The sequence below is a fragment of the Aythya ferina genome (assembly GCF_964211825.1).
Source record: "Aythya ferina genome assembly, chromosome: 1".
Taxonomy (NCBI): domain Eukaryota; kingdom Metazoa; phylum Chordata; class Aves; order Anseriformes; family Anatidae; genus Aythya; species Aythya ferina.
In genome coordinates this window covers 67,302,970-67,363,917 of record NC_140296.1, presented here as the reverse complement: position 1 = coordinate 67,363,917, position 60,948 = coordinate 67,302,970, and the positions used below count along the sequence as shown (strand labels likewise).

Genomic DNA, 60,948 nt, shown 5'->3' with positions numbered 1-60,948 from the left:
TCAGTTCTTGCAGAGTATTGGGAATGGTGGCGATGCCTGGAGCTTGAACCCAAGGTCTAAGTGGCCCTTGGAAGTTCAAACAGCATGCTGCCCAGCTCTGCTGAGGGAATGATGCTCTCTCTTCATGCGTGAACCAAAATAATCTCAGCTACAGTTAATTGTCTTCCAGCTGGTCGCAGTTCCCTGAGCTGCCTGGGAGCTCTGTCCGGGGATTAACCTGTAAAAGCTCAGGTCGCTCACTGAGAAACCCTCGCTCCTCATGCGTGCCGTGGTGTGGGGTAGTGCCCAGGGCTCTGCTTCCCTCCCAGGGATGCACAGGAAAGCCACCTCAATCTGGCTCTTTCTTAACCTAACAAGGAGAACAGCCCTACAGTTTTTCAACCTCTGTCATGACTTGGACAGTTGGCTGTTGGATGTTTTTTACTGTGACACCCCTAGGAATTGCAGAGTAAGATTACCAGGACATCTAGAGAAATGGCTGAACTCTTTTGGTATTATCACATGCATAGTGTGTTTGCAACCAGGTTTGCACTTTCCACACTAGAAAAAGTATTTTCATGATCTAAAGTATCTATCTGTAGGCTACTTGAAAAAGTAAATTCATGAAGAAAGCCTTTCAACTTTGGTGAGAAAACAGAGTTAATGTCTAGCTCCACCCCTAGATGAGTTGGTGAGGGTTTACAAAAGTCAGTTGCACAAATGAGTTAAAAATAAAGTGGTGGCTGGAGATGGGGTGCAAAAAAATCAGGACTACAGGCTATTGAAATACTTTTTGTGTCTCATAACAGGAACGGGCTAGATGAGAACATTAAATTATAGTTAAATTCTTTAAGTAAGAATGTTTATAGTTGTATTGCGATAATTCTTGTGAGCCTGATTTGTTTTTGTCCCTTAACATGTTTAACCAACTTTGTGGCAGTAAAAGACAAGTTATACTGAAGCTGTGTTCTTTGAGCTGCTTGCATTTTTCCCACAAAAAGAGTCTTTGGAGCCTTTCGACTCAATTTCCAAGCGAAATACCAGATTAGATAATTAGGGAAAATACATGTAGAAAATTTAAGTTGGCAAATGAGGACAGCCCTAGTACAATATTTTTACCAACTTAAATATCTGAAGTTGCAGCTATTTGGTTTAGCTTAGAATACTTCTAAAATGAGAGACCAAGAAGCAATAATACTTCCACAATACATAGAGGGTTCTGAATAGGCAATTTGTTTTTTCTGTAAATCAGAACATTATAGTTAGCACGCACTATAGCTTCCCACTGGGTGCAAAGGAAAGAAAAAAAAAAAGCCCAAACAAGCAGATACAAAGCATTTTTAAGCAGTGTTCAAGGTGATATATTGCCTGCTTGAAATGACGTGTTTGTACATTGCAGGGTTGGGCCAGTACCACCTCTCACTTATAATTTGAAAGTCTCTCTTAGTTATTTTCACTCTGTTCCATGTAAGACAGAGCTATTTTGAAGCCTTGTGGAAAACAAACAAACAAACAAAAAATCACTGTAAGGTAACCATCCAGCATGAAATTGTAACAGTGTTTGGAAAAGAAACTCAGAAGATCTCTCTCTCAAAGCCCATTCAATCAAGCTTTACTTGGAGCTGCTTTTAAGTACTCTTCTACTGGAACGGCAGAAACTCCTTCATGCCAGCTCTGAAGCCAGATGTGCTCAATGTTCATTTTCATGAAGAACCACTCATAGCTATGAGGCCACTTTCTTATCACCAGGTGCCTGGAAGGACAAAAAAGAATAAATAAAAGATGTGCCAAATTACATGCCTAATCTGCTTTTTTTTTTTTTCCTTTAGTCTAGTGTGCTCATCCAGAATGAAACCTGAGATCTGAGAGTCACCACCAGTCATGTTTTCTGCCTTGCCTTGAAATAAGGTTGGTGATGTTCCACACCTCTGTCTGGCAAGAACTACAGCTTAAGGCAGTCAGTGAACAATATCTTCCCCTGTCACAGAACCTCCTCTTTAAAGACAGATGTTGTTTGGTCTCCAGTAGGTAAAAACAGTTAGAGGAGATTCTCTGAACATGTGTCAAGGTCGTGTTTGTACCTGTTCAAAGGAGACTGTGTTCTGTAAATATCATCTCTTTGGTAACAGTCGTGGTGTGTCAGGAGAATTAATAAAACCAGCTATCAGACAGAGCATGGTCCCTTCAAGCTATCACCTGCTAGAGCCTTCTCATCCTGTATTTCTGTCTCTTTTCTTTGGCCTCTCCTTACCACTAGCTCAACAAGACCATCCCCACCAGCAGTGTTGGCTGGAGTTGCCTGGTCCCTAAGCCCCTGCAGGTGCGTCTGCAGAGGATGCTGTGGGAGCTCATGTATGGATTGGATACAACAGCTCGAGCCACAGCGTTCACAAGAGCTGGGACCATTACTGGGTAAGGCATCAGAGAAGACTCAAGCCTTGACACAGCAGCTCTGTCACTGCCTGTAGGCTCTGGAGAGGGTAGGCTCTGGGGATGCTGGTCCCTGTCTTTTTGCATTTCTCATGGAAATTTTCTTGCAGAGTTGAGATGGTGGCTTTCGCTGTGAATGTGTAAAGGTTGGCTTTCTTTGTCCTGTTTGGAAGCAAGGCCTTGGTCTTTGTGTGCTCAAGGAGATCGGGTTTTGGATGATTTTGCCTCCTTGCTTACAAAGGCGATGAACTTTGGGGCACCTTGTGTTTCCACCATGCTTTTAACCCCCTGCTCAGTGTGTGCCAGTAGAGGCAGAGCGTAGCCAAATGGTGCATCTCCTGTGCAGCTGAACTGGGGGGTGGCCCTTTGCTACCTCTCTGTAACCACAGCTTCTCCACAGCAAGATAGTCTAGAGGCTGCTATTGGAAGTCTAAGGTGGAGCAGCTCCTGTGCTTGCTGGACTCTGCCCCAGCTCAGCGTCCTGCTGACCACCCCGACCTGGCCACTTGTTGCAGGGGGAAGTCCTCTCCCCCTGCAGAGGACTCTGCAGAGGAGGCAGTTGATTTGATGACCTTTGGGGATTTCCCACTCTGAGATGTCTTTCTGAGCACCTGCTACCGTGTCAGGAAATGGCTCTGGCCACCGCTGACACCGGTGATCCCACCATGTCAGTCTCACTTCTGCTCCTCAGTGGCTGAGCAGCTGCTGCTGAGGCACTGGTGGACCCTGGCTCATGTAATAATCCAATTTCTGCAAAGTTTGTAGAAAAGGTTTGTGTGCCAATACAACACCCATCTGTCCCTGGTCCCATTTTTTGCTATTGATGGAGAGGCTCCAGTAACTCTCTGTCACGCTGTCAGCATCTCTTGAGCCACCTGTGGGCATCTCAGGGGGTGTTGCTGACAGAATTTAGGATTTTTTTTTTGGCATATTTTTGAGCAAAGGCAAGCACTGACATTACCCCCCATTGGGTATACGATTTCTCTGTTGAGCTGTTCCCAGATGCTCCTCTCCCTTTGGCTCCAGAAGACTGTGGTCCACCAGAGATGGAGGCCACCAGAGATGGCGGCCTTGAAGGCTTATATTGAGGGTGGTTTAGCTCAGGGTTTTATTCAACACTCCACTTGCCTCTAACAGCAGTGTCTGCTCTTCCACACAGTTGGCCACTGTCATCCCTGTGACCACCCAGCCTCTTTGGCAGCTGCCCAGGGGTTTTGCCCTGAGGGCTCCCTCCAACAGTTGCAGCGTATACATTTATTTCTTCCAGAGCATCTGAAAAAAGCAAAGGCTGCTTACAGACACGACACAGATCGACGCTGGGCATTGCAGCTGGGGACTGCATTTGGTTGTCCTGTGAACATCTTTGTTTGGTGCAGCCCTCTTTCTGTGCTGGACCACCATTACCTGGGCCTGTACACAATGGATTTGGCCCGCCATTTTGTCTGCAGCTTCCTCATTCCCTCAGGATTGCCCCTGTTGTTCACGTTAAAACCTGTTCACCCAGATCCCTCCCAGCAGGACAGAGAGAACATTATGTCTGGTCCATGCTGGTTCCCAGCACGTCCCAGTTTCCCCTCAGTATTTGATTCACTGGGCAGGGTACGGCCCGGAGGATCATCCCTGTCAGCCAGTGTTGGAGGTGCACGTCCCGGCTAAAGTTCAGGCTTTTGATGCCTGTTAGTTACACTGATAAAAACGGGTCCCACTGGAGGGTGTGGGGGCACGCCCTGGGTGTGGGGTGGATGGTGTTAGGGTTGTGCTTGTATCTGTTCACAGGAGGCTGTGTTCTGTAAACGTTATGGCTTCGGTAGCAGTTGTGGTGGTATGTCAGGAGAGGTCATAAAACCAGCTAGCAGGTGGGGCACAATCTCTTCAAGCTACCGTCTGCTACAGCCTTCATGTCCTGTATTTCTGCCTCTTCTCTTGGGCCTGCCCTGGCAGCACGCTCATTTATTCTCCGGTGTAGCTCTGTTGAAGGTGTCAAGAACTGCAGCGCTGGGAAGCATGCTACAAATTGTCTCATTTCTACATTGCGAAGTTTCCAGGAGATGAGAGCTGATGAATTTTGTTTCCAAACCATGAGGTCTGGCCTCACAGAAGCCCACAGGCTTCATCCTGCAAATGGGTGTGACATAGTGCCCAAAGGTAGCTGCTCTGTCTCTTGCTAAGGGACTGCGGGTAATGAGTACTACTTGTCCTGAGGTGGGATGGATTTCTACATGTAGTGTCCCACTTAACCAATGCACCCTGTATTTATGGAATCTCTCCTTACAGCCACGATTACAAAACACATGGTCTACTGGAGTCTTAATATTTACCAACTGTGTTTCCACAGTTCATTACCTCAACAGTTAAAAGGAGCTTGCGAAGCTCTGCCTGTAGTTCCAGGCCAACATCCTCTGTGGCCCCAAAGTAAAGATCAGGCTTGTTGCTTCTCAGGTTTTCTGTACCAAGTGGCTGCATCTATATATTTGTCTCAAAACTGCAGGCTGTACGATACTATATGCATATCACATACAGACCTAGAAAACATTGCTTGCTTGGCAAATTCCGTTTCCTCTGGAGGCACCGTGACCATCTGTCCTGTGAGAGTCAGTCTGGCACACCTTGGATCCTCCGGATTGACTACATTTTTTCTGTGCACAGAGAAAAATGCTCATGTAATAGCTTGTCTTCTTAGCTTTTGAGATATACAAATACAAAAAGAGGCAGTATTTTCTCACACTGTGCAGGTCTTTCCTACACTCAGCTGTAACGGTCAGGGGGATTGCTGAAGAAATACCTGAGAAACCTCTACTGTAGAGATTTGCTTAATCTTAATTCATACTCTTAAAAACTGCATTAATATATATAATTTAAAAATCTGAAAATGACAGTTTTTTCCAGACCTATGGACAGCCCTGAATTCAGGATTCCGAAGAGAATTAGTGAGATGATTAATAAGTATGTGTATATGTATTTGCATGTAATTTTTCTTTCTGCCTACCCTGGAAACTCAGTTCTTGTTCATTTTTACCCATTTTTCAACTGCTTTACATTGCTTTTCTTCACACACACACACACAAAGAGTCAAGTAAAGTCTATTAAAAAAAAAATCAACTGCCTTCATCCTTCAAACTGAGACAGAATAGGTACTTGTTGCTTTTTGGCTCTTTCTATACAGTAATAATAAATAACTCCCATTAGTAGCTGTGGGACAACTGCTGACTCTGAGGTTTACAATACAATGATATAAATCATGAGTAAACTGACAAATTGCAAAAAAGTTTCAGGCAATGACTGCAATGGCCTGATCCCGAGACGTGCTGAGCAGCCCCAAGGTCCTTTGCCAGCACATTGAGACTGCTCAGCATTGCCCAGGACTGTGTCCCCACGTAAGAACATAAGCCCTGAAAACTACATTAGGAAACAAAGATTGCATTTCTTGTTCTCCGTGTTTTAATCTGAAGCAGCGAATCACAGTAAATTACATCTCATCTGTGTGCAATTTTACGTAAAGATCTCTGCTTGAGCCCTTTAGCCTCAACTGTGTGCAATCTGCAGTGGCTTTTTTTTTGGTTGTTTTAACTCTCAATATGTGCCTATTGCATGCAGGAAACATATGGGCATCCTCCTGCAGCTAATTTAACACCTGCAGATTCCCCACAGATGGTTATGAAAGACCGTGTAGCTTACTGGATAAAGTGTCTGCTTTTATAGATAGGACCAGGAACAGAAATACGCAAGGAAATACAACAGGCTGATTGATACTCGGCTATGCCCAGTAAGCACTTGGCACAGTCCGTAGCCTGAGCTCCAAAGAGCCATTTGCAGTCACATCATCTCTGGGATGTTTTTTCAGCATCCTGTTCGGTCTGGAGCTGCCATTCTCTGAAGGTGGTGCTCAGCGTAATGATGCCTGGACAAACCCCACTCATACTTTTTTTTCCTCTACTGTGCTTTCTGCACAGGAGGAAGGGCGGCCGCCAAGGATCAAGCTCAGTCTTTTTGTTCGCATCAATAAATAATGGTCTGATTTTCTCCAGCACATTTTATTATTATTATTATTATTATTATGAAGTAGCAAATGGTGCTTTGAGTACCTGAAAATCCGCATTGCCTGCCCGGACACTGGGTTTAATTCTCCCAGCATATATTTGCAGTAGAAACTTGTCTACAGGGCCGCCTTGGCGTGTTGTAGATCAACACTAGCTCGCACCGCATGCTGACGATGCAGTTTCACATCCTGCTTACAGTGGTCCCAGCCTGTCCCATCCTGAGCAGTGCGGCTCCGTGACCCAGTGACACCCGTGCTCCCTCTCACTTCTCATCTGGGTGCTGCGGGGCCATTCAGTCTGCGTGACCCCTCGGGCAACCGACCCGTCAAAACAAGAATAAATATCAGGATCATTATGACTAAAATGAGGGAGGAGATGGTCATGTGTGATGGGGACAGGGTGCCATTTAAGACCTGATGAAGCTACAGATAAGACTGCACCTTATGGCATTTCAGGTTAAAGGTGACCTGACGTAAAAGCTGGCTCTGGCACTGCACCGGCTGCAGGGTACCACTCTCTGGGGTGCCTCGAGGCAAAAAAAAAGTAACCCAGTTTATAAAAAAGAGGGAAAATTTTCCCCCAGGTTTAATTCCTAGAGCTCATGCCAAGGGGCAGGATCCTGTCCTGCACAGAGACACAGGGGAGGGGCAGACCTGCCCCTTTTTTATGGTTCCAGATGAAGGTGGCGTCCTCCCCTTTGGAAGCGGGATACGCTGCCCACTGAAAGGCACTCTCCGTGGGAATCAGCTCGCCCACAGCAGAAGGGTGAGCTGATCCCACACACAGATCAGGACCTGCAAGTCCAGCAGCTAGGGCAGTGCAGAGTCTTAAAGTCCATTTGAGTCATCCTGACCTACTGCTGCTTCGTGCTTAATCTCGGTACTTCATCAGTCTTACAAATACGGAAGGGGACTTCTCCCTCGCCAAGCTGCAGTTCAGGCGCTTGTTTTCAGCTGATAACCCTTTATCTCTATTTACGAAACCATTTCCTCCAGAGCCTAACAGCACCATAAACAACTGAAAGCTGGGAGAAGCACGAGTACCTGCAGCCACCTTTGCCTGGTACAGCTCCTAGGCAGGATGGTGCTAATTACTTTCAGGGAGGAACTAGAAAGGGGTTGTTATTAAAGGATGTCTTCGTTTCACACAGCGGATCAAGGAGATAAATTCGGGTGTGGTCATTTGGTGAGGCATTTTGGGTTGACACCTCCTCAGATGAGAATTACTCGATCATTTTGTGCAAGTCCTCATTTATTCTACAAGCGTCCTTGCTGATTTTTGAGTAGGCAATTGGCTTGGCACTGCTGCTCTTGGGTTGTGGATGCTGCCTTCCGCTGTCGAGAGGTTTTTCACCTGATAGGAGTGTCAGATGTGGCTCTTCCCTGATTTACAGGAAAAAAAAAAAAAACAACAACCTGCTCTCCACATGTTCAGCTGATGACAATACAGCCATATCTGAAATCTTATTATTTAATTTATTTTCCCGACTCCTTGTGTTTGCAGTTTTCTGTCTGTTACCCTCGTGAGTCAGGGCGTTACGCTAATTGACACACACGATGCCGTCACTCCCAGTAAAAGTTATTTGTACCAAACTCTGCACAATAGAAGATTATTTTTCTGGGAAATAAGGCAATCAAATTACTTGTTAAAACCTTGTGAGATGAAGTTTTGGATGAGCTCAGCAAAGGACGACGATACATTTGAATCTAGTACGCTGCGTTATTACTTTGTGGGCTTTGCATTTAGCACTGGCTCTTACCATGGGCTTTTTGTTTCAGAATAGTGACCTTGCACTCTCATCTTACATTACCATTACTATTTTCATTATCAAAGGAGACCGTCATATTCTGAAAGAAATCTGTTTCTTCATCATTTCTGGCGTAGGATTTCCTTAATAATGTGTGATAACTTTATAGTCTCTAAACTGTCAAAGATCCCTAAAGTTACTTCTAAAAGTTCAATCGCTTCTAACTGTATTGTGAACAGGTCTTGAATTTTCATTGGTGCTACTGATGTAACTAACCTAAACACAGGCTTTGTTTCCTAGGAGTAAAGGGATATAGCTCATGTTTTTACTAAAGACATTACAGGGATCTCAAGGATAAATAGGTGTATTTACTAAAATATTCCTCCTTCGTATCTGTAGAGGTCTAGTCATGCATTTGCTAGTTATTTCTTGCCTTCTGTCTAAATAAATACATATTCAGCTCTCAGTCCTTGGGTTTGTCTTGGTTGGCACAAGGACAAGAAGGTGTGCAGAAAAAATGGCTTTACATAAAATTTGGGGGCATGGAGGAGGAAACCCTCGAGGGCTTCTAAGGCCCTGGGAAGAGAATCAGGTCCTCAGTAGCCCTGGAGAGGATTTCATGAAGGCTACGGTAAGATGTGAACTGAGGGGAGGAGAAAGTAGGGAACCATTGTAGGAGACAAATCAATAGGGAACACATTTATTTATTTATGCTGATATGAAATACATACACTTTGTTGCAGAAGTTAACTGAAGCCAGATGACAGTGGAGGAGGATTCAGCTTATGCATTTTATAAGAACACGATGCATTAAGAGAGCTTCTCTTAATTATTCATCTGATTGGTGAAGAGAGAATTGATCACCTCCGTTCCTCTGCTTGGTGAGCAAACTTCATATGCAAAGTCTGACCCATTCTGGGCAGTTGTCTCTTCTGGGCATCTGCAGCTGGCCTACAAAGTACCATCTTACCAAGGTGCCAGCTTTACTGAGCTTATGGACAAGCCTGTGTCCAAGCGAAATTTGTTTCCTGACAGTGATGGGGAGCATGCTGCTGATGAACACGCCCCGCTTACTCTACTGCTCACCACTTCTGCACTTTCTGAGTCATGGTTCAAGAGCGGTTCAGGGTAAAGACTGCCACCTACTCATTAAATTGTTTATTACACCAGCCATCTCGTAGATTTTAATTAGAAGGTTCCTGCACCAAAACCATCTAAGTGCAGATCCGATGAACGTACAATTCAGGCTGATGCAGTTAAATTGGCTCACAAGGTGATGATGTTGGGACTTTGTTAGGACTCCCTTCCACAGCTGAGATCTCTAGATCCCTGCTTTGACATTCAATGCCCTGTCCCTTGGTTTCGCTGGGTATTCATCTTCATCCTTGGCTTCTGCAGTCCATTAGTGAGCTGAAACAGATCTGGCACAGATCAGCAGTAAAAGCAAAAGAAGAGTTCAGGAATCACTCAATAAGGAGAATCAAGTGTCCCTGAGAAGGAATCGCTAGGAAGAAGGTGGGAGGGCTCAGTGGTGCTCCAGGGACTGGTGGAGGAAGCAGAGACGTATGGATGGGAATCTCTCATCCTCCCCAGCTTGCTTTTCCCACTGAGGAGCTGCCATCCTCCTCCTCCTCTCCCCTGAGGAGACAGGACCTTCCATCCTTCCATGAAAAAATGTTACTTTACTTTTCTACTTTTAAGCAGAAAGAAGAGAGAAGTTGTAAAAGAGCCTTCTCTATTGCAGAAAGGGAGAGTCAGGAGCCAAGAAGAGAGCCCTATTTCTACTCTGGCTACTTTAAAGCACCTCATCTGTGGCGTAAGGGCAATGGGTGTCCACACACCCTCACCTCTCCTGCAGCAGTAGCCCCGTGGCCATACGAAGCCATGCCATTTGGAGGTGGGGACTGGCTGAGCCCTGCTGCCTCCCACTGACTCAAGGCAGGGACTCTGTCACCCTGTAAAGGACCTCTGTTCCTCGTGCCCCAAAATAGGAAATAACCAGAAAGTAACTAGGATGGCACCATAGGTTTTTTTTGTCCTTTTTTATCCATTTATATGAAGGAATGGAAGAAACGTTATGTCCTTTGAGAATTATTGTACAGCGCATATAATTTTGATTATTAAATGTCATTAGTTTTCAAAAGCCAGTTTTCCTCCTCGTTCATTTTATTGTCTCCTCACTAACTGTCTCTGAGGCAGACAGAGCGTATCGCTGCTGCTAATCTGCGTGGCACAAACGTCAAACAAAATCTCCGCTGAAAGCAATTTCATAATCTGAAAAGCTGTTGCTGGCCTTCAGCTGGATATGGCTGAGCAGTTTTGCCCTGCCCTGCTCTGACTTTGACAAGAATATCTTTATCAGCTGTGTCTGAGAGCCAGCAAAGAGAGTTAAAAGGCATCTTGGCTTTTGGAAGAGCTGCCTTGGGAACTGAAGAGTGCTGGTACAATGGCTCTTCTGCACTGAAGGGAGTCGGTCTTCACAGCCTACCTGTCTGAAAGTTTTAGGTCATTTTGCTGTTCCTAGAAGATAATAATTTCTAGATTGTTTTAATTATAATTTATTACATCAAGTCAGTCTCTTTGTCTATCTTTGTTCACAGTAACAACTCATTTCTTTAGCTGAACTGCATGTTTGAGACAGGAAGGTTTTATATAGTTTAACCACAGACAATTCACAGGAAAAAAGAAAAAAGAAAGAATCACAGCATCAGCTATTTCTGTAAGCAAACTCAGAGAAACACATATTAGTGCTCTAGACAGGGATTTTGGGAAGTTGGTTATTTAAGCATACAGGGATAAAAAAAAACAGTAATTTAGAGCTGTATTGTGTGCATTGGGTCATGATGATAGTAGGTTTCGTGTTTGACTTTCTAATTTGGTATCTTCCTGAATTTTTAAATACAGATTTTTCAGGAACTGCTCCTGACATAATTATTTGCATATGACTAAAGAGGACCAATACAAATACCAGGAATAGAAACATGTCTGTGTCACAGAAACAGGAGGTGGATCTCAACTCCTCAAAAAACGCGGGACGGATGTCTGGATTCAGCCATCGTCTTCTGCACGCGTAGTTTCTCCTTGCGTGAAGGCACACCACCACATTTCCTTGTTTTATTCATCCTTGATTTATCCATCCTTGGTTTATCCATCCTGAAATTAATTGCCTGTTTTCCAGCCTGAACTGTAACGAGGCAGGCCCAGGAGCTTACTTGGAAAGAGAGATCCTCTGAGCAGCTTGTGTGTTGGGAAATCCATTCAGAACAATCGCCCCTCTATTCTTTACTGCAGGGTTCGGTCTTGTTCCCTCTGAAATCCGTAAGAATAGGACTCAATCTTTTCAGTTTTTATGTGGAATAAGCATGCCAGCTCGGTCTATTTATAGCCCTGAACCATTTCATTTTTCTTGCCTCTGTTACCCATTTATCAGCCGTCAGATCAGTGGCTAACTAACCCTCTCTGTAGGCCAAGCATCAGAGGGGGTCTGCAGGGAGGCACAGCTCGTCTCCCCCTGGGAAATGGAAATCTCTGGGTGAGAGAGGAGGAACCCAGGCTGGAGCTGCCACAGCATCACGTCCTGCAACTGCTGCCTATCCCAATGCATCGCCGCTCTCTTTCTTTCGTTATTAAAAGTTAGTTTTGTACTGGCTGGGGCTTTGCAAATTTTCTCTCCAGCTGATTAAACACTGAGGCTGGAAAACCAAAAAGGCCGCCCTAGACTCCTCACAGCCCCACGAGTGGGGAATATTTATTGTCCAGGTTTGAAACTTGAGCATGTGCTGAAACAAAACAAATGAAATTCGCTACTAAATAAACTTAATATCAAGCTGATGTACGGGCACACAGGCCACTTGATTAGATACAAGGCTATTGAAATGTCAGCTGTGTTTTCTTTCTAAAGGCCAGAGATTTCTTCTGTATGCAATAGGTCAGAAGCATGTTTCAGAAGAGTGCCAAGTGCTCCCAAGAGCACTGACTACAGGCATCAAACAGCTTTCAGTTATTTTAATTCTTACAACCCAGGGTAGGTTAATAATGAAATTCTTATAAAATTCTACCTGAAAGCAGGCTGCAGGGCCAAATTCATTGCTGGCATACAAGGACGCGAATTTTCTCACGTAGAGCGTTATTCATTTAGCTATTTTGCCTGCTTATTTTGGAACCAAAACAATTAATGTTGCCCTTGCCCCAGAGAAAATTCGGGTATTAGAAAATATAAATGACACTTCCCTTTGTGACAAAATCTCCACGGGTGCTGTCCTAATAACTAGCACAGTCCGAGGTCTGCCAGAATAACAGGTCTGGCCTCTCGTTTCGCCTGAGTAAAGAGAAAGAAACCTGCTGGACAAAAGCTAAGCCACCACACGAAACCCCGCACTGTGGATGTTCCCTGTGAGGCTGCTCTCCTAGCTTAAAACGTAAACTCATTTCTGACCCTGGTTACATAGGGAAGAAGAAAGTTAAGCTCGCAGTGCCTGCATGCTTGCTGACTGTGAGACGGCCCCAAAGCCTTCTCGCTTTGCCAGCTATCAAAAATGCAAACAGCAGCTCGCCAAATGCCCCAGCTTTTCACTCTCTTTATCTGGTATTTTCTCCTTTAATGCCAACCAACATCTGTGGCAGGCAAGAACTCCAGAAATAATTAAAACCAAACTGCACGTAATGATGAAATAAATAATGCAAAGAGCAGTGATTTGACTCCACATCTCTGTGCTCAGTTCAGCGGTGAGCTCAATATTTAGAGTACAGTTACATGCAGGAATGGGGGCGGCCTATTTTCCCTCACCTTCTCCTCTCCCCTCTCCTTCGTGCTCCTCTGGCTTTTGGTGAGCTGCTGCAAGTTGCTAACCCAGCAGAAACCTAATCCGGCAAAATAAAAAAAAAAAAAAGGAAGAGGTTTCTGGTAGGTTAGAGATAAAGCAGCCCCCTCGATGGCCACAGGAGGGGTGGGACTGGCTGGCCGGGAGCAGCACCAGGCATGGGACAGGCAGAAGGACCAGCAGAAAATGGGATTGCCATCACTGGGTTAATTCTCTTCAGCTTTGTATTTGAACTCGAGGTCAGACAAATCCCAGAGCTGATGGAAGAGAAGGACGGAGGCAGCATGTGACCAGTCCAAGGGAGGGAGGGACCACAGGGATGTGGCCACTGGTAATTAGTGTGGCCTCAGCTGTCTTGGCAATACAGGGGTTAGCTGCCTGGCAGTTGTTTGGGAAATTAATAGATGCTTAATAGGAAGACAGTGAATAAATACTCTTGAAAGGTTGTGATGTGTCTGACTTTCATATGTCTATAAGTCATGACTCATTTTGTTGGTGAACTGGCTCTTCCCAAACAGGTAAATCAGGCAGCAGTGTTGCTAAAATGTGAAAGGCAAAGACTTTCTAAAGCAGGTGTTTAAAGTCAGGGATGAAAGGCCACGCTTTGGAGCCTACATGGGTGTCTAACTTCCAGAAGTGCTCGTCACCAGCAGCCATCATCAATGGAAGCCGCTCTGAGCCTCTGAAAACAGGACATCTACGTAGGTGCTAGGGCACAGGGCTTAGCTTACAATTTTAAGCACCTGATGTAGATATTCCGCTCATTATTTGATAAAAGTGAAGAAGCTCAGAAGGCAGGAATAAGCTCCATTAGCCCTTTAGTAAAGACCTGATAAATTTAATTACGATTTGAAATGATTAACTCAAAATATTTAATGAAATAACTTTAATAAACAAACAGAACCCTTCTCATCTTAGCTTCACCACTCTGTTGACCTTCTCAACCACTCAGAGCTGAATTACCTCAGTAAGTGCTGTGATGAAGAGTACGTACTGGAGGTGACGCTGGGAGAGCCTTCCATTTACCATTCACTGTTTTCTTCCAGTTTTCAGCTTGCAGGCTTAGAAGTTGAGATGACCCAGCTGGGGGTTGTCTTGGGCGTAAGTCTGGGATCCGGCTCTTAAGACAAAACTCTCTTCTTTCCTTGGAGTATCAGCCAAGATCTGCTTTGTTAACAGAGTCCTGTCTGACAGAGTTTTGGTGTCACCTACCTCGTCGCGTAAAGAGGCCTTTGGAAATAGCGCTTCACACGAGGCCGACCCAGCCACGCTTGCCGCAGGTCTGACTGCAAACAAACACATGGCGCAGACGTGTCTCTTCCAAGGAGACAAGCATGGTGGGGAAAACTGTATGGTCTTTGAGTTTCCATACATACACTTTACACATGTGACACAAGATCCTCTTCTCGACCCTGGAGAGCTACAGCCCCACCAAGCCAACCAGCAGGGCCTCCAGAGCTGCTCAGCAGATCAAGGGTGTCTGCTTCACCTTGACTCCTACAGCCCTTGAAACTCTACTGACCTTACTGACCAGGTCGCCGTGGCCTGTAATTGGATCTCCAACACCTAGGTTTTATGTCAACACCTCCAAAAAGAGATCAAAGTTTGGGCATGCTAACGTGCAAGTTGAAGGCCTCTCCAGCTGTTGATGCTGATACTTAGGTGATACTACTTGGGTATCTATTACTACTTCTGCTTTTCTTTAAGATGTTTTACTGGGTAACTTACTGCAAAACAAACCCAAGAGGAGCCTGTAGCTGATGGTGAGAGACAAAAATAAGAACAGGACAGTGAAGGTGGAGACCTGGCATAAAGCTGTCACTGTTTCATTCTGAGGTCTGTGTTTGTTCTCACCAAAGCTAGTACTGGACACACAACATTTCGTTACCTGCAAAAATTTCCATCCGTCTCTGGCAGGGTCAGAGAAGCTACAGGATCCTTCAGGAGATCCACCACAACATTATCCTTCAGCGTCACGTAGAAGAAAGGGATTCCAGTGCTGTTATTGACAGGACCATCGCTGATAAGCAAACAGTTCCCAAAGGGCATACCTTGGATCTGCAAAATCCAAAGACACATCTGCAAATCTGCAAAGTCCTAAGACACAATAGGGAAGACTTTTGTTTCCACTGAGCTTAAAGGAACTACCAAGTTCAAAATGCCACCAGCAACAATAAATATTTACTCCAAAAAAGGGCTGCTTCCTTCTCTCAAAGCAAAACGGAAACAGAGCTGAAGTTAGCCTCAATTCAGCCTGCTTTTTCCTCTAATTTTGCCTCCCCTGTTCGACACGACTCAGAATGTGATTCCATCAGTTTGCCAAGAGAGGGGGGAAGGCATTTCAGCCAGAATTGTGTTTCATGTCAAACTGCACGCCAGCTCGGCCACCTGGGAGGGAACCTCAGCCCTGGAAGGGGTGGCAGCCACCAACCTGTCCTGCCACACAGCGAGGAGCCAAGTCCTCAGCAAGTTCCCTCCCAGTCTCCGAGTTGTGTAAATAGCCAACGATGGATATAGCACATGCAAAAATGTCCTTACCCGGCAGGGACAAACATTAATATCCTCTGTAATGATTTATGTTCTTTACTATGCCTTTCATCCCGTTACAAATCACAAGGAGAGATACTTACTGAATTATGATTTTTGAAGTCTTCATGTATGTCTTCATGGTCAATTAGACGTTAAATAGTAAAATCATCAGCCGATATATTAATTCGATGTAACCGGTAAATCCTTCACAGCAAAATTAAATTATGAGTAGTTAATAAGAAAGCCCTGGCTGCTGTTATTACTTGGGCTGCTGATGTTTACACGCCTCTACAACTGGGAAGTTCCTGGTGTTGAGGAATGGTCCTTGTGTATACTGGTGGGCGCGCTGTAGGTTGTAATGGAGCTGCCTCACGCAGCAACTCCACATACCTGTTTGTCATTAAGAGTCACCGGGTGAAAAAGCAGCAGCTGTCAGTCGTATCGCAGGACATGCTCGCATTGCTTAAAAATCCTCGTTTGTTTGTTTTTTTTTTTTAATGAATGGTTAATTTGGAAGGGGCTCCCCGCCGGCGCTTCACAGACCTGTCCCAGCCCCAGCCCCAGCCCCGGCTGCTGGGGGGCGCCCGGCGGAGGAGGAGGAGGAGGGCGGACATCTCCGTGCGGGTCCCGGGCTCCCCCAGCTCCCCAGCCCCGGGGGTCTCTCCCCTCGCCCCGTACCTTTCTGGGGGCGGCCACGAAGCCCCAGGAGTTGTGGAGGGCGAGGAAGCGGCGGCAGCGCGGCCGAGAACATGGCGGAGGGGGCGGCCCCCAGCCCCAGGCACATCGCCGCTAAGCTGAGGCGGGGAGGCTCTGATCCCACAGCTCCTCCTCTTAAAACATGTCCTCATAACCCTTCATTGCGTTCGTAGAGTCACCAAGGTTGGAAAAGCCCTCCAAGATCATCTGGTCCAACCACCCCCCGCCACCAATGTCACCCACTAACCCATGTCCCCAAGCACCACGTCCAACCTCTCCTTGAACACCCCCAGGGACGGTGACTCCACCACCTCCCTGGGCAACCCGTCCCAGTGCAGATTATTGAAGGAGTCCAGGTTCAGCAGGAGACGGGGAGGAACAGATCTCACAGAAGACTCTGCCTTTCGCAATGCTCCCAGGTACATCTACCAGACCTCACCGTCTGTACCTGTGGAGGACAGGTCACCAGGTTGGTCTGTGTTAGTAACTGCTGCTCAGTCACCTCATGATCCTCAGAATCGCACCTCACAATCACAGAATTTCTAGGTTGGAAGAGACCTCAAGATCATTGAGTCCAACCTCTGACCTAACGCTAACAGTCCCCACTAAACCATTTCCCTAAGCTCTACATCTAAACGTCTTTTACAGACCTCCAGGGATGGTGACTCCACCACTTCCCTGGGCAGCCCATTCCAATGTCTAACAACCCTTTCGGTGAAGAAGTTCTTCCTAACATCCAACCTAAAAAAAAGAAGATGCTGCATAACTAATCTTGAATAAAAATGGACTGAAATTTTGAGCATTATAACTTTTTTTTTTTTTCCCATGTTTATTATTTTTATGATTATTTTTATCTTCACCATAATAACCTGAAGGAATAGTGAAAACAGGTGTAACGGGCCTTAAGGCTGAAATTAATTTTTCAGATTGTGAAGATACTTTCCCAGTGAGGATAATTTCACCACCAAACACTTAATCTTACAAGTAAAATTGAATACACTGCTACTGTGCCTTTAGCACGTGGTCCTGACTGCATGTGCTGTGATACCAATCTTTTGTATATTGATTCCCACTTTGGTGCTTGAGCTGAGGAGTGTAGATGCAAGGAGGAAATAAATAAAGATTTCTGAAAACAAAATGAGTGAAAACTTGATAAGGTCCTCAGGAGAGCTTTTCTCTAGTTCAGGAAACATCACTTCTTAAAATAACGAAGGAGTTGTCCCTTCTTGAAATAAGAAGACATGCTCTTCAATTTATTTATTTATTTTTTTAAATCCCAATTCCCTGCTGTTTTTCACATGACCATTAGTCCATTTCCTCATGCAACTTGCTGCAGGTGCAATACGAATTTCATACTCTATATTTACTATTTCATGTGAATTTATTCCAGGCTTTCTTTGTAGAGATTCTTTGCTTGTACTCCACTTGTAGAGCAAGTTCAAACAACTTTGCTTCTGACATAAACAAATCAATAACATTATACACATTATTTTATTTTAGTTAATACAATTATGCCTGAGATATTGGCTCTTGTATCCTGCAGAACTGGGAAGCAAAGTAGGATTTTTTCAAGATGTGGAAATCAGTGCTGAATTCTATAAGTGATAAATATCAATTTTAAGCTATGTACTGTAGACACAAAACAGCATTGATCCAGGGTCATTAATCTATTCCACAGCTTCCAGATAAATTTACCACAATGACTTGACATGGGTCTCCAGCTTCACTGATAACAATAAGTACACTGATAAGTACAAGAAATAAAAACAAAACACATATTTCACCTTTTTATTCTGAAGTTTTATTCAAATAAACCCAAATAACGAAATCACTTGACAACTTAAAATAACCATCTTACTAGCACAGTTTTGCATTTAGTATTTACAGAAAAAGATCTTAACTTTAAGAGAATGAAAATAGTATTTCTTAAAATTATATCAGAAATAAGAAAGGTCTATCCTTATAAAGTATTTTCAAAAGTCAGGCTGATTTTCTCTGAAAATTACCTGACCATGGGAGGTAAAACTAAAAGAAAAATTCTGTCCATCTCTGACTAGTAACTGCTTCCCTTCCAACAGCAAGATCCAACTTAATGAAAATTTTAGCTATTTTGTCTTCCAAATCACCTGGATGACCTGAAAGTTAGAAAAGAAACATGAATGTTTTGATTGTAGGGACCATAAATCATTGTTTCTCCCTTCATTAATGAAAAAGTCTTCTCTCCCTTCATTAAATAAAAGTCTTTTCTCTACTTTCCTGTTGAACCTTCTGCTTTTTTTTTTTTTTTTTTTTTTTTTTTTTTTTTGCAGATACCCAACCTAATTTTACATGTGTTAACCCAACAGGAGGAGATATACAGTAGTTTTCCCCGGAGGGCGGCAAAGGTCTGATAGGAAGACATAACTACTTTTTGATACATCATTCTCACTATATGTGTCTGCTATAACCCTGTCTATTCTCTTCCAAAACAAATAATCCCAGTCCCATCTCTCCCCTGTCCTAGGGATATCTTTTCTGTGCTGAAATTTTGGCTTTCTTAAAATCTGGAAGTTTTGCCACTGAATTTGAGCAGGGACTTTACTCTTATTTTTGATCATTTCACTTAAGGATTTTACTTGATCTCTGTATCCTGGATTACTCAGACCACTCAGATGAACACCCACCATTCATTGAAGTGAAGTAGTTAATTATTTCCTTTTTTTTTTTTTTTCCTTCCTTTTTAGCAAATCAAAGTGTTTGATTCGCTCTCTGCCGGCAGAGCTACAAGCAGTGTTCCCTTAGCCTCTCTTTGCCTTATATTGTATGGTACAGAGGCGTGGAATTGGATTAAAAGCTACAGCACAGTGCTCTGCAGATAAACCCACTGCAGGTGTGCAGTTTAATAGGATTTTAATTTGGTAACAAGTGAACAAAGAGAAGAAGCGCAGAATGGGATTTTCTAGATGAAAAAATGCTGCTCGTGCTGAGAGAAAGCAACTGCAAGCTCTGTGATAAGGAATAAAGATCAGGCCAATGCTCTCCGAGCTGCCCTTTTACAGATTACAGTTCACTCAGAGCATCTTTGTTTGTGCCATCAGTTTCAACAATTCTTAGTTCAAGCTACTTGCATTTGGCCATATAGCATTTAACCTGCCACACTGCCCATTAAGCCAGTTTGTTTAAATCTTGCATCGTCTCATTCCCCTCCCTCTGCACTTTTTTTTTTTTTTTATATATAAAAAGAATGTTTTCCTTGGGAGACGTCACCAGCTTGGAATATGTTCAGTTTTCAAGATTATTAACAATGATTTTCATGCTTCAAATTAAAAAAATAAAAATATATATATAAAAAAAGAAAGAAAAAAAAATGCTGCGCTGTTCAAAATACATGTAAAAACAGGGTGTCTCTGCTGAGGAGCGTAATTTATATTCAGCATGAACTGGGGATGGGGGACCAAAAACAGATGGGGAAGGAAAAGGAAAAATGAAGGTGACGACTGAAAGATCATGAAGAGATCTGCTGAGACACAGGCGCATATTGCTGCTGCTGATGCAAGGGCAAGGTTGGGAGATTCTTTTCTGATTTCTGTTACCAGTCCTCCCTCTCGTTTTTCCAGGGTTTCACAGCAGAAGTGAGTTTTTAGCACTAATTTCAATGAGGTGCGGGTGGAGGTGCGATGAACAGATTTTTTTCCCAAGCATAGCAGGCTGCATGGAAGGCACAGAAATGCCTTGTGGGACAAGATGAAAAAGATACGGAGGTTGGTGTTGTTGGCAGGGGATGGAGTGGAGGAAGGGAGCTGAAGAGAGACACCAGGCCAGAGAGATCTGCAGAGGCTGCATGAGGTAAAGGACTGAAAAGGGGAAAAAAATACAAGCTACACCCTCGATACACGGTGCAGGAAGTCAGGCAGCAGGCGCCCAGCCCAGGAAACAGCAGCTTGGCTGTGGGACGCCGCTGAGGGTTTGCATACCCCACAGGATGGGTTCTGGGATTAGCCAGGAGCAGGGACAGATGGCTGCCTGGGAGCAGGGGAAGGTGATACAAAGTCACAGAAGCCAACCCCTTTTGCAACAGGAATCCGTTCAGGGGATCCACAGAGATGGTAAGGTGAACAAAGTGCTAGGAGATGGAGACGCTTTTGGCAGCTGCATTTTTCATCAGTATTGACATGGGCCGCTGGAACCCGGGGCTTTCAGTTCCCTTAGCTGTCAGGGTCTTTCCTCTCTAAGCTTTTCCTACATTTTCCCAATCCTTTACTTTCTCCTTCCCTCTTCCATACCGTCTCAAGTTGTGCTACTCCCCTTTTTGGGTTTTATACCCATTCTTTCTTACTCTGGCACCCCTCGTCCCTCACTCTAAACTGCCTTGCTCTGTTCTTGGTGTCATGTTCAAAATATGTAAAAAACCAACACATTTATTTATAGGCATATCACTTACACAAACAACCCGGCTCAGATCCTTGTCTGCTGTCACCTGCGTAAGAGCATTGCAATGGCCACAGAGGCCATAAAAAAGCCCATATGCACAGCAGAGTGAAAGAGCACAGGAAGCAGGACAGACATTGAGTAAGCTTTCTACTGGTTTATCTCCTGATTTCTGGCCATCAGTGGTTTGGCAGTCCCTTGGTCATACCCTGCATCCAGCTCAGCTTGTTTTAGAAGTTAAGGTGGTATGGCAGGGCAGGTCATCACACTGCATTTCAAAGTAAGTTGTTATTTTGTCCAACAGCCCATGACCTGTGCATAAATCATTCTTGTTTTGCCCCCTTTGTGCCTTCTTTAACCCCTCCAATTTCATTGCTGACCTAGTTTTAGCATATCTTATATTTAAAAACAAGGGTTCTCCAACACTCTTTACAACTAATGAGGATTTTTTTTTTTTTTTTTTTTTTAAACAGTTAATTTCCAGTCCTGGTCCTAGTTTATAAGCCGTAAAATAACGATAGCAAGATCACCCCAAAATGTTATTTTCTTCATGAATCTTGGTGCCATTAACATTTGTCCAGCTCCGTGTTCTGGAAAACACAGTGTTCTCTGAGACTGAAGACAAGTGCTGTTATTACATGGAAGAGGAATCTGAAAACAGCTGAACATAAGAGGGATGAATATATCACTTCTATTAACCACAGAGGCTTGATCCACATTCCCATATGGCCTTATATTTAGCCTCGTGTCCTAAGAAGACTTGGACATTTTGTTTTTTTACCTGTATGTCATGCCTTATGCTGCTAATTTTGAACCAGGAGACTGACTGCAAGAAAGTCAGGCACGGCAGAAAGGCCTCAAGGATTTCCCACTTCTACATCTTTTGACAAAATTAATAGCAGGGTGGAGGAAAGAGAGCCTCTCATGCTAGTGAGAAAAGACTACACCATTTTCTCCCTCTTCTGATCAGTCCTTTTGGTCTGCTAGCCCACAAGCTGTGCTGAACCTGCCATAACACCCTTCCCAATTCCCCCAGTTTATGGCCTCTTTTTTTTTTTTTTTTTTTAATTTTCTTTAGAGCTAGTATTTTATTTCACCTTGCTGCCTGTGCCCGTGTCCTCCAAACAACTCAGAACTCTGAATATGTGTCGCTTAATCTGACGTTACTCGGGCTCTGCATCACAGTTATGAGAGTTGGCTGAGGAGCATTGGCTTGAGGTTGCTCCTCTGCAAAATAGCCCCAGAGGTAGTTGGGCTCATAAACCAACAGAACGGGTGGGTCGTTTTGCTCCATGACATAGAAGCTTTCAGCTCCCTCCTCCTCTATATAGGACTGGAAAATGTGAGCAACATAATCCAGGAGTAGCAAATTAAACAAATGCCAGGATCCTAGATTTAAAGAAAAAAAATATATAATAATTGTAGCAATTTCTTAATTTGCATATCTTCAGGATATATTCTTTTTGGAATGACTTTATTGTAGTAATGGACTAGACAAAGCAGTCTAGCACTCATTAAATAATACTTACAGAATTACGTACTTCCAAATATCACGGCAAAATATGCACCAACTATGGGTTATAAACATAAGCAAAAGCCTTTTCCCCTTCTTATAGCTACAGAGAAAAGTGTCCTTGTGTTTATTCACTTTCCTGTTCAAGTTCTTCCCCCAGATTCACTGCTTATCAGCAGCCACCTGTCATCCCCATTTTCCCCTTGCACAGATAAAACATTCCACCTCTTTGCAGGCAAACCCTCCTACCTCTTTATATTCTGTACCTATGGGATTAAATGGCCTACCTTGCAGCTGGGGGTATAAGAGCTAAAAGCCAAGAAAAAAACTCCTGAGGCCACTGAATTTTGAATTGTACCTTTGGTTGAAAGCTCTTACTGTGAAGAGTAGGTCATCTTCCATGCCATAAATTTCCATAGGAATTATCAAGCAATTCAGAGTCTCTGCATCCCACAAACATGTTTACACGGACATCAGTGAGGAGACATTACAATTTATATGCACAACCAAGACTTCCAGAGCTTTAAAAATGAGCAACGCTGCCTCTTTTGATGTCTGAGAAGCTGCTGCTTCCGCTGTTGGTCCTTTTGTAGATCTTTAAATGATAGCAAAATAAGTGATAGGACTCGTTTATCTGTGTGACAAGGATGGGGACTTTTATACTTGAGCTCAGACTATACAGACCTGACACGAGGCATCAACGAGTGCTTCTATCAGCCTTATATCACAGGAGTTTTCAATATGCTAAACAAGAGTAAGCATGAGACAGAAGCTACCACTCCAGTTGTCCCTTGAGATAAGGAAGGGACACAGTTTTGAAAAGAGATTAGGTTGAAGCAGCTTGCTTGCAAAAGAGGAATGCATTAACTGCTAATAGCAAATAGCTTCAAAAAAATAATTTTTGAGATATTAGGCTGTTTGTGCTGCAAACTGGTGCAGGACTTTTTTTGCAGAGGAATCAGTGGCATCTGGTGACTCATCCATGTTGACAAAAGATAGAGATGAAAGTCAGTGGTCAGGAAGCTGTTGCAATCCTCGTGATCTGAAGCTGTTTGGGTATAAATCTGCCAGTGTCCCCTTTTTGAAAGGAGGTCATAGTAGGAACTGTTAGACAGTCACAGGGACTCTTTGACAGTCACACCTTAAGAGAACCCAGAACTGTCAGGATCAGGACCCTGGAAGCATTTTGTAGGTGTGAAGTTCCAAAGCAGGTGTAGGTGTGTAGATAGGTGACTGTCCAGCCATCGTGGCTCAACAATATGCCCCTGAACTCTACGGAAGGGAGACTGGTAAAAGAAATGGAGGTGTACCAGCTGATGTAAGGTTCTGTGGTGGAGATATGTAGAGGTACATTTGCAGAGAAGGAGGTGGGACTGAAACAGCTGTAGCATAGAATCACAGAATCATCAAGGTTGGAAAAGACCTTAAAAATCAACAAGCCCACCCATCAACCTGAATTTCCAAGTCCCATCACTAAACCACGTCCCTTAGTGCCACCAAGTCCCATTTGCCCTGACTGCTGTAGCACTTTTGCTCCTTGCAGCCTTGCAGGGGAGCAACTGCACAGTTCTTCTGACTGCACTTGAACATCACCCCAATAAGAGGCTAGACTGGAAGAGGGTCAAAACCAATCTGAATTCAGAGGTGTAAGTGGGAATGCCAGCATATTATGTATGCCAGAAGTGCCAAGCTCCAAGGAAGAGCCCCACACAGAAGGAAGTCTGGGTTTGGTTACTCGTATAGGATTTATTTTGTGGGGAGGCACACTGCATGAACATGACAGACATCCACAGAAAATTTGACATTTTGACCCAGTAATTTTGTTTCCTCGGTGCATGCTGCATATTTTGACTTGCACGAGGCCTGCCATTCCTGCAAGAAATGCTGAGATCTAAGAAATTTCTGAAAAGCAGTGACCCCTGAGTACAGAGCTTTTACACCAGGCAGCTTGTTAAGGTAACTGCCTAAGCCTTGTCCACTATGGCTCAAAACCCTACTGGAACAGAAAAAAGGGCAAGGCCAGACATTGGTAGATCATATAACCCAATGTCTTAAGGAACCAGTGGTATTAAGAAAGAAGATAGTAATGAACAGTTCAATTGAAGCATCACAGAGAAACATTAAAAGGTGCATTAAAAGGTGGTTGTTTTTTGTTTGTTTGTTTTTTGTTTGGTTGGTTTTTCAACTCTCATATGTGAGAATAAGCCTTAATGCTGATGAAGTATATCACAAGGCTGTCTCAAGAGGAATGAAAACATTGCTTGTCACTAGTTTAAGGAAGGCTTAGAGGAAGAGATGTTCTACATCAGATGGCATTAATTGTGTTCCCAGCCACCGGCAACTGTAGAACGGGGAGGCAATTCATGAAACTCTTCTCATAGTGGGAAGAGGGGAGAGGATTTCATCACCATGGGGAATTTCTACAAACATTGTGTTTCCAGTGCTGTTATTGGAATTCATTCACGATTTCCACTCAGTGGCCAAAACATTGCATCCGATGTGGGAGAGTTTTGTGCAGGACTCTTCTGCAGAGATAGGGAGGAATGATGGTTTTATTACTACTCTAATGAAGCAGCCCATGGACAGGGGACTGAACTGTGCTGTGTTCCACGTAGTCACAGAACAAAACTCAAATCCTGCTCCTGGGAGTTTGCGATCTAATTATGAGGCAAAAGGTAACAGCCAGATGCAGAAAAGGGGAGCGCACATGCATGCACAAACATAGACAGTAAGAGGGAAAGATTACTGAAGAATATAAAAGGCAGTAACCTTAGCATACCCCTTTGTTATGTCTTTGTAGAAAACACAGGGAAGTAGAGCTTTGAAGGGGGATTTCTAAGAAGATAATGAGGGCTTTTTGGCTATTTGTGTGAAGCTCCATCCAACAGAACAGGAAAAAATATGAAGGTACTTCTTTGAAAATCTAAAAAGTGATTCGTGCCGTCTGGGATCAGATGTTACTCAGAGGAGACGGTGCATTTCTCCAGAATGAATAATAGATTGCTTCTGAAAGGTTTTCCAAATGAAGAGAAAGGCAGTTAGGTTTGAAGCCATATAGAAGTGAAACACAGAGCTGATTCAAGACACGGTTGTGCCGCTTCAAGCCACTTTGAGTAAATGTGACTGCATGGCCCCTTCGCTTCTCTTGCCTTGCACTAGTGTGTGGTGGATTTGATGCTTGGCAGCTCCGAGCACTAAAGCAGAGAGAAGACTAACCCAGCTGAAGAGGTGACTAGTTTTCAATCAGTTTAATATCTTAAACAGCTTGCTGCTGGCTAGGCAAGCGCTTACACCAGTGCAAGCATAAGGAAAGGGAAGGAGCCTGTATCTGGTGTCAGAGGAACTAACCGCATCATTGACAAGCATTTGGATCTGCTGTTCCTGTATCATGCAGGCAGAATCTGCAAGTCTGGGAGCTATCACGTGGGAGATGCGGAATTTTGGTGGTTTGGGGCACGTTAGTGCCCCAAATTCTCCAGCACCCCTCTTGCTGAAGCCCTTGCAGTGCTCGCACCTGAGGCTGCCGTTCCCCCTCAGGCACACGCCAGCTTCTGCCGAAAGAGGGAGTCCTGCTCTTCCCACCATCTCCAGCCGCATCTCCCTGCCGCCCTCCCTTCTGCTCACCTCGGAGAAGCGATGCCCTTTTTGGTTGTACCAACTTGAGTTTCTGTCCGTCGAGGTGACCCGGTGCCTCTGCCACCTCAGCTCCCAGAGGGGTGCCTCAGGTGGCAGCCACAAAGCTGTCCCTTACTCACCAAAGCTGTCTGCGTAGTTGAGTGTCATTGCCTTGCTCACGGCCGTTAATAGGAAGTTCCACCTCAACTGGAAATCGGCTGCCAGTTTCCTAAATTCCTCCTTATTCCTGCTTGGCTGCAAATAGAGAAAAAAAAAAAAAAAAAAGAAAAAAAGATGCTTTATGATAAAGCTGGTTAATAGGATCCCATATTGTGTTGCAGATAATTCCCCTGCACAAACTGCATATGAAGGTGGAAAATTCAGCTTTTTTTTTTGGTTAGAAACCTAAAATAACTCGGGTTGAATGTCATTTTAGTTCAGGTCTTGTCCGGACAAGTTCTGAATATCTCCAAGGTATTCACTTGGGTAACCTTTTCCTGTGGTGAACTATTCTTGTGGGCTTGTTGTTGTTGTTGGGTTTTGTTTGTTTGTTTTTCCTATTTGGGGTTTTGGTTGTTTGTTTTCTTTTTATCTATTCAAATTTCCTTTGCTGCAGCTTGTGTCTATTGCCTTATAATTATGAACCCCCAGGAGAAGTCCCAGTCCATCTTCTCCGTACCATCCCATGAGGTAACTGATGGGTCTGTGAGATGAAGGCACCGCAGAACTACAAAGCGCTAATCCTAATTACAAAACCCACATGAATTATCAGGAAATAATTAAGCTGAAGAAGTACAGTTTGTCTTGCTTCTTCAGAAAAGAAAAAAAAAAGAAAAAAGACTTAAACCACCCTCAACCCACCCTCAACCCTAAATTTGTTGTTCTGTCCAGCTGACTGAGGGCAGTGGTACCATCAAGCTATCATTAATTATGGATCACCGATGGAAGAGGGGTGCTAGAGTTGGCAACCTGGGGAAAGATCTGTATGCAAGGTGATCTAACTCGAATCTTTCACCAGAGGTAGAGCCATTGTGCTAGAATTTATCACGCCCCTACCACCTGCTAAAAACCAACAGTTTCACGAGTCAACAGTTCCAAGAATCATGAAGTGTTCTCTTTGTTTATACTAGCATTTTTCTCATGGATCTTGGTGTATAAGGGAGCATTATTATAGCATGTGTCTACAAAATGAGACCAGATTCTGAAATCACCGAAGTGGATATATCCACAGACATAGGCTTGTAGTTGTTTGCACAGATGGAATTTTTGTATGCCAATTAATTCCCCCTTTTTTTTTCTGCAGCATGCATAAATTGTGTCTATGCAAATCTGCAGTCTGGTCAGGTTGCTGCTATACAATGTAGCTCCTGCAAACTATTGACAGTCAGCTTGTAGGGGGATAGACGGTGCGATCACTCTTCCTTTTCTGAAAGTATTAAATGAATTTTATACCTCAATGACAAAAGCCTGAAGATTTGTAGACATACAGTTCAGGAGAACCCGAATATCTGTAGAAGGTGCCAGCAAAGATATTAAGTCATTCAAACCTACGAAATATAGAAAGGAGATCATTACTTGAAGTGATTGGCTTACTTTTTGGTTTGTTTCTGCAGTTTCTAGCTTTTTTTTTTTTTCTTTCATCTTTGGCTTAAGATATATTAAGACATCTGCTTATAGCATCTTGATTAATATAACTGTGCCATTCCTTGAATGGTGATTAGCACCCTGCTTTGAAATCAGTCAGAATTCAAGTTTATGTCCATATCTGCACCAACCTAGTCATCATGGCAAAAGTGGAAAGAGTAAACACTTCGTAAATCCAAGCTGGCATACGGCTATATGCAATACTAACTTGCTTATCTGAGCTTTCACAGGGTTGAGAAAAGAAATTTTATCTGTTGAGGGGGTGGAAACTGTTTTAAAACAATAACAGAAATTACTGAATATTCTGTAGCTCAATGGAAATACGGATAATATTGCCAAAAAACAGTGCAGGTGTTCCCACAAATGATTAGAACCTGCTACTCAGTGCCACCAGGTACATCACAACTGTACCCCTCAGGGTCTATACCCTCCTAGCTAAGAGGCCTTCCTGTGAAGCGTTATTTATTAAAAATAACAATTTGGAAAAGCAATGGGAACAGAGAAATGCAGCAAATCCACATTGGAAAAGATAATCATTGATATAAAGAGTAAATGAAATAAAAACTTTCTGCACGGCGTTTTTGATTTGAAGACGTATGTAAATATTATTTGCAGGGATCTCCTGGTGGTTCTGCGAACAAAGCGAATTATTATTCCTGCTGAAAGCAGTCACAGAAAGGCGGTGGTGCATCCCTAGTCAGAGAGCGCGCCGGCGGCAGGCCAGGAACAAAGAGCTCAGGCTTCTTCCATCGGTTCTGAGCACAGCCCGGTCCGAGACGCCTGCCTCTTGCTAATAATTCAAATGGCAGTCCATTAATCTGAGAATTAACTTGCCATTATGTTCCCATCGCTTTTCATTAAACCGGCAAATGCATTATGTCGTGGCTGCACGCAGGCTGTGTTTCAGTGTTTACAGCTCAGCACCGATGCTACAGGCCGCAGTAGAGCAAAAGGGCAAGGAAGCTGAGAGGTCGGGAGCCCTTGTCCAGCTCAGCATACAATAGGTAAAATCCGGCCACGGGAAGTAATTTTGTGTACTTTGATTAATAACGGGGAAAATGCAGTTCTTGGAAACTTCTGTTTATCAAAGACAAGCATTAACGGTGAATGTCCCTGTTTGTCAACCTTCTTCTGGAAGATAAATCGTTTTAGAAACACAAACCCCACTCCTGCTGCTGGAGAGAGCTTTAAGAGAGAATCAGCACCGAAAGCCTTTCATTCTTAACCTTTAAAGTTAAAAGGATAATATTACATGCTCCATTCTCAATTATATTGGCTCCTTTCCAGGACACAGGGTTATTGCAAGACTATAATTCCCATTAGGGCAGATGCCATGAATAAACAAAAGGAAATGCTAGAGCTTTAACAATGTCAAGCAGGGGCTTAAATGGATAGAAAAATATAGAAACAAAAATATTACATTTGATTTCTGTGTCATTCTGCAGTTCATCTGGATTCCTAAACTTCTTTTGGAAGAGGTTTCCAGGCATATCCACAAATCCCTGGTTGATGACAGCATGCAAGTCTGATCTCAGACCAGTGACTTTGCTGTTGTTGTTCAAGACTATTCGCATTGTCTACGAATAATAAGAAAACAGTTAATATCTTTCATTTTTTTTCAAGCCCTTAACTCGGTCAAAAAAGCTTCTCTTATTCAATGTTAAGTTAGAATTGGGATTTTAAATAAATCACCAGTCTCCAAATGGAAAAAAAATAGAAAAGGAATCAAAGGAGATGAATCTTATGTTGTCTTCAAGTGTTTTTGTTCTGGGTGATACCATTTTCAATGTCACTTTGTGGTGGGGTCTCTGGTGGAGCAGACAAGACTAACAGATGCTCGAAGTATCTGCACAATTCTTTTTGCCTGTAGTTATTTTAGTTATGCCAAATAACACTGTCTAAAAAATGAAATGGTATACTAGGATCAACTTTCCCTCAAAGACATCTATCATTAATATGTGTCTCAATTAAATTAAAAGACAAGTTTTCTTGAATTGCTCAAACCTTTGAGAAGGTATAAATAAGATTAGAAATATGGCATTAATTAAAATAATAGTAGGGATTGTGTCCCATTTCTCTGCTTTTAAGTCATTTGTGAATGAAGAATCTGGTTTTATATTTGTGCCCAGAAGTATTACTTACATGATATTGAAGACAATTTTCAGTCTAACTTCTGATCCTCATCTCTTTCTTTTTTTTAATTAATTGCTAATATCACACAGTATTGCTTCAGATTCCTGATGACAATGTTTTAAGTGGAAAATGATGAAGGAAATTAAACATGAATCTATTAAAATTGATTCATACATAGATTTAGTCTCTCACTTTCATACTGAAACCTATGAGATCCAAAGATTGTTGAATTCGGGCATTTATTTCAGTAATTCGTGTTCAGTTTTGCCTTCTAGAAGAAAAATTTTTTTTGTAAAGTTCAGAAAAAACTTCAGGATTCACAAACGTTTTAACAAATCCCATTCATTGGGTGCATGGCAAAGAATGCTACTTACTGTGACCCCACAAACATTTGTTTTCAAGCAGAACTCCCAATCTAGAACTTTGTTCCTCATTACTGTGCTAGCATTACTCAAATATCACACGCAGCCTCACACTTGTTTGGTAGTCTTTTTCAGCTCAGTTAAAGACAAAGTGTCTTTCCTTGTTTTACGTGGAGTTTCCAGTGTCAAAGAGCACAGAATGTGAACATTGGGAGCTACCAGGTGCAGCACCTTCAGCAGGGTGCTAGCACCCAGCTCCGTGTTCGAGTGTTTTAGAAATGTATTTAGTGTTTTTTACCCACTGCACTTCTGTGTACTGAGTGTGATACTCCAACTGACTGAGAGCCAGCCCTGACAACACTTAAATACAGCTTACCAGAGGCAGGAATCAGCCCCAGGAAATGACACTTGTTATACTCAGATTCCTTTCTCACAGGGAATTCGTTCCTTTTTATACCCTAATTACTTCTGTATATCCAGGTAGTAGCAGATGTCAGCCTGCTTTATCTCCACATGATGGGAAAGTTACTTTTTTTTCTTCTGAATGCTGACCCTGCCAAAATTGCTCAGATTTTCTCACCAGGTGGCTGAATTATTGCAAAGTACTCTACAAGGGACAGTGTGTTTACACCATTCTGAAGCTGCAGCTGCACAGTTCCTCAATAATACTTCTCATTAGGAGCACTGTCACCTGCTTTGACCACCTGTCTCTGGTTGAAATTCAACGTGCTTTTCAGACAGAGAAAACCAAGGAGGCTGATTAGGCTCCCATATAAGAAAATTAAATGTCAGGTTAAGATAGAAATAACCAAGAAAGGATGTGATAGAGGTCTGCACGAAGAATTGCATGAAGAAGGGCACAATTTTTAAAACTAATAAAAGAAAGTCCTTTTTCACACAAGAAATAATCAAGTCCTGGGACTCACAACCCCAAGGCCTTATGAATGCCCAAACCAAGCTATTAGACGAAAGAATGTGGATACAACCTTCCTTTCAGATTGCTGGTAAGCCTGGAGAGTACAATGGCAAAAGAGTAGGGTAACATTTGCTCTATGCATACCTACTCTACCTGAGCATCTGAGAACAGGACATGTGTCCACGCAGACCTAGGGTCTGGTCTGACTGACTGAATCACTTTGTGGTTTTCTCTGAGTGACATCTACCTCCCCATGAAGCACCTGCATGTTTCTCACATGCTGAAAATGTTAAACACCCACGGTGTCCAGCTAACCATCTTCTGGTATGCATTAGGCAGGGGGGTAATTTTGCAGGATAATCCTTATCTGGTATTTGTTTCACTGGAGCCCAGTATAAATAGTTACATGGTAAGGTCCCTAACAGAAGGTCTAACTGAGGCTGTGTGACTGCTGAAAGATTATGGGGATGTTGATTTACAGGACTTTCATATTTTCACTTGTTGAAGCTATTGTTTTTAAATTGCCAATGGGACTAAACATCGATTACACTGGAGCTCCTTTGACCTTCTCTTGCATTTTAAAGAGGCTCTGGAGAAGGTGCAAACACCATTTCCTTGTGCAAATGGTGTGAGGAGCTCATAATCATGAAGAAGAACCAGGCTGAGAGTGTGCTCAAGCTGTAAGTACAGATCTGACACAGTTTGTCAGGTCCACAAGGTTCACTTTGTGTTGGTTAAACAGTGCAAAGTGAACATGCAGCAGCTAGAAGCTGCCACTGGTCTTAGGGTAAAATTCCCCCCAGTTAGGGTAAAACTCTCTTGCCCTAAATCTTGAGGGTGTAAATTAAATGTTGACTGTGACCTATCTGTTGTGTTATGGCCTGGACTACCTCAAAAAAAACACAAGGTTTAGGATCCAAGGACAGCAATGGAAGGACAGCTGCAGGGAGGGCACAGCCCATCAAAATAGCGCAGCAGTAAGTACAGGTTAACGAAGCAATTTACTTCACGGTGTTCAAAGGGCACAGCTCCTTGATGCATCTCATTTGTCACTGTGGCTGAGAAAAATGATACCGGAGAGCAAAAAGTAGACAGAGATATTAGATATATTTTGTCTCTCTCTTCCCCAGAAATAAAGCGATGCCCTGAGGAGTAAAGTTCAGAGGACAGTTCCCTGCAGCGCTCCTTCCAACACTGTCTGCTCAGAGGATGGAGGTTTTGCCAGCTGATCCCTGAGATCCATGAAAAAGCTCAAGGCCTTGTGCCCTTACAGACCTTGAGACCATGCAACTTCACTGCAAGCAATATATCAGTGGTTTCCCGTGTCTCACCTGACCCTTCTAACTACAGTGATGTTCTCCTCTCCATGGAGGACCACTAACCATACCTCAGAGGCTTTCACTCTAAGAGGGATACATACTATGAGGGCAGATGTGTGTAGGAGGGTGATTTGGACCATTAGGAGCATGATTTGGACCAGTCGGTATACAGACAAGAACACCTGTGCTGCTGTTGTTCTGCTACAGCGGAGCATCTCGTAAATAATACCATCTGCAAGATGGGCTTCTGGAGTGAGTGAGATGCCCAGCTTTTTTTGGTTCATGGACTCTAGAACATACCTTGGCCATATTACAAAGATCTGTCTTTCTCCTGAGTCTTTTTATAAACAGTGTGACTTCTGTGAAAGAAGAGGCAGATGTTTCATATCATTAATATTTTACGCTCTTAAAGACATTAATGAAGACAGATCTCTTAAGTGAGAAAGCAGACCCCTCAGGGAGCAACAGGCGAGCTCAGGGCACATGGAGGTAACCGAGCTGCATTCTGTGCTGGGGACCCTGCCAATTTAAGGCTTGCAAGCAGCAGCTGCCCAAGTTACTACTTTTCCTTCACTGCAAACCTGTCAGCCCGTGACGCACAGGAAAAATATTATTTTTATTTTTTTTTCCCATGAAATACTTCTCAAGCAAGAAAGCAAGAGAAATATTCTTTTATGTGTATGGTTTCAGATGACTGATGGCAACATTAATTCTAAACCTTCTATTTTTTGATTAGAGAGTTTACATTTTTCACTTTTATGTATCTATAATTCTTCAGAATTGATAATAAAAGCTGATTTCTGTTGCTGTATTCGCTCCTGTCTATAATGTGTTGGAATTACGAAAAGCATGGTCAAGGAATATCCTTTTTAGGGATAAAATCTAAAATAACTGATTCTCAGTTGCAGGAAAATCAAGAATAAAACAACTTAAAATCTTTTGCAGACGGGCAATGGTTTCCAAGTGAAAATTTCTATTTCTCTGACGTTTTTACAAACCCAGTCCTGGATGTGCATAGAAAGGGTTGTAGCTGGTTAATTACATGCACTTCCATGCACACAAATGTGTTAAAAGCAGATTACTGAGTTTGCTCTGCCAAGCATTTAAATGTAAGAACTGCCAGAATTAAGACTGGCTGCAAGTCATTATTAAGCAGACGAATACGAACACAGCCCTGTGTCTATGCAGGAGCCCTGCTTTGTCACTGCAGAGATGGTTCTCACCCAGTGAGCAACTGAGCAGCATTTTGGTTCAGCCAGATTCTTCAGCATAAGGTATAAATCACAGAACCACAGAATGGTTTGGGTTGGAAGGGACCTTAAAGATCACCTAGTTCCAACCCCCTGCCATGGCAGGGACGTCTCACCACATCGGATTGCCCAAGGCCCTATCCAACCTGTCCTTGAACATTACGTATGCATGAACACATTTGCATACATAAATGTATGCATGTACGTACATATTTACAAACACACACCTTTGTATATTACAAGTTTTTCAAATCCTACTCTAATGACAGAGTCAGTTTCCTTTTTTTTTTTTTTCTTCACTTTAAATTGAACTGCCCAATAGTCATTAATTAATTTATCTACATAAAACCACTTGCAAGGTAAAGAGACAGAAGAATACCTAAATTTCGAGGGCAGGGTGCTTATTATTCCTAGTCATCAACACAGTCAAAGTGATCATGGCAAAAGACATATCTTTAAAAAGATTCAAGTACACTTTAATTTACCATGATCTTGGAATAATTTGGGCTTAAATTTGTTTTCTCACGTCATCTGAGACCATTTATTTTTAACTGTATGCCAACTCTAGTCCTCGCTACTCTCAAGGTTACTTCAGCTGGAAGAGTTTCTTAAATAATTTCTGTAAGAGTCTTGTAACCCAATCTTCTCTGCGGTTTAAGCAAAGATTATTTTATGAAATTTCTCTGTTACTTGCATACCTTTACATTTGGTTGTTTGGAGCAGCACTGGCATCTCTTCCAAAGCATTAAGCAGCCAGAGTTTAACATTTTTGCTGAACAGTCTGATTGACTTCAGGTACTGCACAGACACCTCCTCCAGGAAGTCACGAAGGAGAATGTTCTCCATTTCCTACAATACAAATGGATGGAGCTGCACGAGTGGTGTACTACAGCTATTTATAGCAGCATGAAATAAAACTGTACTGATGGCTTAAATGTAAATCGTGAATAAAGACCATTCTTTTCCTCCACTTAAAGCAGTAACTAAGCTACATTTATTAGCAGAAGGAATGAGATCCTGCAGCAAGCATTGTTTCCTGAATTAATTACTGGACACTGCTTGGTGACCTGCTGTGAATAAGAAGCAAATCATTTTGAGCAGGAAGCTCCGTATGTCAATGTGGAATGTCACTGAGAAATTCAGTAGTGTTATCAAAGGAAAAATAACTCCCTTCAGGTTTAGAAAACAGCTATCAGTCAGAATTTCAGTCACATATCCTCATGCCAGAACCACAGACCACATTTATAACAGCATACTCCATTGATGTTAGGGACTTTCAAGGGAAGATATGGCAGCAAAGTGGCAGTTGTCTCAAATTCCAACAGATCCTTTCAAAATCCAAACTGTGCTGGCTCAAAATTATATATATATATATATATATATATATATATATATATATATATGTATAATAAAATGCCATTGTACATCACACAATAAACATCTGGTCTTTCACAGGTAGAGCTAGCAAAAAAACACAAATACAAAATAATTACAAGAAACACGTCTACAGTACCTGGAATAGCTGCTTATCATAGCACTTGAATAGCTCGCACACATCTGGCAAGGACATAAATGCTATTTTTTCAGGCTGCAGAGACTTCCAGAATGACACAATGCAGTCTTCCACCTATTGCACAAAATCTGTTAATGAATTTTCACCAATTTTATGCCAGTGAAATGTGAATTGTGACTCAGTGAAATGACACACGTTAGCACAGAAGCAAAAGAATAGTTCTGGAGCCAGGCTGGCTCCAGGGAGGGAGCATCCTGGGGCAGCATGCTGAACCTGGCAAGGCAGCATGAGAAAGAGGAGAGAAACAAATTGTAGCACGGATATGTGGATACAATGAGAAATATGTGTCCATGGCCTTGTGTTTTGTGCCTACAACATCAAATAGAGCAGGTCATGTTAATTAAGAATTCCAGAATAATTGGACTGAATGCTCCTTTTGTTTATAAATGATCATCTACCTTAGATAAAACCATCAGCTAAATGAGCTACAAAGAAACAATTTCATTTTTATAGATGTCTGCTGACACCACGAGTGCTATTGAAGCAAAGACATACCTTGTCAAACTCCTCCATTCTCACAACCTGTAAAAGGACTTGGCAGTAGTTATTGTACTCATTTGCAAGCAGTACAACCTGGAGAAGGTGAACAAAAAGAGTGTACAAAAAGATCACACAGGCAACGAGCTACTTTGCTTGCTTACTGAATACTTAAACGTACCATTTCATAGGGGTATTTCTTCGCTAACTCTTGCTCCCAAGGATAGACTGTCCTGAATTCAGGCAAAAGGTACTCATATCTGTCTTCTTCAGTCTTCAAATAAGTGACCAATGGAAAATAGTGCAAATCCTGGCCCTCAATGCATCAGAATTTATTTTAAACGATTAAAAAGAATCACAATTATCTTGTCACTCCTGTTAAAGGTATATTCTGTTGTATAACATTATTTTTTAATAAGATGTATTTTTTTTATAGAAAGTATGGGTGGGTGAAAGAAATAGGAAGGTTGACTAAATGTTCAAATTCCAAATAGTACATGAATTTCTTTCCAAAGCAAGTGAATATTTAATGCTATACATATCTTACACATATATTTTCTATAGCACTCATTTCGCAGTAGAAGCCTCCTAAATAAGGCTAAAGTTAGTTGGCTTTGCTATAGGGATGGCAGCATGGTTTTCATCAGCTGTCGTTACATGCACTTCAGTGCACTCATTACTGTGTTTGAGTGCTCTGCAAAAATAAGAAAGACCCCCAGTCTCTCATTTTCCTCACTTTGGTCCCCATAATTCTGCTGCTCCTGCTCTGTAGGCTGACTTCCAGCAACCCCAGTGTCACGCCAATTCATTACCCCGCACATATTTGAGAACTGCCAGGGGTTAGCCGAGCATCAGCCCCTTTTGGTGAGCAGGGATGCTGTTCCTTTTTCTTAATCACAGTATTTTAAAGACCCCTTGTGACGGTAAACTCATGGTGATTGAAGGGACACTGTCTCAGCAGCATGAGGGGCTATAACAGTGGGTTTCAGAAAAGGAAGGCTGTGCCCCACCAACTCCCCCAGTGTTCAAAACCTGGGCAGTCAGCCACAGTTTCCACTCTCAGTATAGATAAAATTATCTGAGCTAACATTTAGACAATAAAAATACTTAGCTGCCAGGTGAAACAAGAGAAGGGGGAGTAAGCATCTAGTGAGGTTATGCAGACAAAAATTATTTCATGGATTATGATGGGTTAATTGCATTTCATTAGAACATTTTATATAGCAGTTCTAACTAAATAGACAGAAAACCATTTTATTCTAAGTCTAATTTATCTAAAACTCACTGTTCCTATTTTTTGGCCATTGCTCTTGTAACCAGCTGCATCTGCCGAACTGCAGGCATCTCCACTGTGGTGAAACATACAACATGAAACCCATTTAAAAAAGCACACCAATTTTTTTCTGCATTCAGCTAAAAAAATGATCACCAAGTGGATAGATAGAGAGCACTAGGATGAAGTAGACAGCAGTGTGTTTGTGAAAACAAACCTTCTCTTTCCTGTCATTCAGCAGCCCCAGGATTTTCTAATGAATCTGAAGACTAATTTCTTCATTTTAAGATAAAACCGAGCTATTCTTTACACAGACAGCAAGGTATTAGCCATTTAACAGAGCAATATCTTCCAAATATCTTCCAACTTCCTGTACATTATACATGATTTTGTAGTTGTAGTTGCAGTTCATTTGGAATAATAAAAATCATAGACAAGCAAACAATGAAAGCATAATCATCTGTGTGCTTTGATTTCACAATGGCCCCATTTTCTGCTCCCTTTATCGGTTTAGATGACTTTTTTTTTTCCTGACAGTCCCTCATGTACTTTGCAAGTCTTCCGTGGTGCTCCACACCATCAGCACTCCCATGGCTCTGCATAGGGCTGACAACTGGCTTTGGGCTGAAAAACCCAGGCTGGGGGGCAGTGGGCTGCTTTCCTGCTTTACCATCCCCTCCCTCCCTCTCCCCATGCCTGCTTTGCCGAGGCTGGTCCTGCAGGAGAGAGGGGCAATGCTGCTAAGAAAAGGGACGTGCTGCAAGAACTGGATCCCCCCAGCTGCCCCGCTCTGCTGACACCTGCTCGAAGCCTCTGAGGACATTTTGAGCACCAGGGCCCTCATGGCCTCCCCTGTTTTGAAGGGTGGCAGTCGGGGCTTTGCAGGAAGCGTGCAGCCCTCAGTGACTGCCAGCACCCAGGCCCTCTGACAGGATGCAGCCTGCGTGCTGCTGACCGTGGGCTTTCACTGCTGTGAGACCTGACAAACCAGGGTACAGCTGCGTGTCCTAAAGGGGCAGAAGACAGAAATGCCAGCTTATCCATGTGCGAACTCAAGGCACTGAACGTGCCCCCTCATGCTCTGCTGTCCACGGGGCTGACCCTTGCCACCTTGCTCTCTGCCTGCCAAAGGCCAGGCACGTCACTACTGCATGTGTTTGGTCCCCATAAACATAAGAATGGTTAAATGAGTATGTTTCACAGTACTTCCACCAAATGGCTCGTCCTTGCGGGTTGCTAAAGCCTGTGGAACAAAATTAACAAACGTTTTCCAGTCCCTGCTCTCCCCGAGCAGGCGGCCCTTCTGCTGCTATGGCAACACCTCTCAGTGCCGCTCTCCCTCAGCGGGCCGCCCAGCTCCCTTCTCCCCATGTGTGGGGAGGATGTTGGGTGGTAGCCTTCTCCCTCCCACACCCCACAGATCCCTTGGGAGCCCTATCTGCCAGCTCTTGTCCCACCCTTGCTAGCTAAGGCGAGCACAGGCGTGATCCCGCTGCTAGCAGAGGGGCTTTGGACTCACCCGCTGCCCGTCGGGGTGCTCAGCTGCCATGCAGAAGCGGCCATCACCTCCCCTGGAGAGCGGTGCCTGGGCAGAGACAGGGCACACAGCATGGAAAGTGGGTGAAAAGAGATTGCAACGTGATACAGCAGAGCCACAGGGGTTCAACTGTGTCTCCCGATGAGGCTGGGATGGTGCTGGGAAGGGGGAGCTAGAGCTGAAGTGGGAGACGCAGAGGTAGGGATGACATGAAGACTAACAGGAGAGCAGGAGGGACAAAGGAAAAATGAAAGGAGGGAGTATGGTGAATGTGACTTCTGGATTACTCTGAGATTAGAAAGGATAATTTCCTAGAGTCACATGCGATTTTTTTATAGGACAATTACAAGTTTGCCCTACTAGAAAGTCAGAGGCCTAAGCCTTCCCTATTACTAGATCATAAAGTAACTCTCACGAAGCCAAAATTTGCTGGCATTCATACAGTATTGCCATACTCCAAGCCTCCTTGATCTGCCACAGCAGCTGCCATTTTAGGGAGGCCTCATTCTCAAAGTTCCCATTCCAAAGACACCCTAGTGTAATGTAAATTGTTAAATTCCTATAATGTATTTGGAGACCCCTTTGGTTACAGCTTTGCTTGTTTACACTACTTCCACATCATCATCAGAGTTACAGTATACATATCCTCAAAAACCCTCTAGATTTCAAAGCAGAGCAGCTCACAGGTGCTTTGTAAGAGTATCCTCTTCACTTCTCGTGTGAGCTCATTCCAGGCCAGCACCCTGACACATCCAAGGCCCCGCTGACTACCAAAAGGCAAATGCCTCTTTGTAGGCAAAGGCAAGCTATTTTAATTTTATGGCCATTTCTGTGACACCAACAAGCAAAGCTCCCAACCTGCCAGACCCTTCACAGGCCCAGTTCCTTGCTACCAGCAACCTGGCAAGTGACGATCTCAATAGGGTCAAGAAACACTGCTTTCAGTACAGTTCAGAAACCAGCCCTTTCTTTGACAGCCTGGAGGTTGGGTGGATGCGTGGGTCTCTCAGCTGGGCTTTCGGCTCCACCTTCCCCTCAGGTAGATGCTACAGGAGAAGCACCTGCATGTGGGCCTCGGTTCAGGCATGGGAGGAGACAGCAGTCATTTGGGACTTGTTCACTATTCAAAGAAACACCCCCATCTCTGCCAGAGGGGAATGGCAACAAGCCAGTAAGGTCTATCCCACTTGTTGGGTCTGGTCCATGGACCAGCATTTGGGCTGCACTGCAATGGCGTATTCAAAATCTTCTTCACTATTAGCTGGAAATTTCCATACCAAAACGCTCTTACAGATTGAAGCTTTATGGATTAAATACCCCCAATATATAATACTTATTATATTGGATGACATAAAATTAATTCATGTTTCTAAAAGTATTGACCCCTACAGAGAAGACAGTAAAGATGAGGTATTTTCTTACGCATTCCTGTTTATTTGCAAAGGATATACAACCTGATGGAATTAAACTGAATTAGATGGCCAAGACCGCTGCTTATTTTGTATGTGGCCTATTTTATTTGGGGGTATGGGGGGTGGATTAGTGGTGCTCATGCCTCTCCAGCTGCATTTGATTTGTTGTTGTTGTTGACTTTTATTGCTGTTGTTCGTTTGTTTGTTTGATTGTTTTTACTGATTTCTATTTTCTTCCGCTGTCCTTTAACAGACCCTAAGAAGTAGTAGTTGCACCTGACTGCCCAGGGGCTGCTGTTGCTCAGGCTGGCTCTGGACAGGGGCACTGGCTGTATTTAGATTGGAAGCTGCTCTAATTACAGCTGTCTGGCTTCACACAACAGCTGAAATGAAGGAAGCATCAGACAAAATACTTTCATAGTTAAGAGACTTACAACTCTCAAGAGAATTGCAACTAGAAAGATTATTTTTTTCTGAATAAAATTTATTTTAATATTGAGTGCATTGATAGATAGGGATGTCACTTCAGCAAGGATCTCATTTGAAACGAGCCTCGAGTTGCCTATGAATAATTTCTTTGAACTCGACAACTGATTGCCACTTGATCATGTACAGAACCTGATCCCTTGCCCTGCCCTTTCCTTATCCTTGCTCTGTTGTCACTCTGTGGACTGCTGCAACATGGCTCCACTGTAAAGCCAGCAAAGACAGGCAGCAAACCCACAGGGATAATTTTTCCATTCTCTTGCAGTGTGTGTATTCAATTAAGTAACTATACTATAAAATACCACAGACAGGGAAACAGCTTTCATAATAGCCAGAATATCTGGGTGCTTAATAGCCTCTCTTGTATCCCTAGAACACTCATGCTATAGACAGCTGCTATAACCCCATTTAAAAGAATGGAAACCGAAGTACAGAATCCATTCATACACACATCTCCTCTTTTTATTTTCTCTCTTGGAGAAATGCAAGTCTGTAGCTTGTTTATCTCAACCATGACCTTCCTCGCCCTGCCTGCAACTGGGATGTGATCAAGTCTACAGTTAGCTTGCCTCAGTATCCTACATTCATCAATTATTTCTAGATTTTCCATTTTTGCAATCAATTTCCACTCCTGCCTTATACATTTTCTCATTGCTGTTCTCTTACAAGTGGTGATTTTAAAATCTGAAATTTTAAAACAAAACGAGGGAAGCATTTTCAAAGTAATATGCCTCATTTTTTCAAGGAGCAAAATCCAGATAACATGATTGCACGTAGGACTCTTCAAAACAGTGCAGTCATTTATACTTTAATACATATCTCTTCACCCTACTGTTTACTAAGGAGGTTGCTACAATGTCAAGAAGCAATTGTCAGTACATTTATTTGAGCTCCCATTTAGAGTCTCTATGTATAATGCTCCTTTAGTTTTGTCGAGTGTTCCTGTTTTTAAGACCTACATGTCTAAAATATCCAATTTGAGGAAATCCAATAAGGCAGGACACTTATTCAAGATGGATTTTCCTTAGAAAGGACATTACTCACTGGAACAGCACTTCTATAGAGTGTATAAGAGAAAGAAAAAATAATAACACTGTTGACAATGCTCAGCAGATGGTTTACAGAGTTCTAAATGCAGACGATATATAGACTGTCAGGTGATATTTTATGATTAAAACATTTAGAAAACAAACCTGAGATATTTTTTTTCGGACAGAAGAAAGCAATACCGTGCATAAAAGGGAGAGTTCTTCTTGATAGCTATTCCATCATAATGATACCTAGAAGATAAAAAAAAAAAAACTGATCAACAGACAAGCCTGTGGTTTTCAGGAGAGTCAGCAAAGAATTCATATTCCTCCACTGAAAGCACATTTAAGCAAGAAAAGAGCAAGTAAAAAAAGCTACATTTATTTTTTAAATTCTGCGTTTTTAAAAATTCTGCTTAAAATTTATTTCCCTGATGCAAGGTACTTGCACAAATGTTTCTAGAATGACTTTACAATATTTTTTAACATTTTTTTTTTTTCCCAGAATAATATCTTCTTTTAAATGAAGAGCTGTAAGCCAGCACACATGATGCAACAAGTTTGCGTGGGACAACTGGAGAAGCTGAGGTCCAGAGTCTCAGCTGATAGTTTCCATGCCCCCCCTGAAGCCGAAGGCTTGCGTGCAGCTGCAGCGCAGTGCTTTACACCAGCTTACGGACTGGTTGGCCCATCGGTGGAAGCTAAAAGCAAGAAACCTGCAGGACCTGCTATGGTTTTATGCCCATCCTGGTGAGCAGTGGGAGCCAGGTGCCACCAGTGGGTTCTGCAGGAGCCTTTCCAGACAGCATCACCGCCCGCTGCAGGGTGGCCAGGGAGGTGTCTGGCCCTCAGCAGCCACCAGATGGTGACCTGCTGCCGGTGGGAGGCCCAGGGCCACCGCGCACCAGGCGAAGCCCGGGAGCATCTGTGGCGAGGCACTCCCAAAACGCTGGGTCTCGCCGGATCAAGCTGATAGCAAGCCCAGACTAGTGGGGAAAAATCACAGATCAAGCAAGGGCATGTCACTCGCCAAGCCAGTGCGATACAGCTGCTCCAAAGGCTTGTGAAATTACTGCGTCTCAGTGCCCTTAAAACAGCGCCTTTTCCAGTCTGGATGTTCAGAGTGTGATTATATATTTGGACAGTGAATCAATGCAAGTGTATCGATCTCAGTCCTCCTGCCTGTGCTCTAGAGGAAGTGAGGGAAGGGAGATGGAGGAGGAGATCAGATCTGGGCTGATCTGATTTATCTGGTTTTATGCTGTGTACAACAGTTCTTTTGACCACCAGTACCCTCCGGGTCATGGCACAGATACGTGCAAGGATGAGCACTCTGTGCCTGCAAGCACATACACCACTGCTGCCTGCTCCACATCGCCCAGCCCCAAGCATCCCGGACACTGTGTCCCAGGAGCACTGAGGAAGGCTGTGAGGTCCAGCAGCTGCCTCACATGAGCCCAGCTGTTAAAGCAAGGACAACTCCGAGCACTGATTTTTTGAGAGCTAGTGTTATTTGCAACTCATATGCTAGTGGAGCTGCTCTGATGTGGTGGATTTTGTGGAATTAACTCCATCTTCATGTATGTGGTGACATCATGAATCTCTCTGGGTCTGTTTTTGCAATTTGGGACGGACTTGAAATCAAATATTCAGCTGCTGTATTAGTGCTGGAGCTGAAAAATCATCCATTACAAAAATCTATTAGAGCAGTTACACATAACATTTTTTAAACAAAGGAAGCTAAACCAATACCTGGCGCTGCCTCTTGTGCCCAGCCTTCTTGTCCCCAGACCCGGGAAAACTAACCGAATAAGCTAAATAAAAGAGAAAATTACAGTTACTTAGCAAAATCATTCTAAAGCACAAAAGCGTATCTACTACATTTTTTTCTCCTTAATCATTTCTTTTGCTTTCCATGACTTGCAGGCTAATACCTGTCCTTACATACCTCTCAAATGGTAACTGCTGAACTGAACTCAATCAGGCTTTTGCGGATCGAAATCTAAGTAATTTAAGGGATTACCTCCCTCGGGTAGGAATTTCTATTTTTTTTTTTTTTAGACCAGCTTGTTTTGCCTCGCTCGCACTGAAGCACACCCAACACACACAGCGGGAGACCACCCACAGCCGGGTGGGTGCAGCAACCGGGGGAACTCGATCTGCAAGAGCATGTCTGGCTGGGGGCCTGTGAAAGTGCCGTGACTCTCCAGTCCTCGGCCAGCCCTGCGAGCCTTACTCATCCCGGCAGGGTTTACTCACGCAGCCCACTCGCTCGTGCAAGGCTGGGGTCTGACTTATCTGGGTTTGAGAGGCTGCATCAGCGAGCTGCAGAGCAACCTTTTGACCACCCCCGTGGTAAATGTGAGCTGAGGTCACGCAGCATCTGCCAAGGTTAAGCCCTGCAGAATAATAAGATACTGTCGGGGCAATAACCCACTTCACCATGATTATTCTGCATGAGCTATCCTGTGAAGACAGAGCGTAGCCAGGGGTGGCTGGAGCTAACCATACAGCAGGAAGAGAGAGAGGATCGAGTGTGCAATGCTGGTGTTGAGCAAGGGGAGCCTCCACTCAGCAGCACAATGTCTGGACTTTGTGCAAAGTGCAATTTGTTGGCCCAAAGGCCCACTCAAGGACAGACTTCCCCAATACACACCAACCTGCAGCCTCAGTGTTAGCAGTGCTCTTCTGGAAACAGGGATATATTTGGGCAGAGCAATCAAGCAGATTGAATTAATGCCATCTTAAATGACCGCAGCTTGATTCACACGGGGCTTGATTGCTAAAATCCTCACAGTCATGTGGTGTGGTCAGGTTGCTACAGGTTGGTGAATTATTAATAGCTCAGCCCACTAGCCAGCCTCTGGTAACTGGTTACATGTGCACCTTCGGCTGAAACCCGCAGAGCTGCAGTTCCTGCCCCCCTCAGCCCCTCGCTGCTACCTCTCGCTATAGCAGGACACACCAACCAATTCAAGACATCAGGGAGCTGCCCCCCAGCTTGCCCACTTGCACAGCAAGGAGCTGGGTAGGCCAAGGCTGCGAGCAAACAGTTGTGAGCACCGACCTCCAGCAGCTATGGCTCATCAGCTAAGCCCTTCTGCGTGACCAGACTCATGCTTCAGCCTTGCCTGTCCCAGCTGAAAAGTGCATTAGCCTAAACCACAAGAAGGCTTAGCTTACCGGTGGTAAGGCAATCATGCTGGCGCACCTGAAAGTGCACAGACAGGATGGGATTCATCTCACCTATTGGGCTACCAGGTAGAGATGTGTGAGCTAGTCACTGCAGACTCCATAGTCAATAAAGAAAAACAGGCGGTTCTGAGGTGCAGTTCACCTGAGCTGACTCATTTAGGGTGAGAGGAATCATGTGTAACTATTTATTTCTCTCCATTGACTACCGAGAGATGGTGATGGGTTGCATGGCAAACATCTCCACCAAAATGGACAAGTTCTGCCATGGGTTTGGCTGATGGGTGGTGATCCATTGAGCTGTGCTAAATCCATCACGCTGCATCATTCACTCCAGTCTAAGTAAGAGTGACTTAACTTTAACCCATTTAAAAAAATATATATATATATTCAACTGAATTGAGATAAATGATTCCTAAAATGAGGTTATCCACACACACACAATTGATTTCAGTTGATTCCAAAATTGATTGCTACCTCCTTTACTTGTATTATTTTCATTCTCTTCTAAAACAATGCTTAGCAGCTCTTGCTATGGGCACTAATGAGAGAATATTAGCAGTAAAAATAACAAACTCTGAACAAAAATTCTGAGCGGCAAACAATCCCAAGCCATTCTGTTTTCCTTAATTGGCTAAATAAAGTTTAATAGCTGTAAGTGTTTGCTGCAATTGGGGTTTCTAAGTGGTGATTGCCCTGTGGGTTGTATCAGCTTCCACTTATTAGGAGAGTGTAACTGTTTAAAGGAGATTGGGTTTTGCATCTGCATTTAGTTTGCCTGGATGATTCTGTAAAGACCTTTGTGTGTGTGGTTGGAGTAAAACCTCCCTAAGTATAATTAAACACTAAAGCATAACAAACAAAGGGGTCTTTTAAGGACAGAAGAATCAGCTCCTCAGGACTAGTTTATTAACCTGGCACAGTTTACTCCGGTAAAGCCTTCTGGAATATATTGGGAGAGCTTACCAGAAATATATTAGCAAAGACACAAGCATAGCTGCCATTCCTAGCTCAACACAAATCTCTGTGCAACTGCCACAGAAAATAAAAGAGTGATGCAACTCTCCAGATAAACCAAAGGGGTATGAAGGACAATATACAAGCCTTCAAATACAACCTTTTCCAAGCTCTTTGGCTGAATTACCCTATTACAGCAAAATACATTACATATGCACCCTTCTCTATTATTTAATCTTTCTTGGTATGCACTGAGTATATTTGATACAAACTTATCCAATTTTCTGTTTGGGTATCTCAGCTTCTTATCTTATATATCCTGTCTACTCGGTACCTTTCCAAAGGTGGCTGAATTTACTTGATCCTTGGCACCTGGGTTGCAGTTTTCGATATACATTTCGTACAGTAGCCAGCGGGGTACCGTGCATCCTTCACACAAATAGAAATTGTCAGCTATCCTTTAAAACAAACAAACAAAAAATAATCAGTTTATGTCAGAATTAGAAAACAGGGTTGTTAATGCGAAATTTTAATAGTTAATCAGGTTTAGAGTGAACTCCATAGAAGTTACTAAAAGGAAAGTTCTACTTTCCTTTTTATTTTTTTTCTTCCCAACATGTAAGAGCACTCATGTGAGATTCTGTTAAGAAATTAACCGGATCTCATGGTTTTTAATAAAGAAATACAACTTAGTGGTACCAATCTAATGTTAAAACCAATATGCAGGACATTAACTACTCTCTAATAGGACACAGTTTTTATCTTCTAATTACAAAGGTCTCTGCTGTACCGAAGACAATATTGTGAGCCTTTTTTTCTTCTGAAATGTCCAGGGTGATGTTTTGGGATGGAGAGTGCACAAATGATGAAGGACCAAAGTATTTTCTCATACAACCTCGCTGATTTTAGCACAAGTTTAACAACAGAACAGATTCTTAAGTTATATTTACTATGTATTAGGACCGACAGTGCCTAAACTGTTCTCAGTGTTTAAGTACTTGCCCTTTGGCCAAACCCCTCACTCATCCTACCTGTCGGAGTGGTCATAGTGAAGTCAACGCAACTATTTGCATGAGTGAGATAAAGAAGATGTGAGCTTAGTTACTTCTGACCCTAAGTTATTACCTTCACCAGAATAAAGACCCTTAGTTATGAGATAGTGGCAATGGTTTTGATGTCAGAAGGTAATAGCTTCCCCAGTGCAAATACAGAGGCAAAGCTGGAGCAGAGAGGCAGAGAGGGGATTACTTTTCAAAGCATGACACGCCGATCGTATAGCCGTGTTTTCTCACCGTGACTCCACTTCTGTTTTGCCCGATGATTTATGCATATTTAATTGTTTTATCAGACGAACGCTGGTGCAGCACAGTGCCAGTTGTTCATTGTGTCTTTACCAACCATCGGGTCGGCTCAGAGCACGGACTTCTCCCAGTTGCTCATTGAGATAACCAGTTCAGGCTTTAATTTGGTGTTGCCCACAGCATTAACAGCCTGATTCCAGGCTCTGCAGTGTTTGCCTTTCTCTATTAGCTTTATGGGTGGTAGATAATGGACAAGGCCTTCAGTGCACAGGCTTGCTAGAACAGAGGCCGCTCAATGATGGGGAGCAAGGACATTATCACCGTGCAGCCCACCTATGGGGCATTTCCCTCCGTGGGGCCAAATGGTGAATGAAACTTATTCCAGGTAAGAGTCCTGACTAAGTGCTGCCTCCCAGCAGACAGAAATACTTGTTTGGTCTAGGACAGCCATCTCAAAACCCTTCATAATTGAGCAGTCCCTGAGGAGATTAAACCGAAGTCCAAATTCATCCTTAATATAACACCACAAGCGTCGCTGGATGTGCAGCAGAAATTAATTCATGCTTCAGTTACTGATTTCTGCCAATAGGTTTGCTTCAGCACTTAACCATTTACTGACAAAATATTGGGGAATTTCATTTCTGATGTTTTCATTTATTAAACTGCAAGCCTTTTTCAAACACCAAATTGAACACATAATAAAAAAGCACTGCATATCAGAAAACAAGTGTACAAAGAGAAGAGCGCTGTGCTTGTTTTCTTACCCACTAGACCCAAAGTTCTCAAAACCTGGGTGTTTGTGGCATGCATCAAAACAAAACTGGCAAGAAAATCAGCAAGAGCAAAAGGGAAGGGAGAGGTAAGGGAGGACAATGGAGAGTTAAAGAATCACATGGGGAAGAACCTCCTCCGTTTATCTACTGCTTTCTATCCACATTTTCATTTCTATCTTTCCATTAGGATCATTATGTGTTCAATTCTCCAGGTTTTCTGGGATCTGCCACCTGTTACACGTGCAGCTTTGGTAGCCAGCCCATCACGTGGGGTAGCAAGTCTGCTATTAAACCACTTCTCCAGCAAAAGCATCTTCTGCTATTTTCAGTGCACCAACCACAAAACAGGGCTAAACCTTCAAAAATTTCAAAACCTGGAAAGGTGATTTCGGTTGAATTAAAAAATAAATAAATAATGCTTATCTTTCAAAGGGTCATTTATGATTCAGTTTTATGCAGTGTCTTGAGGCTGTGGGATGCCCTGGTGGGATGCCCCTTGTCGGGGTGTGTCTACCGCAGCGAATGGGCAGAATGACCCTGATGTTCAGATTTTGCTGAGAGAGGGGGGATAGAAGGACTGAGACTGAGGTGCTGTCGAGTTCAGGTTCTCTTACAGGTGTTGCTGTTGCTTCACGCACGGTTTCACGGAATCACAAAATCACAGAATTTCTAGGTTGGAAGAGACCTCAAGATCATCGAGTCCAACCTCTGACCTAACGCTAACAGTCCCCACTAAACCATATCCCTAAGCTCTACATCTAAACGTCTTTTGAAGACTTCCAGGGATGGTGACTCCACCACTTCCCTGGGCAGCCTGTTCCAATGTTTCAATACTCTTTGCTGGCTGGATTCAACCGTGCATGGGGAAGGAAGGCCGGGAACCCTTTTTTCTCTTTCTCTGCCACACGGCTGATGGCACTTTTCACCAAACCCAAGAAAAACCAAGGTGACAACCTCACCCCTCTGCAGCAAGCCTCCCGCAGTGCTGGGCGCAGCCGTTGCCCTCACCCCGGGGACACAGCGCGGGGAGCAGCAGGGGCTCCGCATCGCCCTGCCGAGGATGCTCCCACCAAGGGGCGGCACGGGCGGGACAAGTGACCCCATTCCCCTGCATCAAACCCCCTCCAGGCGAACCGTGGCAGGACACAGGCTCTCAGGACGAGTTCCCTGCTGTCCTGACACCTTCGGCCTTACAAAAACCATCGCGGGCGTTATCGCCGGGCCCCCTCCGTGCCGGCGTCCCCCGGCCCCATCCCTGCCCTTCCCACGGCGCGGGCGGGGGGCACGCACCAGCGGGTGATGGAGAGGTGCAGGAGGGAGGTGGGGCTGCCCTCGGACATCCCGGCCGAGCCGTGCCGGGCTGTACCAGGCTGTACCGAGCCGTGCCAGGCTGTACCGGGCTGTACCGGGCCGTGCCGGGGCCGTTCGGTACCGGCCGGCGGTGGCCGCGCGCCGCGGGGCGCTTCCAGGACGGGTCCCGAGCGCGGGGCGGAGGCGCCTCGGGACCGGGCGGGGAGGGGGGGGGGTGGGGTCCTTTTCCCTTTCCCTTTCCCTTTCCCCTTTTCTCTTTTCTTTCTTTTGTCGTTTGTCTTTTCTTTTTCCTTTTTTTTTTCTTTTACATTTTTTTCTTTTTTATTTTCTTTTTCCTTTTATCCCTTTTCATTTTTCCCCTTCCTTCCTTCCTTCCTTTCTTCCTTCCTTCCTTTCCTTTCCTTCTTTCCTTCTTCTTTTTCTTTTTCTTTCTTTCTTTTTCTTTTTCTTTCTTTCTTTCTCTTCCTTCCTTCCTTCTTTCCTTCCTTTCTTCCCTTCTTTCTATTCTTCTCTTCTCTTTTATTATTTCTTTTTTCTCTTCTTATTTTTCTTCATTTTATTTCTTATCTCTCTCTCTCTCTTTTTTTTTTTTTTTTTTTTTTTTTTTTTTTTTCCCTTTCTGTTTTATGTGCCCACCAGCAGCAGAACAATACCCACCACCTTACCACAGTCAACATCAGGGCACCGAGTACCATCCCTCTCGAGCAGGGGCTCACAGTGGCCTCACTCCCACACCCAGGTTACACCAGGGCACAAGCCCAGGTTTGGGTTGGGGCTGCTCGCTGTGACCTGAAGCCTGGGTGCCAACGCTGCCACAGTGCAGCCGGTCCTGGCACTGAGTCGTGCATGGCCACGTAGGGGTTTTATAGGAATTACAGGTAGGAGAATGAATTGTATGTAAATCAGGAGGCACAAGCATGCTGGAGAGAGGTATAAATGAACAATTACACAGCAGCGCATTTGAATAACACAAGCTCTGCTTTAATAGGTTTTGCACGCATTTAAAACATTATTTTCAGAGTTTTACACAAGGCTGATCCCATCATTGTTTAATTTCTCTTTGATATAGATAGATGAAAAGGCTGTCTGCTCTACTGAAACCCTGTAAGCACTTTTCCATTGCAAGCATCCATTATGCAAAATGAGCTTTACTACCATGTGGCTGACAAAAATAAATTATGCATGGCTGGAGCATCTAAAAGCTTCCTCAGTGGATGGGATTGCGTTACATCAGAGTTGAGCTTCTCAGAAACTCCCATGGCTGCCTCATGTTAATTAGCTGCTGAAGCCCAGGTATGACACAGACAGGCTTGCTTGCTTTGTTATGACAAGGCAACCAAAGCCAACACGCCGGTAGAAAGCTGTATTAAAATTGGAGGGGGACAGGGAACCAGAAAAAGGAAATTTACAGTGGAAGGCTGCTGCTGGTTTTCTGGTCCCTCTACGTGGCTCGCAGTTAAGGAGCAGTGCACACAGATGTCATGTATAATACATGTTGGTTTTAATCTGTAAAGCCTTGCGCTGTGCTGAGAACCCCATGGGAAGATGCTGCTCGCTCGTCAGGCCCTGAACCAAAGCCTTGGAAACTCTGCCTGCCCACACTGTGGGTATGCACACCGCAGCCAGCACAATCTGTCATCAATAAACCCTCTCGATCGCCTATTGTGGGAGCTTTGCTCACTTCTTGGTTGTTGATTCCGTACCTGCAGATACCTTGGTGGCTGGTGAGTGCAGTGCTGCCCCGGCGAGATGTCTCCCTGCTGATTCAGGCGTGCCACCCCACGCTGCCCTGGCTGCCAGGCTATGTGCCTGAGGAAGATGCTCTCATCTCCAGCTGCCAACAGCTGGCTTGCTTGCATTTTTCCATCAATCCGAGCCATGGTTCTCAAGGTCCGCAGCCAACAACTGGCTTTCTGCGCCCGCCCAAAAACTCCACAACATTTGTGATGCTCCATGGCCCCCAAGATGCCTTAACAGCAGAAACATTTACAGCTTATCTAAACCCGAAAAATGATAAACAATTTCCATGGTGACAGACTGAAAGCAAGGGCAGCCACACAGATCATAAAATCCCTGGACAACACCTACTACTCAGAACTAAGTTTTGAGGAGACAAAGCAAATGCTGCACAAAGAAACCGTCCAATTACTGCCCATGGCTTAAGATGTACAAAGAAGTAGGTCACGGATTTTTCCCTGCCCAATTGCCAGATCACAATAACGAGATAAATGGAGATGTCCTGTTCAGATCTCTACACTCCGTCATTATTTGATTGAAGTATTTCCAGTTTTTCAGAAAATGTCTCCTTAACCTTTCAATTAAATCCAATACTTTTCAGAGGAGAAAAAAAAAAATAATAAAAATCTGATTTTAAATACCAAGCTGCTAGTAAAATTTGCTTGAAAACCTGAAATCCGTTTCTTCAATTTAATGCAGTCAGATAGGACCGGGTGGATGTACACTAGGTCAAACTGTGGCAAGCCTTTATTCTTGCATAAGCTGAAAGCTGCACGGCTGTTTATTGCTGCCATGGACGTCCTCCTTGTGTAAAATGAAAGAGAAATTAATGAACGCGCACTTCGACTGAATAAAATTTTAACCTAAAATTAAGACCGTGGTTGGATTGATTAAAAGGCATGCTAAAGAAGCTCCTTTCCTCTGACCTTCACCCGTAACTAGGATAAATTTGAATCAAACCTTGAGGTAAACCAGAAATCTCTAAAATGTTGTAATGTGTGTCATTAGCACAAAGTTTCCTCTGCAGATTACTCTCCTCCCTTGCCTCTCTGTATTCAAGAGGGGATTTGGATACCCTTTGAGTTATTCTTTGCTGTAGAGATATATGGCACATACAAGAGCTGTTGTTGGAGACAGCTGTCTTGTAAAGGAACATTAAAATGCTAACATCTCTCAAATACGTAAAATATTTTAAACAAGCACCTTATAAGATTTTTAAACACATAAGCTAAAGAATATATAAAACATGGTCATAAAAGAAATTAAATCCACTATTGCTTCCATCATTACCAGCAGCAGTGGAAATATTTAACTATAATAAATTGCATGTTCCCTTACAGCTGAAAACTCCATTATGGGATTTATTTCATTCATTCTTCTCCAGAAAGAAATTGTCAACTGAAGTCGAAAATTAAAAATAAAAACAAATTCCTCTACACCACCCACCAAATCAAGGCCCTGGAGCAATGTACTATAAAATTATTGATATGAAAAGCTAAAACAATTTAGTCAGCGTTGGAATACGAGTCTTGGTGGAAAAAAAAAGATAAATATTGTGCTTTGAGAAATCAATCATTACTTTTTTTTTTTTTTTCTTTTTGTATTTCTGTTAGGTGACCCACCAGGGACAAAATGGCATCTGTGTAAAGATTTCCTGATTTTTCCTTCCTTTGAGGTCTGAATAATCCCAGTGACCTGGTATTAGCTCAATCCTACCAGTTTGCTGTGGACAGGGATCTTCAGAGCAGTAGCTACATTTCAAACTTTAATTTAAAATAAATCAACACGACAGCATTTAGAAAATACAAAGGGCTGTGACTGGTTGCGTCAAGGCATGAAGCAGTGGCAAAACCAAAACAGAATTACAATCACTTTCGCCTTGAATATTACGCTTAGACATTACAGAAGATCCTGGGTCCTTCACCAGCCACCCACTTACACATGAATGCAAGGAGGAAGAAGAAGGCCTCACTCCCAGCTGCCTACAGCAAGGGAACTCTTTGGGCATGAACACCCAGTTCAGCAAAGCCTGTCACCGTGTGCATGAGACCGCTTCATTTTGGCAAAGCATTCAAGAATATGCTTAACTTTAAATATGTACTTAGCTGAATTGTCTTGCTGAGTGGGGATTGATGGCTGAATTAAGGCATTAAACTTTAATGACAGAGCTGGGAACATAGCATAGTATGTAAATGGGGATTTGTCAGGACTAGAACAAACTGATTCAAATAATGCAATCATTATATGATTAAGATCTCTTAAAAGATGTGAAGCCATTGGAAGGGTTTAGGGTCTGCTGACTTGCGATGGGTGACAACCATCTCAGTCACTCCACTCCTCGCACCATCTCAACTCACCTGTTTTTAGAGTGTCTGGTGGGGAGACCGGGTGGGAATCTCTTCCACACAGTAGCTGAAACACAAATCTGTTGGTACAGCTTCAATCCTAGATGTTGCCCAGGGCAGCCCTGCAGCGTTGGTTTCTGATCTCCTCTTGAGTAGGATGAAGGAAGGTACCATGATAGCATTTTCAGGTGTCTCCACATTCCTCGGCATCACTGACTTCAGCTGCTTTTGGTACTGCCATCAGTGGTGCTAGGGTCCACCTGAGCATCTCTCTTCCTCTCATCCCGTGAGGCTTTGGTGTGAATGCCTTGAGGGCTCTGCCAGTCATCCTTCACGCTACCTGTGCACCCAGTGCCTCTAGGAGGGTGACCATGGAGCTACAGGCTGTGGTTTCCACCGTGTGCTGCTGACACCTGCTCTTTGTATTTCTCTCTTTCTAGATCCACTCAGGGCAGCCAAACCATTCATTCACCCAGTGACTCACGAAGATGGAGATAGGGATGAAAGCTAACTGCCTGTCTGTCCAGAAGTGGCTGAGGTAATGCTTGCCGGCGAAAGCCACTGGTTCATTTCTGCTTGGCAGAAGATGCAGCGTTTGCTCCTCCAAGTCTAGCAGTATTTTATTGGGCTTCCCTCCTTCGTTAGTTTTGTGATTTTTGTCATGTGTTTTCTATATCTCGGATATATCCGGAGTTACCTTTCCATTAACAATCTATTTGACGGCTGTGCTACAAGCTGTCAAATTATTGTGTTGGTTTTGCATGTTACAATAAGTTGAACAGAAATATATACATATTTTTTTTCTTTACAGTAAAAGCAGTGTTAAGCCATTCAGTGAAGTCGGTCAATCTCAGAGGCTGGTGGATGTTCCAGCAGCTCTGACATTAGCTTCTGTGCCTGATTCTCAGATGACCTGCAAGAGATCTTTGGCTATGTTTGTGCACCAGAGATGTTTGCACAGTGAATCAATTAGTTTCAGAGGAAGGAATGGGAATCAGGGGCATACTCGGGGTAAGAGAGAAAACATCTGCCCCCCACACCAGAGTAAACATTCAACTTTACTGTGAAGAGAGGCGCTCCAAAGTCAAGTATGTTCCTCAAATTAGAAGCCACCTAAAAACTCATAGCAAGAATGTTGGGCAAATTGTACAAACTAGAGCAAAAATGCTTACTTACCATGTGGGCTTCTGATCTCAAGCATCTGAACATCACAGTAAATACTAATTTTTGTTTATGTGGTACATCTTTTGTTTTGAAAAAAAAAAACCATACGTAGCTTCTGTTATATGGGAGTATTGCATGCTGGAAAGCCCTGGTATCATTTTGATACTAGAGGAACCATTTTGGATTACTATCTTTGGTAGGGTTTTTGTATGTGTGTGTGTATTTGTTTTGTACAACAGTGGGAAAAATTAAATTAAAAATGACAGATAAAAATATTTCATTTAAATAGCTAGATTAACCAGTGGTTTTCTTGAAAGTGTTTGTTGAAAGTTTCTATATAGTAAGTTTGACATAATTAAATGACGATGCAATTAACAGTTAATCTCCTCTGAGAATGACTTTTATTATAACAAATAAAAATCCTGCCTCAATTGTTCTTTGAATGTAAACCATGTATTATATGACTGATGTAGCTTCCTCTTCTGACCAGTTGAATTTCTTAGACCAAAGAGGCACATCAAAGAAATGTTTTATACATTTAGTGTCAGAAGTGATATGATTCCAACTAGAACTGCATACAGTTGTATAACTGTTCTCCAAATTAGTAAGCCTTATATTCCTATTATTCTTTAACAAATCTTGTTTCATCCTTAAGACTACAAAATAAAAGTGGAGATGGCATGAGTTATGACATTTTCACTTAATACTTGTACCTAAGACCCACAGTACATTCTAGAGAGAGGGAAAATACCATAACAGACTCGATAAGCATTACCACTTAACCACCACAGGAATAACAAAAACCTAAAAGCTCCAGGATCTGACAAGATCAGATCTACCAGGACGCTGTTTTGAGCAGGTGGTGGATTTGGCTCCTCCAGATATTGCTTGCAGCTTAGATAGTTCCAGTCCTCTGTGATTGCTGCACGGTCTCTTTCTTTATCGCCCTAAGCATTTGTGATTTGTCTATCTGGCTTTTGTTCAAGTAAGTAGAACACTCCTTTATACTCAAACAAGTATCATAAGGCAAACAAGTAGAACGCTCCTTCATAATGCTACAGAGCACTGTACAGATATAACCTGAACAAGCTTTATAAAGAGAATTAGTGTCTTTTTCATAGGCCATCTGATGCTGCTAGAACAAATATTGCTATTGGGAGGCCCCACACATTGTTTCAGATCCTAAAAAAGCAGCAAAAACCAAGCCAAATACAAGACAGGGACAATTGCTGTGGTAGATGAGGGTATGTTTCTTTTCCTAGTATAGTTTGTTAGGTTAGTCTGATACAGATTAGGATGAAAAAAGGTCATTTACGTAAATTTATACTATATATTTCTATTGAATAAATTACAAAATCAAGCTTTGTGAAACATTTGGTGCAAAATCCCCCTTTGACCAGCTCAAGTGTTTATACTCTCCAGCTTTTTCTGCAGCTCTGCACTGACATGAAGGATCTCCGAGGGGCTTTGCAGAGTGAACAGATGTGTTGGGACTCTGGGCCAGTCGACATCCTTGATTTACGGTCCTGATTTGTGATCCTGATCTTGAACTATACTCTAGCTGTTCCTGACGCTCACAAATACATTCCTTATTGCTAAGCATTCCTCAGATGGCTTGCATAAAACATTTCAACCACTGCAAACTTCTTATTTCAACTGTGTGCTATTTGTAACATGACCGGCCCTCCGGTTAGTACTATTGGAGCTGTGCATGAGCAAGGACTAGGGCTGAGTGAATACATACCCTAAATGTCCATTTGCATTCAAAAGGGACTTTTTATTTAGCTGTGGTTGTAAGACTTTCATATTTGTTTTCTATGAATATGTGATCATTTGAGCTTTACAAGCGTAATACTTGTTTGTGAGAATTCCCTTGTGACTTACTCATGAGAAGCAAACATTTAATTCCAATGTTCGGTCACTAAAAGGCACTTCAAAATTTTCAATTGACTTTGGTTAGATTAGTTATTCAAATAAAATGTTACGATCCGTGCAGATAAAGCAAAGCACAGTTTGGCAATATTACAGTCCATGGGACAATTAATATTAATATTCTCCTTGTTACTTTGAAAAACTGTATCAATGTAGATCAAAAAGTGTATAGGCTATAAATTAAAGTTACTTGATTTATTGCAGAAGATACACTCCCAGCTGAAAATTTCGAAGTGTATTACAAAATTAATAAATTAAATGATTTGCAGACCTGTTTATTCACTGAAATCATTCATTCACAATTTTGTAACCAGCATATTTCAGACAAAAACTGCAGCTCTTCAAATGATTCAAGGCGAAATTTGACAAAGAAAATCCTCTGGTGAGATCAGCCTGTGTGAGCTAGAGATGCAGGATATGGTTGCTTGGTTACTAAGTAGGAGTCCACCTGGAGAGCACAATGCCTTTGCGCTTCATGCTACGGAGATGGTCTTTGCGCTTTTATTTTGAATAGCATCACTGCTGAATGTTAACATCTGAAACGTGGATCTGGGCAACCGTAATGAAGAGTCATCGGTCTCGCATCTGCAGCCGGTGGTAGGTAGGGTGCCCTTCCTTCCTGCACAGAAGGTAGAGCTACAGAAAAAATAACAGACACAAAATTATTTTTAAAAGCATTTAAGAGAAGCTACCTCATACGTTATTCTCTCACATGTGCTCCACCGCCCTCAAACAGACAATTCACAGTGCTTTAGTACCTTTTAATATGTTTTCAATATATCTTTGGATATTTTTTTTAATTATATACTTGTAAATACATTTTAATACACATTTTTTTATAAAATAATCTGCTTGTAGAAGTTGAAAATTATTTTCATTTGAAGCTCAGTCTTGACAGAAACAGCATGTAGCAAGTTTCTCCAATTTGCCAAAATGTGTTTATAAAATAAAATATATTTTCTACTGCCGCCTTTGAGTGCAGACCAGACTTCTTAACTTCCAGAAGCTGTGAAAATGAGAAAAAGATGAAAATGAAGATAGAAGTTAATACTATTCTTAATAATAATTATAAACAATAATAATAAAATAATAATAATAAAATAATAATAATTTAAAAAAAAAACTCTCTGGGAATGTGAGATGGCTTCAGAACTTCTCAATCTGCTGTGTTTTTCATCCAGTCTTGAAGCATGTTTCAAACCCATAGTAATGCTTACTGTTTACCAAAAATGCAGGTTCTTCTATTGAGAAAATAATTGACTCGTGTTTGCTGAAATAAAAATGTGGAGATAAGTATTGAAGAGAAAATGCATACCACAGATTCAATTTTTTAGTCTTGTCAAAGTGTGTTTTTACAGAAATATGCTTTATCTCGAGTCACTTGTAATTTACCTTTTAATGAATAAAGGAATTAAATCCATACAAAATCATTTAGTCCTGATTTGTGGATTCTCCCTCCATGGAGGCCTTCCAAAGCCGCCTGGAGATGGGCCTGGGCAGCCTGCGCTGGGTGGCCCTGCTGGAGCAGGGCTGGGGCCTGGTGGCCTCCAGAGGGCCCTGACAGCCCCAGCCATCCTGTGACTCTGTGATTCTGTGATTTTAAAACTTCTTAAGCTTTGAAAATTTAGAAACATGGTAACAAACTTTTTGGATATAGTGCAAGGCAAGTCATGCCTCTTCACCATTTTCATATTTGACAACTTTAACAATTTTTAAATTGCCAGTGGAGAATCCTAACCTGCTGTACAACATAAACCCATTTTTCTAAACCTATTGTATATGACAGAAAACCTAGTCACCATTTTAAGATATATATATATATTTTTAATAATTCTGAAATGTATTTGGTGGATATGGAAAAATGCACTGAAAAACCTCAGCTATTCAAACTTTCAAGATGAAATGATGATGTCTTCATGAAGTTCATTGCTGCATTTCATGGTAAATTGGGCAGTTACCTAAAAGCCCTCATCCATTAGTTTCCTATTATTGGGTAGCATAACCTCAAAATTAAAATTCACAAACTATGTTATATTTTCAACATTCAAAAGCTCAATTTTAGCATATCTTTAAGTTTTCAAATATTTATAATGTGTTTTTGCTACTGTGTTGAAAGCAAACAGGTAGAAAATGGATTATTCCCATTTCAACCATGCAACAATAAATTAGTATCAGAAGTATTTTCCATCATTTGATGCCTCAAGGGATACAGATAAAAATATTTTTTAATCAAATCTTTAATTGTTTTCTTAATTGAAGGAAATGCCAATATATTGTTAGAAATGCAGAAAGCTTTTGTTTGAGAAGATACACAATTTTAACTATGAGTGACTCTCAGAAAACAGCATGATTTAATTTGTGGTCACAGTCAAGTGATATATACGAATAGCTTCAGCTAATCTTATGGCACACTTTTTTTATGCTTCTGCAGCAGGCATCTTTTCTTCTTCTAATTATCATATTTCTTAGCTGCAAAACAGATTTAAGATGCTGGAATTTTTTTATCATCCACTCCACTTATACGCAGTAGTGCATTTAAGGATACAAGTAGTTTAGAAACTTCTTCATAAACTGAAGTAAGTCCCATGGTAAATACTTTATTTAGTCTCATGGTAATACTTTATACATGGTCACTTCTTAACAGACTCTAGAAATTGCAGAGCATCTTCTTTTCAATGGTTGCCTCTAAGTGGGAGGTTTCCATTACAATTATGGCCACAGTCGGTGTAAAAATGAAACTTGACCAAGTGAAAATAATAAATAAATAATATGTAGAGTTGATCCCATGTCAGTATTACTTGTCTATGAAACACCTGTTGCATATCTAAGCCATGGATGTTGTTTTCCATGCAGTTCACATTTACCCTTGTCAAATGTGAAGGATCTCCAGCTGTAATCTGATTCCATACTGGAACAAGATCTGGGGGGGATGTATCAGCATCCCCTTATTTTCTTCCTCTCTGTGTGGGGAGGATGAGCAGGCAGAAAACGGCAAGGAGTGGTGCACCCCAGCAGCTGAACAGCTAAGGGACCGCGATGTCCCTTGCAGGTGTACCTCAGCTGCTATGGACCAGTGAATGTTCACAACATTTTCTCCCCTGACCCTTGGCTCACTCTGATGGGTGCTTTCATTTTAATGTTAATTGGAGGCCATGGTGAAGGGGGATCTCCACCCCACTTTTTCTGAAGTAATCTCCCACCTCTGAAACCCTCAACCATTGGGTAGATGAGGGTTTGGAGCCTTGAATGGATCCAGATGGATGGAATGGATCCTTGCCAATGGTTTGAGTGGGTCCTTGCCATTTCTTTTTCCTCTTCCCCATTCCATCTTGGAAGGTGATTCTCCCTTTCCTGAAGGTTGCTGAAGCCTGGCTGGAAATGTCCAGTTTCTTGGCCTCCAGTTCTGCCAAGAAACACCCATGAAAAGGCAGTCCCAACTGATCAAGGCACTGAAACATCACGGTACACCATACCAGAAGCCATCGGCAAAGCTTTGTAGTGTTCTGCCTTGCACATCAGCTCCTTCACTGGGTTAAATGTGTACCAACAATGGTCTGAGTAACATCATATTTTAGCAGGTAAAATATTAAGGCCTATCTACAGATTTCATTTTAAGTGAGCAATTTAATGTTGTCTTAGATCTACATAAAAAGAGAAGTCTTTTTGTTTGTTTGTTTTGTTTTGTTTTAGTCTTGTGATTAGTTATTATTGAAATTCTAACTTTCTTTGGGCCAAATTCTACTTTGAAAACAAAACTTAATCAAGAGTTACTTTGTTTAGTATTACTCTGCAGAGGATTTATTGATTGATTCATATTTTTTTTTTCCTTATGCAATAAATGAATGAAATAAGGGATGACTTAAATTAAAGAGTGGGTTATCACCTTCAGGGAGAAAGCAAAGGAATTAGGAAGAACTTCAAATAAGGGAAGGACGAACACATTTATGACAGAGGGGTTAGTGTTCACTGTCTGCTAGTTTGAAAGAAAGGAAGATTCTGTGTGTGACAAAGCTTTTTCAGTCTTCCAAAGCCCAATTTGTCAGCTATTAGTGCATGCTAAAAAACCTTAGCCCTTTGATAAAAGGGTGGGAAAGAAGCTATGAATGGTTAATCCTGAAGTAATTTTTCATTATTAGTTTTTTTTTTTTTATTTATAGCATTTAATAGTATTAAATGTGGTATTTTGCCCTGTCTTTGTTGGGTAGGTAGCTGCTTGTGTTCTGCCAGTTAATCCTGTTCTTTTGTGCATTTTAATTATAAAACAGCTAATACTGTGGGTGACTGCTCCTAATAAATTAAAAATATCTGGATAAATAGAGAGGTGGTGTTGTCTATTAGGTGCAATATCCGGGTTTGGGTGAAAACAGGAAAGTCTGCTCGAACTCCTAGAGCAGAAAGACTTTCCTGCAGTTCAGTGCGAGTGGAAAGGACATGATGTCAGCTCTAGCAGATATGCCTGAATTATAAGGACATTATAAGGAAGTTTTTTTCAGGGGAAGAGATAGCACGCACAGCTTCATATTTAGTCTGTTTGGTCCTCATAAATACTGCCATTAATTCTACGTGTGACAACGAAAAGCATTTTGCAGGCTGGCGAGAATTTACATTTCCAGCTCAGTGTGGTCAAAGCACAGGCTTAGAGAAGAACAACCTATTTGTGCATTTCCCCAAAAGCGATGGTTCATGTGCCTCTGAAGCAGAAGGGCCAAAATGCCTAAGCTGTGGCCAGATTCAATGCTTGCCTCACCAGCGCTGCTGCTAGTCATACTGCAAAGTCACTGTGGGTTTTGATCCCCACTGTTTGCACCAACTTCTGATACTCTGAAACAGAAGGGACTTGCCGTGGTTTTTTAATCAGGCCCTTGCATTCGTCCTTTTGTTGGTGTGTAGGGCTCAGCAGCTCTCGGCAGCAGATTTGAGCCAGTCTTTCTGGATGAAGTCTCTGCAAAATTTGGATCGCTTCACGTAGGAGCCTCCATGGAAACTGAGCTCTTTTGCAAGCCTGATCATCGTTGTCTTGGCGCGACTTGATCTTTCTGCATCAGCGTAACCT

General features: G+C 42.8%; 2 protein-coding genes and 1 long non-coding RNA gene across 4 annotated transcripts; all 3 read right to left on the bottom strand.

Annotated features, from left to right (window-relative positions):
* Positions 1-527: 527 nt before the first annotated feature.
* Positions 528-16,316, bottom strand: CREG2 (cellular repressor of E1A stimulated genes 2). The gene is made up of 4 exons (XM_084526861.1): positions 16,221-16,316; positions 14,902-15,071; positions 4,932-5,045; positions 528-1,732 (listed from the first exon to the last, which is right to left on the bottom strand). The coding sequence occupies exons 2-4, from the start codon at positions 15,060-15,062 to the stop codon at positions 1,585-1,587; spliced, it is 423 nt and encodes a 140-aa protein (XP_084382987.1). The 5' UTR covers positions 15,063-15,071; positions 16,221-16,316; the 3' UTR covers positions 528-1,584.
* Positions 8,884-14,897, bottom strand: LOC311440253. 2 transcript variants are annotated; one of them, XR_014695282.1, is made up of 2 exons: positions 13,977-14,897; positions 8,884-11,972 (listed from the first exon to the last, which is right to left on the bottom strand). It is a non-coding gene; the product is annotated as an uncharacterized lncRNA (long non-coding RNA). The 2 variants fall into 2 exon arrangements; XR_014695283.1 differs by having other exon boundaries at positions 8,884-11,502.
* Positions 16,317-18,210: 1,894 nt separating the features above from the next.
* Positions 18,211-48,746, bottom strand: RFX8 (regulatory factor X8; the record flags this gene model as incomplete). Its single annotated transcript, XM_084508688.1, has 16 exons — positions 18,211-18,373; positions 21,743-22,034; positions 25,914-26,028; positions 27,226-27,320; positions 28,838-28,994; positions 32,448-32,506; positions 34,096-34,246; positions 34,911-35,024; positions 35,466-35,543; positions 35,629-35,763; positions 36,733-36,796; positions 38,240-38,305; positions 41,349-41,435; positions 42,936-42,997; positions 45,667-45,790; positions 48,697-48,746. The coding sequence occupies 15 exons, from the start codon at positions 48,744-48,746 to the stop codon at positions 21,775-21,777; spliced, it is 1,617 nt and encodes a 538-aa protein (XP_084364814.1). The 3' UTR covers positions 18,211-18,373; positions 21,743-21,774.
* Between the last annotated feature and the right edge of the window lie 12,202 nt (positions 48,747-60,948).

What these genes read in the sequence shown, in the direction of transcription:
- CREG2 (XM_084526861.1), bottom strand. Translation starts at nt 15,062, where the DNA reads ATGCCCTTTGGGAACTGTTTGCTTATCAGCGATGGTCCTGTCAATAAC. An exon ending in ACGGATGGAAATTTTTGCAG is followed by an intron (nt 5,046 to 14,901) that starts GTAACGAAATGT and finishes CTCTGTGCACAG; the next exon opens with AAAAAATGTAGTCAATCCGG. An exon ending in AAGCAAGCAATGTTTTCTAG is followed by an intron (nt 1,733 to 4,931) that starts GTCTGTATGTGA and finishes TTGTCCTTCCAG; the next exon opens with GCACCTGGTGATAAGAAAGT.